Source organism: Pagrus major, chromosome 13 (genome assembly GCF_040436345.1).
Source record: "Pagrus major chromosome 13, Pma_NU_1.0".
NCBI lineage: Eukaryota > Metazoa > Chordata > Actinopteri > Spariformes > Sparidae > Pagrus > Pagrus major.
The window spans coordinates 6,239,105-6,311,193 of NC_133227.1; the positions used below are offsets into that span (position 1 = coordinate 6,239,105).

Here is a 72,089-nt window from a genome sequence, read left to right on the forward strand (position 1 = left end):
GTGCTGACGGGGTTTCTACTCCTAACCTGTGTATAGGTTATCCAGGTGCCATTACCATTATTCTCAATGTACGAGGCCATTGAGTAATTTCAAGAACAATGGAGAGTTTAACATTTTACTCCTGCCCATATAAAACAGTTGTGGGTCCAGTTTTGTGGTAGGACCGGCCATGTGCAGAAATAGAAAGCAGCCTTCCTCTTTAAGCCCCTCAGCACTTGACAGCAGGACAAATGAGAGGATGTCAAAGTCCAGACTTTGAATTGCTCTGACATTCCTCCTCGTGCCCACTACCACCTGCCACGGCTCCAACTGCCAGCCAGTCACCTGTACGTATGTCATTCAAGGTCTTGGCCAAGCTCCTGACAGAGCAGTCATTTGAGGATGAATGTCCGTGCCTCCTAGGGAGAAGGAAAATTGCTCAGGCACTTGTTTCCCCACTAGCCAACACCTGGAATTCGCTCACATGAAGAACAGCCATGTCCAGCTGATAAGCTTCCTGAAGGCCTTCAGAGGAGCCGACTGCAACGGGGCACTTTATCATCATCAGGTCATCCATGAACGCTCCGAGGGGGGGCGGGTCAGGGGGGCTTATAAGGTTCCACTTACTGACATGATTTACATATTGATGGAAAGCATGAGGATGATGACTCAAATGGTGTCTCGCGTGGAAAATCCCCTGCACGCACTGTGACTTCATCCAGTTTTGATTTTATATTTCTGATAGGAATAACTGGTTAATTAAGATTGTGAGATCACAACATTAACATCTATGAATGAATACTAGTCAAACACAATGAGTAACCTCATTTAAAGGGACTGCTCACCCCCAAATCAAAAATACCTCATTTCCTCTTACCTGTAGTGTTATTTATCCATCGAGATTGTTTATGTTGTTAGTTGCAGAGTTTTGGAGATATTGGCCGTAGAGATGTCTGCCTTCTCTCAAATATAATGGCATTAGATGGCATTAAAGTGCCACATTTAAGCAAATCAACAATTTCTCTTTTACTCAAGAAAACCCAAAGACTGTGTTGTGAGCAGTTTAATGAAGGAACTATTTTCTTTTTCTACCAAACTACACCTGCCAACCATATCACCACAGTGAAGGAAGTGTGCATCTACTAGCAAACTAAACTATCTAGCTATTCAAGATATATTATGTGACATTTCTGCTGTAAATGTCTTAAAATGATCATACCTATGTTACATATTTTGGATTTACATTATCCCAAATGTTTCCAACAATGTTCAAACTCTTGGATGAGTCAGAGAGTGATAAAGAAGGTTGCAAACCATGTAAATGTGAATGAAACTTTCAAACATTACCTCGTTCATGAACGTGTGCCTGAGCCACGTCAGATAGATTTTTATCAACAACGGTGGTTGCTCAATGGTGTGTTCCCTCCTAGCTAAGCAAATTTTTGCTTTGGCGTTTGACCGCAGGAATTTGACTGCAGGTTCCATTTGTGGTTATTTGCATCGCGGGGGGTGTTTGTTTGCCCCAAACAGCCAGATTTACTTCACTATACATTAACCATTAGCTAGTGTGTTGAATTGAGGTCAACCTCTCACTCAACTCAGCAGTCACCAGGGACTCTGATTGATCGCTGCTGCAGTCAGGTTGATAAACCAGAGTGAAGATAAATCCACTTTTTAATCCCCACAGTTAGAAAGTAATCACTAAACTCTCCACCTGTTGGTAACCAGCTCCAGAATCTGATGTCACTCCGGGTGTTAATTCCTCCAGAAGGTCTCACTCTGCACCCGACTCTCTCCTCCAGAGCTGGCTGGCTCTGAGCAGCTAAGCAGTGGCTCGCCGCACACAGCACTTGGCAAACATCGTGGCAGAACTTGCCTACAAAACTGCTCACAACAAAGTCTGTGGAGTAATCAAGTCATGATTTCTGGAAAGAGAAGATGCTGTTGAGTTATAGAATATATTTTTTGGGCACTTTGAGCACCACAAGCCCAGTGCCATGTAGTTCCATTATATTTGAGAGGAGGCGGACATCTCAATGGCTGATGTCTCCAAAACTCGGCAACTCATTCCAAAACAATCTAGATGGATAAATGGCACTACAGCTAAGAGGAAAAATACGTATTTTTGATTTTTGGGTGAACTGTCCTTTTAAAGCACCAAACATGAGGCCATTTTGTTTCAGGAAAAACAAAAAACAAAGGGAAAGCACTCTGCCTCCAGGCAATTTAAGGCAGTTGCTGTAACAACAAAACATATTTGAAATAGACTTGGTTAAAAGTGTATATACAATGAAGGCAGAGGAGTTTGTGTCATTGCCATCTAATCACAATTCTGATGCAGTATTTTGTGGCAAGAGGTGAAGTGAAGTATGACTCTCAAGGCAGAGAGTTGAGGAAGGATCTGTGGAGAGCGGTGGCACGTTATTCTTCTATCTCAGCCACAAGGCTGACACAGACAGGGGGCCCTTGTGAGCTGAAAGACAAGTGAAGAAGCCCATTAATCATTTATATCACTTGGACCGTGTTCCCAAAAAGACAGCATTGCGATAACTCATTTATGTTACCTCGATTGTCTTTCTAAAAAGGGACAAGTACACGTCAGCGGTGCGGTTCAACTCTGGTCGTCATCGTTGCTTATTTCTGTCTGAAGCGACCACAGGTTCAGTCTCACTATGAAATTCATTTACAGTTGTAGAATTAATTCCTTGAGTACATGTGCATCAGATCAATGTAAATAAGTTTTACCACAGTTCCGAGAGTTGTTTTATGAGTAAGCTATTGTCCTTTGACTCACTTTGCACCTTGCTGCATCAGTTATCACCTCATTTCTATCCGACCATGTAAATCTTGTTATACAGCATTGTGTAGTACAGCGCCGTGGAAGCACACAACTGTTTCCTCGATTTACTTGGTTTGTCACAAGGTTGAGGTACAAGCAGCACTCCAGTGCGAGCATAAATCAAACCAGCGATGAGTTAAAGCTGACAAACAAGCAGATGCTTCTATTTCTTTTGTTTTCTTTTTCTTTTTCCAAAACCCTTAACCTCCAATAGCGTATGACTCACAGAACAGTTGGTGCTGCTCTGTAAAGCACGAGAACTACAGCGTTTCTCTCACCTCACACATGTAACACAACCTGCATAAAATACGTACAGTTTTACAGTTTCTGCAGTCTGATAACACCGAGGCACAGACAGAGAGATGTCCCAACCCAAAAGGGAGAAAATAAAACATTTGTCAGTACGAGAGGAGGCTTATTTTCTCTCACATCTGGCTCGTCTGTGATCATTTCTTTTGAGTTTCAGTGAAACATGTAATACTAATGTTGTCACTGACATACTACACAGCCACAGAAAAAGTTATTTTAGGCCCAATAATTGACAAATTAAGACCAAAGACCAAATAACCAAAAAAAGAGAGAGGAGAATATCTAACAAAGCGATGTTATTGTCTGTCAACTATCTGCAAGCAGCCACTTTTGAAGATGAGAGGTGAGTCGCTCTCTCCATTGCAAACTTACTGTGCATTACAAAATGTTTCAGGCCTTTGGGTGGTTTGTTCGCAATTTTAATTTTTAATGGCCATTCATTTTATCTCTCCAGAACATAAAACGTTACAAGAGACAAGACAAAGATGTTGTCTGTGCTGTTGCTGCTTTATAACTAAAACTATGAGTATGAGGAAGGAGAAAGATGGCCGACTTCCAGACAGCCACAACATGTGTAATTTTACTGTAATGTATGCTCGGGTACAGTATGTGTGTAATTCTGAGGGTGTAAATGAGATCATGTTTCTGTGAGTTCAACTATATTCATATTTGCATAGTTATTCAAGTTTTAAAATTATTTTTTTGTGTAGCTAACTAGTGACATTTTTTTGACCATAAAGGGAAAAGACTGATTTTTTTCTTTCCTGACCAATGTGAAGTCACGCCCAGATAATGCTCCCGTCACTTAAATATAGAGTGTTAGGTGTCAGTTAGTCATAAGTATTGTTTATTTCTATTTCTTATTTTTATTTTTTTTATGTTCAGAGAATTTGTTGCATTCTGTTGTTACCTGCTTGGTGCAATACTCCCACCTGGACATCAAATACAAAACTGAGGCTGACATTTTTTGCACTTTCCCATTGAGTAGTGTTTTTTTTCCCTTTATTTCTTTTTTTCTGGTTATGTATAACCTGTTAACAACTCAATTCAGTTGCTTTTTCTGCTGGCATTAAACTTTTTCTAAAAAAATCAGATTTTATTATAATTTTGCATCCCATTTTTACCTCCACCAAGGAGGTTATGTTTTTACCCGTGTCTGTTTGTTGGTTGGTTTGTCACGAGAATTACACAAAAACTATCAAATGGATTACCACAAAACTTGGAGGAGGATTGTTCTTGGCCCGGAATAGACCCCCATTATCTTTTGGTGTGGAACTGGATAAAGATAGGGTGCGAGATAGGGTGTATTTCAACAATTCTGTTAATTCTTCAGGAAAAACGCATTGATCTTGATGAAAAATATCAGGAGTATTTAAGTGGCTGGAGTCTATGAGTGATTACAGTTTGATGCAGATCCAAATAAAAATCAGGAATTTAAATGTGTTATATTTGACATTGCATTAGGCTTGATTGGATTAAAGGGGGCTGTTCTGACTTGGCTGAGGTATGCACTCTACTGAGTGCCATTCTAACTACTTTGTAAAACTAGAATGTCTAGAATGTCTAAGTAGCTTTAGTTAACCAAACTGGATTTCACTGTGGGGTAGCTTTGCTGTAGTTCAGCGTCTTCCAGCTTGATGTAATTGGTAGCCTGCAGAGCTATGCTTTGAAAGTAGCTTCCCATACACTGTTAAGAGGTGAACTGTGTCCGAGTATCAAGGTGTGTCTCACTTTATTCAACCTTAGATGGTACATTGGAATTTAACAATGGGTGTTGGCTCTATCCGTGTTTACAAGTAGCTTTGCACAGTTAAAGGAAAACAAAGCTATGGCGAAACGTCCTTGAGGCAACACAGGCCAATCATGAACTGTGGTGACGTTGTGGTGGAGTATGGCGTGACCATGCTGACTGGTTTGTAGGCGTGGAAGCCTGTTTAGGCAAAGGAGCATACTCGACACTAAACAGGATCAGCAGGTCATACCACACTACCGCACAGGTGTGGAATACTTCACTGGTCTTGTAAAAGAGGGTTTCATATACAAATTAGGTCATGGTAAGGCTGTTCAGCACTTAACATGTGACCAAATATAGACTCGTGGAGTGCATAGAGCACATATAAGGGTGTGGTGTTTTCAGCATGCTGGTGTGTTAGATAGTTTTATATAATTATATGATTTTAATAAACAGAAACCAAACCTGGCCCCAAGCTGTTTTCTGGAGAGTCTGCTGCTTTTAAAAGCTTGGACGACAGACAAACATTTAAGTAACAATTATAAAGAATAAATAGAGCAATCCTGACAAATTCAAACAAAACAGACATAGGACGGTACATTTTGGACTGAAATAACATTTTAATTACACTGCAAATTGAGTGAAAACTAATTCCACCTGTCCAGAGCCAGTTTGCACATTGTCAGTTTCCATCCACCTCATAATGAGCTGTCTAGACTGTCTGTAATGAATAGCCGGTGGGCCATTCACTTAGTGGAAAATAAAATAGAACAAGTTACACAAGGACGAGACCTGTGACTGGACTTGAACAAAAACATTCTCGCTAATACAGAAGCTATAATGATTTATTTTCAAGCTGAAGGTACTATGAGGTAATACATTGTCCCTTGAAAACATCCAATTCAGTTTGTGTGAGTAAAACCTTTTTTGTGTGTGTTTGTAGATTCAGCAAAGGAATTAATGTTTACACCAACACTATGCTCTAACTACATACTGCTGTGAAATACTCGACACCTCCGAACCATCAGAGGTTGTTTGCAAATGAAGGCAAATCCGAGGCACACGCTGTATTTGGATAGGGGAGGACAGCATAGAAGCAGAATAAATGAATGAATGGATAAACAAATAAATATATAAATGTTCATAAAGAGAAGTCATGTTGCTGCCCTCTGTTGGTTACATTTAAAGCTGTGTGTGACATGACTGGGCCTGCCAAGTAGAAAATACAGTCTGTTCCAGTTGTACCACAGAGAATATTTTAACTGTGGCAGGAATTCAGTTTTCATGTAAAATATTAACCACCAAGAAATGTAAAAAGCCTTTCTTTCAATTTCAATCTCACAGGTTGCAGGAGGTAAAGTTCAGGTTTAATGACATTAAAAAATAATTTGTCTATTTCTCTCTAAACTATGCTGCTGCTTTGTATGAATTTTTAATTTTGTTTTTGTCAGACGGAAAATTAGTGAGCAATTCATAAACCATGAATAAAAACCATTCAGAGCTCTACACATTTATTCACCTCAGTATGTGCCAGTTGAAGGTGGTCGAATTTGACAATCAACATGCTTGTTTAGTTGGTTCAAGGGGCAAGGTTTTGATATTTAAATATAAAAACCACAAAGTAAAAGCTGGATAAAAAGATTACATAGAATTCAGTTCACTTCTTGTAAAGATTGTACCATATAGTTTTAGGTTTCTTAAGACACTTCTGTACTTGACTGAACTTTGAAGAGGAAAAACATTTCATACAAAACATGTTAGTGCTTTATTATAGGATGACCTTGAGCTCAATTATCTGTTTGTCCTTTACCTTCGTGTTTCGAGACGGTACTCATATCAGACCTGAAGTACCTGACGCTGAAATCTTTTAGTGCGGGTTGTATCATTTCATCATCTTAAAAACCAGAAACGGTGTTGTTCCAGGGTGTTAATGATCCTGAAGGGGAAGGCCTTGCAATCCAGAGGTGACTCATTTTTTAAAATTATTTATTTTTATATTTTTATTTTTATTTTATAAAACAAAATCTTATCTGAAGGGTTCTAAGATGTTGAAACTACAGAGACGCTTAAAAGTTTAGATTCATTAATTGTAAAAATACAAAATCAATTTTCAGTCACTTTATTTTTTAACCTGTTTTTATGTTCTTGCATTTTTTACATATTATTATTTAATTTGTTATAAATATGGTACAATTAGGGGAAATGGGTGTACAATTATAATGTGTCATTTTTACTGAACTACATTTATAAAATAAAAGCAATGCAGTGGCAAGCTTTGCAAAAAAAAATAAAACTAAGATGTGTTCTCCAAAAATAGCACATTTTAGATTAGAGTTTTTTGTTGTTGTTTTTTCTTTTTGTCTTTTAGTGGCTACAATGTGCCGCCATGAAGTGCATGTCCAATGCAAAGCACTTAGTGGCTCCACTAAAACAAAATGTTCTCTACGTTGAATCCTCCCTGCACGTGCTGCCGGCTGAGCCATGTTAATCAAGAGGAATAGTGTATCTAAAAGTCTGTTCCGGGAAGGCGTGCACCACATGGACCTGTCGTTTCAGGACGTTCCGTTTACGATCCTGAAAAGACATAATTCTCACTTTTAATTAATATTAAAAGCGTTTTGCAAACGTGCTTCTTTGTCGGATAGTGCACAGCAGCGCATTAAGTCCGGTGGCGGTGTTCCTATGGTGTTCCTGGTTAATGTAGGTCAAAGCAGTGACGGAAGGGTGTCCTCCGTTGAACCCGCGGTATTAATCCACATCGCAGTCCTGCAGATGGCGCGCACAGTCAACTGAGTGCCCCGGGTGCTTACCACGGTGCTCACACAACAATATCCGTATGGAGCCTTCCCAGCCTGAGAGATGGCGATTGTCTGAAGCAACACCTCTGTCTCCCCTGTACAGCTGGAGGGCTGTGAAAGCAGAGTTCAAGAGAGCAGCTTTTCAAAAATAGAGTTTTTTCACGGCCTGTGTAACGTGCAGCAGCACGGGGACGCAGGACGTGTTATCAGACGGGCTGCTCGAGCGTAACCTTAGATGACCTCTTTGTCAGTAAAAGCTTGTCTTTCAGGAGGCAGAGCTGCTTACACGGACCGTCCTCCAAGCCCGTGAACTACACACGGCTCCAACACGTGAATTGTACTATACATTGAAAGTATGTCTCAGACACAACCCTCAGCGTGGTTCATTATTCTGATCTGAACTACAGACAAGCGTGTACGCACACACGCACACCTGTCACTGTCTAGACAGGGAGGGGGCACTAAGGCGGTGGGTGAGGGGGGATCCCACATGACCCATTACTGCTTTATTCTATGCCAGCCAGAATATATCTCAAGGCGCTGGATAATGACAAAAAAAATCAACAACAACAAGAGAAAAAAGCAATCGCTCTACTAAATCTGATTGGCCGGCTGAACCGACACGAATTTTTTTCCCTGCTCGCAAACTCGAGGTCAGCTCGGGACGTTAAAAAATAAATAAATGAGAAAATAGAAATGCGTAGAAAGTAGAAGACACGGCACACAATCTAGCTTGTTGGTGTCGGAGATGATTGACGGCGCCGCCGACCAATGAGAGCGCGTGGCGCAGCTGGCTCACTGTACTGGCAGAGGCGGCGTCCAATGCAAAGTTCAGACGCATGATGGACACATAACTGACAATTCCCCTGTCCTTTTGATCCACACTGGGGATAGATTTGAGTTCATTCACAATTGTGAACGCTGATATGTCGAAGAGTTGGAGCCCACTCACTTATAAAAATAAATATATATATACAAATTAAATTAAAAGGGTGGGTTTAATGGGTGAAGTGAAAGCTCTCGCTGCGAACCTGTTCTAACCCTCATCCTTTACAGGTTTCGCTGCGCACCATGACTTCCATTTATAAAATTGCTGTTGCTGCTCAGACACGAGCAAACTTAAACACCTCGAGTAGGAGGAACACTACTACTACAACTACTATTACTATTAACTCCCACCACTTCCAGAGAGCCATAATGGAGCCGGCTCCACCGTCCCACTGTGCTCCCTGCGATTGGGGCACAATAATGTTGACGGATTTCTGATCCAACCCAAGACAGTGCACTGTTCTTCCAATAGCAGCTTTAAGTGAAAAGGCGTGCCTGCCTGCTTGAACACCCCTCCACCCCCCCTCCCCTCTCCTCCTCACCAGCACCACCACCACCACCACCACCACCACCCCTCAAAGTACTCGATGTATAGTTAAAAAATGGGAGGGCACACTTGAACCGAGCTGCTCTATGAAGGTAGGCTGCAGCGTGTGTTTATTGATGAGATGAAAAGAAGATGGAAGTGAGAAATGAAACAAAGTAAAGGAACATATTAAAAAAAACAAACTATACGCGCTTCGTCGGGGGAAAACAGGGGGAGCCGTGGAAACGCTGTCGCCACTTTTTGAACGAGCTTCGAAGTGCAGGTAAGAAATTGAGAAAAGTAGGAAAAGGGATGGGTCTTTACAATATCTATAGCGCTGTTATCACAGGGGAGAAATAAGAGCAATTTGCTGTACAAGAGCTTAAAACATGCTCGCTGACTTTACGCTGAAATGCATGAAATGCCTCTGACTTCCATGTAGTTGTGGCTGGCTTTACCAACCAAATATTAAGCTCTACATAATCGGAAACTTCATTCTTGAGAGGATCTCAGACATTCAATAAATGTGACGCCAGCCTACGAGATGAAGTGAAACGAGTCCCTCATGTTAAGGGGGCTCAGTTTTTTGTCTGCCAGAGGTTTTTGTTGTCCATTTCTATTCGACTACAAAAACGCGCTGCCCTGGCATGACGCAAGTTTCCCATCTGTCATTATTCTCGACATGCCCCTTTACCTTTAGCCCTTTACTTTCGGATTTGCCCGTGAGCCGGCCAGGGGGACACTTGAGAACAATACTGTGGTCAAAGTGTGTTCACAGGTCTGTTTCTCTCAATCAGCCAAAGCTCCAGCGATGCTCGCAGGGCTGCTTGTTCACATTTTACACACTGTGAGCCCGGAACAACTGTGGCAGCCGACGTGCGCATTTGGCTTTTAGGTCAGTTATTTGAATCGGAGGAAACGCGTTTCCTTATCGCAATTATCCACCAAAACACGCTCTCAGTAGAAACGCATTTCATAAATACATTTCAGTTTGCTGAACTTGCCGGAAAGATGGTTCCGACGTGTGAATTGTAGCAGCGGCTCGCACAGCGCTTATACTCAGACAGATGTCTAGCCTACATTTTTTATGAATTAATATCAATACGGCGTGGCATTTATGAGATGGGGTTACATTAAGATCTGCTCAGCAGGCGGAGAGACGGCGGCTGCTTAATATTGTGTCTGAAGGTAAAACAATGCTGCAGGGGTCAGTTTGGGAGATAAATCACAACTAGATCCAGTGGGACTCTGCTCTGGATTTCGGCGCCGCGTTTCTCCCAAAAAAAACGACTGATCACTTTAATGGTCGCAATCCGCTTTTTTTTTTTTTCTTTTTTTTTTTCCTTTTTTTTTTTTTTTTTTTTTTTTTTACTCACAGGATACAGTGTGTGAAAATGTTGCGATGTGAGGAGGATGTTTTTTGGCAAAGGGTGGCCTAGATATGGGGCCATGCTCTGGTGTAATTAAAGTTGCAAGAGACGCTTCCTGCGTGCCTTTTGAGACATTTTGTTGCAAAATATTCATGGGCAACTCGTGATTCCTTTGCTCTTGCTTATTAGACAGCTGCTACAACCGGCACTCCACCTCTTGGATAAAGTTAAAATACGTGTGTGTGTCCGGTGTTGGCGCAATAAAAAATTAATGGAGCAATGACTCCCCAAAATTCACTGAAAGGGCCGCGGTGAGTTGAGCCGGAGCAACATGTCAGTCTTGTTCTTCAGTGCTCAATCTATCCCGGCGAGTGAATGAGAGTGTGTGTGCGTGTGTGTGTGAGAGAGAGAGGGGGTTGCGTGCGTGCGTGCGTGTGTGTGTGGCAAACAGATGTTGTCCCAAAGCGCTTGGCTTTGTCAGATAAAGAGAGTAATACATCATGTACTTGTCTGTCAGAAGCGCCTCTGACACTTGGTACAATACAACACGTTCTGTGTGTGATGGGCACAGAAGTTGTGCGCAGGTAGAGAGCTTTCGTTAGTTGTGCCAGAGGTTGGTTCTGGTGTGGTCGCTGAAGAAAAGACGCGAGTAGACAGACAGAAGGAGGCCGGGTCCCGGGTCTGACTCTGGAGGAGGCTGCACGAGAGCGCAGCGCTGCGTCCAGCTTCCTCCAGCGCAGACACGGTCTGATGTGCACCTGTGTGTGTGTGTGTGTGTGTGTGTGTGTGTGTGTGTGTGTGTGTGTAGGTGTGTGTGTAGGTTTCTATCACATAATTGTTCCTTCATCCCCTTTTTCACTTTTGTTGTGATCACTTCCTCTCCCCTCGCCTTCATTCAGAATCTCTCTCTACAACGTAAACGGGCTGCAATCCTATAGGCTCGGTTATGTAATTGATGGCAGCTCTGGATGATTTGTTTTCTGAATGGACACATTTGGAGAACACAGAGCTGAGCGTGTGTAGCAGGAAAATGCAGCATTTCGCTTTGATGTAAGATTTCAGCCGGGCATAATTATAAATCTGTCCTATGAATCGGAGCATATTGATTGACAGGCTGCATGTGGGTGAGTAAAGTGAAAATTATATTGTCACAGTAGAGTGTGCTGGATGGAATACCCTTCATCTGAACAGAAACTCCACATAAACTTGATGTCTGTATTTTTGGACATTTTATTGTTTGATGAATTGGAGGGTGCTTGTCTTGTGTGAGCTCTCACCACGGCTTCATGTCAGAAACTCTCGTTTTATCAGCACAGAGGTGTACAGTAGCTGCTGAAAGAGAGACAGCCATTATGTGCCTTGGGGAGTGTTTGTAGTCCAGAGTATCAGGTGCCCAGTTTCATCTCAGCTAAGTCGCTAATCAGTATTTATATGTATATATTCCACATGTGCATTAATATTCACAGTGTTTGAGCCATCGCCATTTGCCCCGCTTTCTGTGTCACGGCTAAAACCCACCCATGACTAATGAATATTTAAGAGCATGTCTGCAGACCAAGGAAACTCATTATTGTATGAAGGAGACCCAGCAGATAAACTGTAGACCTGCTCATGAAGGCAAGGTGGGGGAGAAAGAGGTGTTCAGTTAATCCACACTCAGCAATCAATCCCAATTTTCTTGTGGCTTCACCATCCTTCACTCGTCCTCTGTAGCTTGTCACCCTCTCCTCACATTCAGCAATTTATTACTGACCAACAAACTGACGCAACATGTCCGTATCGTTCAATTCTGTCACGTTTTCAGGCTGATTTAGTCACCCTTGTACACATTTCTCCCGCCTGATTATTTGGGTTTACTCAAGTGAAAATGTGTAAGGATACCATGCTGCACTGTAATGAGTGCTGCTTTGGAAGAGACATGTAACCAAAAAAAAAAAGAAAAAGAAAAAAACAATCATCTCGTACTGTACATGCACACAGATGGCAGGTCAGTATTCCAAAAAATTTTAAGCGCACTGCTGCCCAAATCGACCAAATAGAGATATCTCGGTTGCCTCCGCAATGCCACATTTATGGTTGTTGTTACCCCCACACCATCTTCACCAGGATTTTACCAGGTAATACTGGTGGCCCATAACCTACATGATTAAATGTAAAAATACACATACATGTTGAACATTTTTTTTGGGTGGCTTATTGGACAGTATGTAGTGGCAAGAGGACAGGAGAGGTGGGAGAGAGCATGTAATATTGGTTATAGGGGGAACTCACCTCAGTCCACTGAATCATGCAGTCTGTTTAATTTTTCATCGTATATTGTTAAGTAAAATTTTAATTCTCAAGTTTTATTTTAATGTAAAATTTCAATTTAGAAAGTGTGAATTCAGTTGCAAATTTCAGCATGCACTGGCAATATAATATTAAAATTATATTTTGAAGCAAAAGTAAATTTAATTTTGGAATTTGTAATTCCAAGTCGGGTATTTTACCATCGTGTGACAAAAGACTTTAAAAAAAAAAAAAATGCACTTGAGTCCATCCTGGCACTTTGACTATCCCAGTTGAACATATTTGGCAGCCATTTTGGGAATGCAGTAGAGATCCATCGATATAACGAGCCACTTTGTGGATTGCATCCAGAATGTCACAGTGCTTGTTAACTGCTTGGCCTTTTTGTCTCAGACAGTGTTTATCCTTTCCCCCCCTTTTTTTTCTTCCTCTATAGTACTCGTTAAAAGAATATTCCCCCATGGAGCAAAACTAATCTTTGATGTGATTGCCAACTGAGACTGTTTGCAAGTGCACAACTTAAAGTTAATGGTTAAGTCTTATAATTAAATACAGGATAGCCTTTAAGCCTTTAATGGACTTCGAGATTAAAGATTTGTGTTTTTTGTGTGGAAAGATCGCATAAAGTTTCTCAACTGAAAGAATATTTTACAGCAATTGTAGATTTAATACAACACTGTGTCCCCAGTTACCATGGCAACCTTAAAAAACCTAAGATACCTCTAAATCTTTAGAAAAGTCCAACATTTTTTTTGTAATAAACGTTACATTATCTTAATATCTGTGGATTGAAAAATCCAAAAAAAAAAAGTGAAAAACCTGGATCTTTGTAAACTAAATAGTATTGGCAGGCTAGCTGCCTCCTGGCTAACTGGCTTGGATCCTTCTACCCACAAAGCACCTTTTTCACACATAACATGCTTCTCTTCACATGATATTATTTTTCTTTATTCTTGAAAATAATATTAACACAATTGCAAGACCTTTTGAGAATCTGTACAGTTTTGCCTTTGTAATTGAAGAGAGAATTTACCCTTCAGCTGCATTATGCAACACAAAAATGCTGTTACGATGAGTTACGGTGATTTCCTCCCAGCTATGAGGCGAGAATGGAAAATAATATGCGCTGTTTAATGGGAGGACAATTGTGTTTGTTGATGAGGCGACTGTCCTGCAATAAACTCCTGGTTTTTATTTTTATTTTATATAACCGGGATGTTATATATTATGCATTCATTATTTGATGATAGATAGACATGGCTCAGTTCATTCAGCAGGAATTTCTAAAATACTCTTATACAATTTCAAGTCAAAGCTCAATGACGTTCAGAGCATGCAGCATGTGGAGAACTGACAAAACCAAAAACTTTAAGGCATGTTTTTCACTTTTCAAAAGAGTTTTGTTTTGGAATCTCCCCTCCCTGCAAGTATCACAGGAATGCGTAATGAAAGCACACATTGAGACCGAATAAGTATTTGCGAATGTGCCATGCTGTTGTCAGGAAGCTTTTGTTCGGTTATAAAACTTTATAAAGTCTGTTGCAACACGGTTATTATCTTTATCTCTCACAGCTAAATACAACGTTGTTTTAAGATTGGCTGTTGAATATTTCCAAAATATATAAAAAATATACAATGAGAACAGTTCACCACATGCTTGTTTACATATACATTCCTTACAGCACCAGAATGAATTGTTTCAGTGTCCTTATTATAATTCTTTATGCTTTAATTATGCTCAAGATCCTTTTTGTCGTGTCAAGTAAAATCAAGTCTGTCTAATTGCCAGTTGTTTCACATTTGCTCTTGTTGTTTGTTACATGTACAGTATATATAGTGCAAACACAATCCAGTTGTGTGACTATGTGTTTCCACAACCTTTCTTCCTGCTTCTTTATATTTGCACTGCTGCTTTTAAAGCTGTTCATACAAATTCAGCTGTTTTACCACCCATATATCATGTGACAAAGACCAGAAGTGGTTTTAAGAATAGAAAAGATTTTTGCAAGTTAAAAGTGCAGCTTGTTGTAGTAAAGTATGCATGAATCCTGCATAAATCTTTTGTCTTTGTATGACAAAAAAACAAGCATCTAAACCTGATGAGTATTCTCCCTCTTTAAACACACACGGCAGGCCCAGGCATTCAACTGATGTGAAAAATGTATCCTGGATTCTAATAGCGAAGTTGTATGTTTGCCAAGGTGCATGTGTGTCCTCAGTTCACCCTGCTACCCATATGGTTTTCTACAAGTCATGGTGAGATCACTGCCTAGTTGAAGGGGGAAAAGTATCAAGAGGAAATGTTTAAAAAGTAGCAGGGTCTTCTTCAGTAACTTTTAAAACTATTTTACAGAGAATGGGAGCTGTGTATTCTCTGCTTCTATCTTGGCTTCAGGAAGACTTTTTAAGCCTCATGCCAGTAAACTGCACTCACAGCAGCCAAAATGTTAAGGCTGTGCACAGTCTTACTCAAGGTACATCGGTATGCAATTGCAATGGGTGAACTTAGGGGGAATTATTTACACAATAGTATTTGTGTTGTGGTTTTATCATGAAAGGAAGACCGTTTGGAACCTTCACGAACCTCCAGAGAGCCAAAACTGCTTTTTACTTTATTTTTTATTGAGTAAGACATTCGTTTATTGAAATACAGCTGCAAGAAATCATTGTCAGACATTTTGTCTTTTGAAAGAAATTCTTTTCCAAAGAATTTTTCTCTTCAAATTTTCATTTTTATCATGAAAATGAAAGGAATATCTGCTCTGATACTGTCTACATTGTTTATTGCCCTGAAAGTGACCTTGATAAAGACAGATTTCAAAATAGACTCATTGAAGAAGCTGGAAATCATTATTAATTTGGAAGCAAATATTTTATCATCTTCGACTAGTTGACAACAGTTGGTCTACGTGACAAAGGACACGCATGCATTACCTGTTCCACGACAAAGAGATGACAAAACAAAATCTCAGTTTTATCAAAGTTGCTGGGCTTGTTTTACAATAAGTTTGACATTTCTTAGTGATAAAAAAAAAATGTGGCAGTGTAGTGTCTGTGTGTTTCTTATACCTCCTGAGCTCTGAGTGACAGGACAGGATGGGACAGGACCAGATGCTTCCCTTTAAATATATGTGGGAAGGTGATAACGTAAAGGTCTCATGTCCAGGATAACAACTCATTAGCCCTGTAGTGTGCATCAGAGAATAGCTAAAGGAAGAGGCCCCACACCGAGGACTGACCAGTTCAGAGGTTCAGGGTTGATTCAACGTATACATTACTAGCAGGTCAACTTTAGATAACATCAACATAGTCATGCAACACATTCCCTTGAGAGATATTCTATAGAGGTGTTATGCAGACCCATTCTTTTCCAACAGGATAGAGGGGCTCTCGGTTCCCCAAAAGTGAACAATTAGAGGAAATAGGCGGGTATGAGCGAACGGACCCTAAAAAGGACCCGCACACCAAAGAACGGGGGTGAATTTTGGTTGATCTCCTAAGACTGAGGGTCCTAGAGGAGTTCTGATAGAGCAGAGGGCAAAGCATTTTGGGCATCACTTTGCCGAGATTTGAGAATACCAGGGAGTGGCCACACTCTGGTTCGGACGCTGGCTTGAGATCTGTTTCAATAAAGATTGCTCTATCATTCCACCCAGCTTTGCCTCTGCAGAATTCTTTTATCAACATACTACACGCTGACACCTTTGGAGGACGACAGCCCATACACTTCAGCAGCATCAACACCTGCATCACATTTTAACTACAGATGCAGTCCATGTGTTAGGCTCTTTGAGATATTAGTACACCACTATAATAGTTGTCAGTTGTGTCAGCAGCGGCTGAGCATTTTTTACTTAAGTAAGAACTTAGAATTAAATGCCTCATGGCAGCTGCTATGCAAACGAATATTAAGTTTATTTTCCTTTTATAATTCCCTTGAATAGGTGTACTGGCATGAATGCATTTTCGACTAAATGTCTTTTATGGCCTTTGACTGTAATCGCCTCTGCTGCTCACTAGTATCTCAATTCATTCATTCACTCAATCTTGTTTCTTTCTCACGCCTATTCAGGGTCAGTTCAACATGCATTTAGAGGAAGGGCAACACTCCGGGTAGGTCACCTGGCTAACACAGAGATAAACACAGAAACACACTCACAGAGGTAACAGGAGCTAGTCAATCAGGGTGTAATATTTGAATTTCTTAACATAAAAGCCTTAAAATAAAGAGCAAACCCTCCTCCACATCTCGTATGAACCATGACAGTACAAATTAACACATTTATGTTAAGACCTGCTGAAAATACTCACAGCCATGTGGCGTGGTTTTTATAGTAATGTCACCAGAAACAGCTGATGGGCTTAGGTTACACTCGAGGGCCTGTGAACTATAGATTGTTACCATCAAAGATAATAATTCTGCTATATTCAAACAGCCCACAACAATTCATGTGCATTAGCAAGGCCAAAAGGCCGGGTGATTACCATAAACAGAGCTGATGGGTGGTCATGTTAACTCTCCACTGTGTGCTGCTGTGAGTTGACTCTGTAGGGACTGTATGTACGTAGAACAGATCAGAGAAGTTGTACCATATAATTTAGCAGTGTAAAAACACTGTATATGTAGATATCAGCGGTGGTGGAATGTAACCAAGTACATTTATTTGAGTACTGTACTTAAGTACAAATTTTAGGTGCATGTACTATTTCAGAGTATTTCAGTTTCATGCTACTTTACACTTCTACTCCACTGCCATTCAGAGGGAAATATTGTACTTTGTACTCCACTACATTTATTTGTCAGCTTTAGTTACTAGTTACTTTACAAATTTAATTTTTGCAAACAAAACATATGAAGAGCTGATATAATCTGATGTTGTGTTGTAAATTAAACTACCCAACAGTGTCTACAAGTGCAGCTGAAATAATTAGTTGATTAATTTATTAGACCTTTGCCAGCAAATTAATTAAATATTTCATGCGTCGGGCTTTTCAAATGTAAGACTTTTCTTCTTTTACTTTTAATTATTTTAACTATCTTAATTTAATTCTAATCGTTTTGAGGTTTGGATCACAAAAGCATTGTGAAGGTGTCACTTTAACCACTTTAAGCGTTAGGTGTCAAATTAATGGTAATTGTGACGGCATTTCTTCAAACTTTTTTTTTTACAAACCAAAGAACCAGTCGATTATTTAAAGGTGCAATATGTAAGAATTTTAGTAAAAAAAACAAAAAAATCAACTAAAAGTATCAACAGTTTTGACGTTATGTCAAGCAGCGATATCGACCAGCTAGCCCACAGCCCAGCCTGTCCTGTCTCATAATACCTCTAGCTGCATGGCTAACTGAATTAACAAGCTAATGGCAACTACAGTTAGCAGCTGTTAGCAGTTACTCTTGGTGATATGCTGCCCCTTTTTTTGTATGAAGTATGAATTCAAGAGATGGACAATTTTTACATATTGCAGCGTTAAGAAAATCATGAGCAGATTAATCCATAATGAAAAATAGTCGTAGTTAGTTGCAGTTCTATTGCAAATAGTTAAAATTAGCTCCACCTTAAAGAAATACAACAGTGAAATGCTTTTCACACATTGATGCCTGAGTAATAATAATCTAATACTCTAATATATAACAGTGTAACAGTCACAGGAGACATTTTTCCTCTATTTTAATACTATGAGTACATTTTAAATGCAGGACTTGTACTTGTAATAACGTATTTTTACACTGTGGTATGTATTCTTTTTCTTAAGAAAAGGCTCTGAATTCTTCTCCCACCATTGGTTGTTAGTGGTAATATATAGTTAGGTGCACAGAACTTATAACGTGCAATACAACGAGTATAACCACACAGCACTTACTCCCTAGCTTGGTAGGTAAGAAGAAGAGGTTCTGCATATCTGCCTGCAACACTAATTCACAACAGAATGTTGCAGAACGAAGCACAAAACACAGCCTGTAATTTAAAAAGAAAAATCAGCTACCAGAGGTTTTAGTCTGAAAATATTTGTAACATGTGGACACACCTTTTGACTGAATCTCTCTTTCTGATGCAAGAACGAATTACACTAACACGTAATGAATGCTCTGACTTATTCAGTATTGATGCATGTGACTCATGGAGCTCATGAGCAGTGTTACAAATTGGAGTTTAAGTGAATTATTCTGACTTTTAAGGACTAATGAGGAACAGTGTCTTACAGTATTCTTTGGATATATTAGGTAGTTGTACACATAGACAACCTGCCCTATATTATCTGATACTTTCTATAGATTGCTGACCTCATATTTGTTTTCAATACATCTCAAATTCCATCATACCATCTAGTCTTCTTTTTCTTTACTAGACTATCACTGACACAATATTAAAACGGGAGAAATCTTGAGTTTCTGGCCTCTCTTTCATTTCTTGTGAAACTCTTGCTTAACAAGTTTGTCTTGCAACACAGTATTGTATGGATAAAGTTTCCCAATGTGGCTAGATTGCACGCCCACCTCCCCGTTGGATTAACAGAAAACCTCACCTATGTGCCAACTTTTGTTAATTTCAAACTGCAGTTTGGCTTAAGTCATTATGTCTAACTCATTTTGCTCCACTAGCCTGCTGACCTCTGGACCAGAGGTGCTTGCACTTGGTGAGAGCGTGTATAGGGCACTCATGTGGGCGACTGTGTTTCAGTGTGTCAGCGTTACACTTTTAGATGGGTCATATGTCAAATGAGATGATGAGACATATATAATCTGTATTTACAACACAACAGCTTGCCAAACTATAAATACACTAAAAAGTGCAACATTCATCAGGCTCAAAATAAGCACTGAATATTAACTCATCTGGATTTAATATCTCATCACATAATGAACAAAACCTGTGTGTGTTGAAGATATGATTACTTACCTGAATAATGACTCAGTTTTATCTCAGCACGATGGCATGTGTATTGTCGTTGCTGTAGTTACGGGCTGAAGAAATATGTTACATCATGAAACCTTTTTGCAAAGTCCATTTTCACCGTTTCCCTTTGTGTTGCTAACATGCAGCATGTTAACAGTTTTGCAGCACGTCGTTTTTTTGTAGCCCACTGAACCCTTTTAAAAAGCGAGCATTGAGCTTGCCAGATTCTGGGAGAGAGAGGCTAGCTTGCTGACCCCTGAAGCACAGACCGGCTAACAAAAAGTGCAGGGTTGTGCTGCACTGCTTAAAGCGCCCTTGTGCATTTGTGAAAGTTCAGCTCTGTGCCGGACCACATCGGCACTGTGCTCGTGCACCCTCGTGCAGTTGTTGCCGGAGCACATGGTGCTGAAGTTTTGAGGCTGCAAACAATCACATTCACAAATGGGGAAATAATGAAGTAAATGGACTGAGGACTGAATCATGTTTTGTTTTATAAAATGTGTAGAAAAAAATAACTGTAAATATTTTTATTTTGATTCCAGTTATCATTTGAATATCATGACCACCCTGCAATTATTCACTTACTTAAGACACGTTGCTGTTACAATCACACACAGACCACACATACACACGTTTATATATATATATGTATATATATATATATATATATATATATATATATATATAAATATACATATATATATATATATATATATATATATATATATATAGATATATATATATGTGTGTGTGTGTGTTTACTCTAACCCTATATGGTTGTATGTGAAACTCAGCTTGACATAAGGCCTGTGTGTCTGCTTTTAAATTCTGTACATGTGAGAGTGTGGCTTCACTCTCTTTGGTCTCTTTAGTGACAAACATAGTATACATTAACCCTAAACACAACCACAGGTTCTGCTGTTCTCTACACTATAAGAACTGCATACTTGTTAGCAGAGGTCCCACATTATCCTCTCGTAAGTCAGCACAAAGAATCTTTGTTCTGGTTTATCTCCCAAGGACATACAATCAGGAGGTTCTCTGTTTTCTTGCAGAGATATAAAGGTGATCCAGCCTCTCGGCACACTTGTTGAGGTCTTTCTTACTTATACACGCTGTCCACGCATGCAAACACAGACATACATACATACATATGCATGTTTGATATTTCTTGCCCAACAGAATGAATTATGTGCCCTTTATCATGATACACCAGTAATAGACAGAGAGCATCTTTGCAGGTTCATGAAGATCTTTCAGTGGCCCGTGAGGTCCTTTTTTGGAGAGGCAAAATGTCCTCGACACGTGTAGTAGCTGTAGAGAGGCAGTTGCTGTGGACACTTGTGCCTAAATGATAACTCTTGAATTTAGCATTATCTGCTTCGGGGGTTAGAGGTGTTTTGGAGACTGTCATATGAGTAGTCAGATGGTTCTTTTTGGTCAAATGCTCATTAACAAAAGCACAGTCATTTGCCAATTCTGAGAGATTCCTTTAAAGCCTCCTTTCCATCACCAAAGCGAGATACTGTCTTTTTCGTTTTAATGGCCTCCATCCAACAGTGGCTGTTTGTTGAAACTTCATAAAACACAGTTACTGATGGCTCTAATTCATGAGTGTTTGTGGAAAAAAAGTATATTAGGAGTAGATTATCCTCCCATCTGTAAAAGGACAATGGATGTGCTATGGATAACGGGTGGTGGTGGGTGTGTTTTTGACAGAAAATGATGAAGTTGAACAAGCTGTCCTGTCAAAAACACACTTTAACTGTCCTTTACTTGTGTGTGATGGTATTGTGGTGTGTATTGTCATTTGTTTGCCTGAGGAATTTATTTGAAAGCCGCACATCCTGTCACACTTGAATGGCTTTCTGTTGGACTGAATGTCTTATCACGGCGATCTGCTGTGCTATTTCAGACATTTTAGCGGCAGTGGGACTTAACATGAAGGGTGAGATTAAATTTAGGGCGACTATAAAGAGTTAATAACAGTTCTGGCTAGTGTGTGATGTACAGAAATCCGTGGAGTTTTCCGTGAATTTTAATTGAGCATGGCCATAACGTTACACTGGTGCTTTGCAATTACTTGTTGACGCTTTGACCAAACAAGAGAGTACTCACAATAGGAAAAAATGAGTGTTGTTGTGATTTTAAATGCTGCTTTTGCACTGTTTGAATATTTTTAAACTCTCCCTGGTGGCGGGCTTGAAATCGAAGCTGTAGTTGTGAAGGAGGAAGGAATCACTCGTCCTACGTCTGTGCTGTAGGTGAAGAGCCAGTTCAAAGTTCAGGAAATATGTCGTAATTGTAAGGAAAACACTTTGATCAAATGTAATTCATACATGTTATAATGATCGTCAGACATTTAGACAGAGATATTTCATTGGTGGTGTCGTATTAACACCATGCAGTTTCACTCAAGGAGAGAAGGAAAAATGGGAAAAAAAAATGTTGGCTCAACTCGGCAACAGCCTACGTGTGCTTGTTGATGATTTTCAGTGGCTGCCATAAAGGCAAATCAATTAAATCTTGAGATTGTGAGGTGTTTTTTCCGCCGCCTCGCCTGAAGTGCATGTGATTTAGGTGCATTAGTTACCTCACCTGTTAATTGCTTCGTAGACGAACACTCAAATGTAATAAGAGACATGGCGCTCCATATTGCTCCAATCCAATCAGCCGACACAACGTTGCTGGGTGGGGATGAATATTCAGTTACCTAAAAGAATAATTTTTAATTGTGCCTATCAAAGGGAAACGCAACACAATGGCATTAGCTGTGGCTTAATTTAATTTTCTTTAACCAAAAAAAAAAAGTTTATGAGTGATTGCAGTGAGTTGTAGCTGTATATTGCTTTGTCAGAGGAGTGACATGAACGTCTTTATCAAACACACCCTCAGTTATCAGCTCGGATCAGAACACTTTGTCACCTCAAATCGCACACTACACATTGACATCATGTACTATTCTACATTAGATCACATAATCCAAACCATACTATTGAAGCATGATTTTTGCTAGTTTACATGCTAATGCACTTGGGCTGAGAAGGATGATTGAAATTAATAATTACAATGTTAGACAGTGATTGTTAAGCAGTGGTAGGGGTTTCAAACAAACTCATAAATTACTATTAATTAGGTGTAGCACAAAAACACTCTTGATAAGTGCGTGGAGACGCTGTGCGCACATGCATGGACACGAGCTTCTCACAATGCCCCGTGGCCCTTTTGTCTCTGGATTTAAATGTACCAAGGGCCTTGAATGTATGCTTGTAGTGTGTGTTGTAAGCAGTATTTGCATATTCAAGATGTATATTATTCACATGGCTGATGCTGCTCCTTTCATAAGCACGCCTCTTATGTCTGTTCTCAACCCCCATCCCCCATCCTCACTATTTTACCCCCCCTCCAACCCCCCCTTGATTAACTAATGTCCAATTCGATGCAGCGTATTTCATCAGCTTGTCACCTAATACAGGCAGCTGATTAACCTGGAGTCTGGCTGGTGAAGTTGCAACCCCTCGCCTCCCTCGTCTTCATTTTTTCTTTTTCTTTTTTTTTTTGCCCCCCCCTTCTCTCTTCCCCCCGCCCTCCTCCCCCTCCTCCCCAGTCTTTGTTGTGGCGGCAGCAGCAGAGCATGCATTGCATTGGCGGTCTGAAGCATTGTGTCTGATTTCCAGCAGACAAACTGACCTCTGGGGATTTATTGACAGCAAACTCCACAGAGGCAGACACAGAGCTGGGAGCATGGAGAGGCAGCCGGAGAGGGGCGGGAGGGTGTTGGGGAAGGCTCGTATAGGGAGGGAGGACGGGGAGGAGGGAGGGAGGGAGGGAGGGAGGGTGCAGAGACAGACAGAGAGACAGACAGATGGAAGAAAAGACGGCGGTGGGAGAGTTTCGACGTGATGAAACAGGAAGCAGGTAGAGAGAGACGCAGGGAGAAAAAGGGATCAATACGAGGAGGGAGAATACACACCCCGAATTTAGTTTGATTCTTTAAAAAAAAATGTTTTTTGGTGGAGCGTTAGGAAGCAAAAGAAAATGGCCGCCTCCTACAAGGATCTAATTAATTTTGAAGGATCATCAGCCCCTTTAGTCCAAGGCAGGGTACAGGAGGGAGGGAGGGGAGGGGAGGGAGGGAGACAGACCCCTGGGCTGATTAGAATTCACTGCAGGTAGGCACTGGCTGCTGCTCACCCACTGTGTCACGGCTAAAATGGAATCACTGTTGTGAGTGGCAGTCTGGGCAACTGAAGCCTGCTTCCCTTGGCCCTGCTCCTTTGTTGCCAGCGTTCACCTCACTTTACCCCCTTAGGCAGGTGGATTTACATGTCTGGATGGGCGAGGGGAAGCCAGAGAGAGGGAACATATATGTGTTTGCATTGTCTAACAGTAGCTATGAAAAGAAAGGGCCTGTGGCATTAGAATACAGTTGAAGCTAACTCCTCCTGGAAAGGAAAAAAGGTCAAATATTTGCTGCTAATGAATTCAAGCATTTTGGCAAATGAATGTGTGCAGTATATTAAAGAAAAGGCTTTAAATGTAAGACTTTTTATGTTGGTTTTCACTTTGAGTAAGTCCATTTTGATTTATTTCAGTGCCAGCTTTAGGTTAGGCCAAGAATTACACTTACAGTAGGGTTAATGGTTTGGGTTTGAGTTATGTATTAGAACAGGGGTTATTTAGGGCGATATAAACTACTGTTTGGTTGGTTTGGTTTACACCTAAGGTTTGATAAAAAGAAAAAAGTTTTATTTTAGATTAAAGGGTTAAGGATTTTCACTCTATTTTTTTATTTTCAAATCTATTTTTTGTCCTGACCAAGACGGAAGAACAAACCAGCGTGTGTGTGTGTGTGTGTGTGCATTTTTAGGTGCCAAAGAATGATCCGCCTCAGTATCGAGTAATCACCCTCTGCTGCTTAACGCGCTGTTACTTGTCTATATCTAATCATCAAATGTGTTAGTTGACGAGGACATCTCAAGAAAACAAGCACACGTCTGGCTGCCTGCAGTACTTCTCAAAGTGGGGCCTGTGGACACAAAGCTATTTCAGTTCCTACACTTTAACTATAGATAAAATCCTGTTTGACCCTTATTGAGGCATATTTATGGGCTAATGTGTACCTTGAGTTTGTGGGGAAAAAAATGTAGAGGTCACTTGCTTTAAAATCACATGGTTTTCATGAGTAGATTTTACCTCAGTGCCTCAAAGCGTAATTTGTGTTCCTTGGAAGAGCTTAAGATTCGTAAAAAGAATAATATGTGTCAACACAAACGTGCAGGACTGGTCAAATCCTGGCCCGTTCCTTTCATTCAGCAGCACACTGTACTTACTGGCATTTTACAGGGAGCACTTGATGTTCGTGTTGTAGCCAACGTGACAGCCACTCAACGTTTTTTTTAATTTTTTTTTATTCCATTTCCAAAAAAATTGTGTCAGATCACACTTGCAATTATGTTCCAAACTCCAATTAATGATAAATATTCACATCCCGACACACACAGTCATTTCCAGATACTTTGTAAAGCTTTATTGGATGAAATGTGTGAAGGCAGTTTGACCAGTGTGGGAATAGTAGGAGAGAAATTGTAAATTCTTTCAAGTCTGCCTGACCTTAAATGATATCGTGACTCTAATGTAGTTGGTTTTACATAATTTTATTTCCAGTTTCAAAGTCAAACTTCTGCATGTGTGTGTGTGTAGTGTGAGAGCAATAGTGTGAGGCTCTCTTAGCGTCATCAAACCAGCTCATCACATGCTTAATGTTGTTGAATGCCTTTCTTGTTTTTTTCAATGAATGCCTTGTGTGTCTAATATTGGACTCTTTTCTATTCTTACAACTTCCAGTGTCCACTCGACATCTGTCTTGGATATTGTCTTGTTTGAATTGTGGATTTGAAAATGAAAAAGAGCACACACATGTCACTACACACTCGTACACACACACACACACACACACTTTGAAGCATGTGTGACAGCGGCCTTTCCTAAAATATTAAATCTGAGTAATTGTATGAGGAATTTCGATCGTTTTTCTTTGGAAGGGTGTGGTTTTGTTGCCCATCGGCTCAGAAAACTGCTGAGAGAAGAACTGGCTCTTGTACCAATATTATATCCAGTCTTGATTTGTAATTGGCAGTCACGTGTGTGCAGGAGCGTCCTGTCATCTTCCCTTGAAAACTCTTTCACACATCTGTTGCAGCGTGTCGGTGGAAGATTTTTGTGTTAACTGTGGCTCCAGGTTCATTAAGGGAGTGGCAATATCGACGAGGCATTTAAGATTTGTCTTTGTCTTTTCTCTCTCCCCCCCACCACCCTCCTTCTTCTCCTCCTCCAAAATACTGTGGCAGAGCAACACATGATTTGGACAGAGAGGACTGACAGGCTTGCCTAGCACCTGGCCTCTGATCAGCCATCTCCACCAGCAAACTGAAGCTTGACCCGCACTTCATCACCAGCCACACAAGCATCTTCGGAACAAAACGTCATCTAACTGTGAGTACCGGACTGCTTCAATTTGTGTTTCGTTTTTTTTCGTGCAAGTTTGAAATAAGCGTTCCTACTTTGTGCCAACACTATTGCACTGCTTCTGTAGTAGATTTTAGCTAAATTAATTAAGATAAACAAGTCTGGTCCTGTCAGATATGGTTTTGTTGTTACTACATTCTTAAATATGTCTATCCAGTTCTATTTCTGTTACAAAGAAATTTCTCTACATGTTTTTTCACATATACAGAAGTTAAGTTATGTGTTCATTCTGCTATTTCATCACCATTTGGTAAATATATTAGTCATTCATTGACAGACATAGTGTAAAAGAATTATCTGTCAATTTTTGACAAGGATTTGTATAGTTTCCAGGATCAAAACAAGGACAGTTATACTGGGAAGTGTTGAGTTTAATAATCAATCAAATAAGGTTGAGTGCTTTACTTTAATTATACATACACAGGTAAAAGAAATTAATTCTGCAGTAATAATCAAAACCCACAATTTGTACAATTCTTCCTCTTGCTCCCCATCTAATTTCCATGCACATTTGACTTTCTTTAAACGCCTAACTGGGACGAAAAGCATCTTAAGTTATCTTACACACTGATCAGCCGGGTCACATCTAGTGTATTCCAAGGATAGTTAGGAAGCGCCATCAAAGTGAACACATGGCTAACAAAAGAGGCCTGTTGTCCTCTAAGCCCAGTGCACCACCTAATGGTGGTTGGAGGAACTTCAGGAACACACAGTGAAAGAGGGGCAAGTTGTGATAATTAGATGGGAACCATCTTAATTGTCCTTTGCCATGGCGATGGGCGATTTTTAACACCACAATGCAGAGGACAAATTTAGTTTGGATGGTGGAATTATTTGATTCTCGTCCTAATATTATGAGACTGCACTGAGGAAAAAAATTACCATGTCTGTATTACTGCTTGAGAAATCTCCAATCAACACTGTCTGTTTATAATAAGCATCAATATAACTTATAATTAATTTTAACTGATTGTAGTACTGGAGCATGGTTGTGTTTTTTAAAATACAGCAAAAGACAATTTCCTTTTTGTGATGCTTTCACTCAAGGTTATTCATTTACGTAGTGTATATTTCTTTATTAAAGTATACTGTCTTATTACTCCTATTAAGGGTTGCTTGATTATTACTGAAACTGCAATATGGCTGAGTGCATTATCCAAATCACAGAAGCATGCCATTTTTTGATAAAGGTAAAATGTGAGACAAAACGGCATCATGTTGCAGTACTGTAGTGCTGCAGAGATCTCATGGCCTACATATCTTGTTCTCCCGATGTAAGAAAACATGTTTCCAAACATTTGTCATCATGATTTGAATAGTTTTTTCAGTGAAAATAATAATTGTGGTGCAAAAATGATTATTCCCACTATTTATGAATCATATTGCAGTCTAAATATCTGTCAAAATATTTTTTTTATACCATATTAAGGCGTCCTACTCCTATTATGTCAGTTATAATGTAAACCAACAGTGTAAATATATTGTTGTTGTGAAATCATACAAAAATGTAGTTTCTTGAAATTGATCGTTTGAAGCAGACCAGTGTGTTTAATCCAGTTGGATAATATGTGTGTTGGAGCTTCTAAATCAGGTGTGTTGCTTCCTGCTTGCAGGTGACATCAGTTGCAAGGGGATGACCGAGCGCATTCATAACATCAATCTCCACAACTTCAGCAATTCTGTACTTGAGACCCTCAATGAGCAGCGCAACCGTGGGCACTTCTGTGACGTGACTGTTCGGATCCATGGAAGTATGCTGCGAGCTCACCGGTGCGTGCTGGCTGCTGGAAGCCCATTCTTTCAGGACAAGCTGCTCTTGGGCTACAGCGACATTGAGATCCCTTCTGTGGTCTCAGTGCAATCCATCCAAAAGCTGATTGACTTTATGTACAGTGGGATTCTGCGGGTATCTCAGTCAGAGGCCCTGCAGATCCTTACTGCTGCCAGCATCCTACAGATCAAGACCGTCATTGATGAGTGCACCCGCATCGTGTCCCAGAATGTGGGCCTGGCCGGGCCGGGGGGATTCCCTGTTATACCAGGAGACTCTGGTCAGGAAACACCCCGCGGCACACCAGAGTCTGGCACCTCTGGGCCCAGCAGTGACGCAGAGTCAGGTTATATGCAAGCAACATCACAGCAAAACATGGATCGTGCATACACATCACTGTACTCCTACCCTGGCCTCTCTCTGCAGAACGGCACCCGCGAGCGCGGCCCCCTGTACATTAACCCTCTGACGTCAAATTACGATCCGGCTCTTGGCATTCAGAAGGAAAACCAGTCTCAAGATCCGCCCTGGATGAACCGCATCCAGGAGAGGTCGCAGCAGGTCGATCGCTTCATCTCCACAGCAGAGTCCACCCACTGCCGCAAGCAACCCCGACCGTCACGCATACATACAGGAGGGATGCACATAAAGCAGGAGGCCGAAGATGAGTTCAGCTGCTACGATACTTTGGTGGACTGCCAAGATGACACCGACCATACTGAGGGTGTAGAGAGTGAATCCAAGGTTGAAAGTTTTGACTCAGGGGTGAGCTCCTCCATTAGTACTGAGCCAGATGCTATGGAGCAGCAGCCGTACCTGGGCTTCGGACGAGACGTGGGCGGGGACGGGCAGCATGGCGACGGAGGTCCAGTGCATATAGAGGTCAATGACTCGTCCCCGGAGCAAGTGCAAGATACAGAGGACGGGGACACATCCCACAGCACTAGTGACAGTAGCATGATGCAGCCCCTGCCAAACTCAGTCATGTCCCAGTCCCTGCCAAGTGCCCCGCACTACATGCGCCAGGCAGAATCACACACCAGCAATTTGAGGATGCCGATCACCGTGACCAGCAATTCCCAAGTGATGGGCACTGCTGGAAGCACCTTCCTGCCCACACTCTTTCCTACACAGCCGGCAAGAGACAACAAGCCTTTATTTTACCTTCCTGGCCAGCAGCAGCCCCAGTTTGTGGCAGTGCCGCCCCCTGCAATGCCATCATTCCCGAACCCCATGTCGGTACAGCAAGCGCCAGCTCAGCAGCAACAGGGTGGAGGAGGAATTGGTCCAGGGGAAAAGAAGCCCTATGAATGCACTCTCTGCAGTAAAACCTTTACTGCTAAACAGAACTACGTCAAACACATGTTTGTCCATACTGGTAAGTCAAAACGCCTTATTTGTAGTGAAGTTTTTTTTTAAGTCAGTTAGAGCTGCAACGATAAGTCGATGAAAAGAAAATGAATTATCTATTTTGATAATCGATTCATTTGCTGGTTCCTGCTTCTTGAATGTCAGAATTTGCTGCCTTTTTGTCATTTATGATTGGAAATGAAAAGTCTTTGAGTTTTGCAGTTTGCAGATGTCACTGTGGGCTCTGTGAAATCGTGATGAAACAACTTCTTCACAATTTCTTGACATTTTATGAACTAAATAATTAATTGATTAATTGAGAAAGTTATCAGCAGATTCATCGACAATGAATAGTCATTTGTTGCAGCTGTAAACCAGCCAGCCATGTTAAAAATGTTTCTTAATCACAATACAAAAAGCAATGTGAGACAAAAGGATATTCATTTTCATTAATGCCGTTATTGTACATTAATAGCTGTATCCCTTTAACACGCTCCATATGTGTGTACCCAGGGTTCGATGTTGTAGTTTGCTCCCTCTAAGAAAGTGACACATTTAGGTTTAAAACTTAAAAAGTTTTTTAATTTAAGTTTACACAACACACATTGTCACATAGTCCCTTTCCCCATGTTTTCCATTGGCCTGCCCCCCATGGTTAGATTAGATGAGGTGTCACAGAGATGACTGGTTGAGGTGCGAGGTTGAAAACAGAAGGTTAAGTCTTTGATATCTAAAAAATAGTTTAACTTTTTCTTTGTTAAATTGAAGTGGCGGTAGATTCAATCAGTGCCCATCTTGATCTTTTCCTTTTAGCCCAAATTAGCACTTAAATTAACAAATACTACAGTAAGAAGATTGGTGCATAAAACACACACTGTAGTGTATAGCGTTGGTATGTTTGCTGTGTTTTGATACTGGTGGCCTCAAAGTGTGCTTTCATTCGGTCTCAGTTGGTGAGCATCTTTGTTATCATTTGTATCTTGACTTACAATGATTGTTCATTCAGCACATTATTACACCGTGCACTGCTTTCTCCTAGCACTGACAGCCTTATCAATCTGTAGAAATCATCATCACAGACAGAAAGAATTAGATATCTTATAATTAGATGATCTCATAAAAACTGCCTACTCATATATCCATTATTATTCATTAGATTCCACCGCTCGTGAATGCTATTTCAAACCCAATCTTACTCACACGAATGTGCCGAGCGGAGCGATGACATATTGAGAGGGAGACTGATCGATCAATCACGTGGACGAGATCTGTACATCCCACGGCAGCTAATGATGGATTACATTTACTCAATCTTGTAAAAAATATTATTCAAAAACTAACAGAGATTCAGTATGATTGAAATATTTCATTTTTAAAAAAGGTAACCAAGAAGCAAATGTAACAAATTACACCTCAGAACCTCCAATCTCAACAGTCTTTACTATAGAATGCAAATTCCTAAAAATATGGATTTGTACTTTACACACTTCAACTAGCAAAAAGACGATGAACACAACAGTACTCATGCATGATACAGACATGCAGTAGAGGTAATGTGTCACTGGCTGCAATCAACAGACAGCTTTTCAATTGTGTGAGTCACTACTACTGCGACTTGGAAGCGCAGGAGAGTAAATTAATAAATGTGATTATCTGTAACTGACCCTGATTGCTGACCATCCAGTGGGGCAGGTCAGGCCAAAAAACAAAACAAAACAAGAAAATGGGGGAAATTGAATTACTGGCGTCAAACAATCAAAGCAGGTAGCTCCACGTTAATTAATTTACTCAGTGCAGCAGCAGCAAACAGATACACAGGACTTCATTAACTTGTATGATGCAACCCGCCCATACACAGTGTTGTCAGTATCTCCGTCCACCTGTTAGTGTGACTTAATTATTAATATGTTAATATTTTACGTCCCGTAATGTCAGCAGAGACAATTATGTAAAATGAGCCCGTATCTCAAACTGAAAAAATAGGGAACAGATTCATAAATAATTTGTTTCTTGATCGTATGAGAATTAACATTAGTATGTGTTTTTCCCATATTTTCTTGTAGCTCTACCTCTCTGTGTCTGCACATTCATTACTGAATTTTCATAAAAAATCAATTGTACAGTTTTGTAATAACTGCTGCATTATAGGAAAGCTTTTCTCACAAAGCACACAGCATCAAAACAAAAGTTATACAGGTTTGAATAATTCTAGCCTGAGGTATGTTCCTGTACTGGAAAAGTAACATCTCTGGCTTCGGGCATCTACTGTTGCTGCACAAGTTTTTCTATATTTTGTACACCTAATCCTCAAAATATGTCTCTTCTTTTTTTTCCCCTTAATGCTTTTGTCTTGCATGTACATCCAGGTGAGAAGCCTCATCAGTGCAGCATCTGCTGGCGCTCGTTCTCCCTGAAGGATTACTTAATCAAACACATGGTGACACACACAGGGGTGCGGGCCTACCAGTGCAGCATCTGCAACAAGCGCTTCACCCAGAAGAGCTCTCTCAATGTCCACATGCGGCTGCACCGTGGAGAGAAGTCCTATGAGTGCTACATCTGCAAGAAGAAGTTCTCACACAAGACCCTGCTGGAGAGGCACATGGCCCTGCACAGCACAGGCAGCGCCATCACAGGCCTGTCGGGGAGCGCAGGTACCCCAGGCCCGGTTTCCATCCCCATCCCGATGGCTGTCCCCGAGCCTGGTGCTGGAGTGGTGGCCCTCGCCATGCCAGTGAGTGGAGGTGCTGGAGTAGGGGCTGGGGTTGGAACAGGAGTGGGTGTAGCCGCAGAAGCGAGCTGCCAAGAAGGGACCACCTACGTGTGCTCCGTCTGCCCTGCCAAGTTCGACCAAATGGAGCACTTCAATGACCACATGCGAATGCATGTCTCCGATGGATAAGTACTAATAGATAAACTTCTTTCAAAAAGAATGACAAATAAAATGGCACTAGATTTTCCTTTTCTTGTTTTGAGGTATGAAGAGTAATGAGTATAGACACTGGCACATTAAGTTTCCCAAAAAAAAAAAGATTTTTTTGTTTTTCTGTTATTCTAAAAGAAAAAAAAGATGGTGGCCTTAAGGCTTAGTAGTTTGATATTGATCTACTGGATGGATCCTAACTACAGGCCTCTAAATGTATGCTTTCCTAAAATACTGATTTATGTGTTGAACACTACCGAAAGGCCTACGAAAGAAACACATACACACAAACACACCTTTAGTGTAGATACGTCTGGATGAATATACACGTGCATATATGTTTGAGCGTTTGTGTATTTGCATGTGTCTGTCTGTCTGTCTGTCTGTGTGTGTGTGTGCGTGCGTGCGTGTGTGTGTGTGCGTGTGTGTGTGTGTGTGTGTGTGTGTGTGTGTGTGTGTGTGTGTGTGTGTGTGTGTACAATGCCATGAACCATAAATCATGGCAGTTGTGAACCCATACTGACCAGTTTGGAAACTATAGATGTCCAAGCTTACTGTGGTATAATTTACAACAACAATAACAAAAAAATCATCTGGGGTTGGGCTACAGATTCCCTCTAAAAATACTGATGGTCACAAGATTGCCTTCTTATGTAAAATAAAAAAAAAGGAGAGTAGTTAATTTGACAGTGGGTTTTATTTATTCCTATGGTATTAAGGGATTATAATGCAGCTGTTGTCAAGGTACCAATTTCAACCATTTTATTGAAATGTAACTTCCTGTCAGTGGTGATGGGGGCAAATATTTCTCATTATTATGTTTTGTAATTGTTGTCCATGCATTCTGATGGTTACGTTTACTAAATTAAGGGTGTGTTGACGAGACAGTATTTGAGCAAAAATATGTTTCTTTTTTTCTGAAGTTTGGAGTTTAACTCATTTGCATACACTGCCACTAATATCTTTAAAGACTGTTAAGGCTAGTAGACCTCTTCCATTTCAAAACACAAGAAAAAAAGAAAGATTCTTTTGCTGATGGTTTGTTTTTAGCCTTTGACATTCACAGTTCTGGCAGGCTGGCATATGCGACTAAACTCTCTCCTTCATAATTGCTGCTCCTCAACTTGCACCTGACTGTTATGGGATGTAGATTAAAAACAAGGATTTGTCACTTTAACAATTGTTTTTATCGAGTAACCTACATGGTTTTAATTTGATGATCCAAGTGTAATATTTGGGGTGGGGGTGGGGGGTGGGGGGGTAGGATAGTTGTTGATTGGAACAGTGTTAAAGAGGGAGGGATTTAATTTGATCAAATGGGAAATAAATGCCATCCTCATCCTAGAACCCTTGTATAACCACTTCAATACTATTGCAAAGCTATTTCAGCAAGTGAGAGCTAAATGCATTACTCTGAATGTATTGGCTCTCCCTGAAGGCTCAAATGGCTTGCAACGTTTTGGAAGAAAATACAGTGTCAAAGCAAAACAAGTAGCTCCATTGAAATCACTCTGTTTGGTGATATACCACAAGTTGCAGACGGACGTTCTAGACAATAGTATACATTCCTGATTTTTCTAAAAACCTAGACACAGCATGTACAGAATCGATTTGGAAGCTAGTGTGCGCAAGTTGTCATCCATGCATCACATTACTTAAGGCTCATTTCTGATATTTGAATTGTTTTGTAATTGCTTTTTACTCGAAATAGGACACACACACACACACATGCAACTGCCTGCAACTGCAATCTGAAGGATTTGCTCATTTGTGTGAGCAAACACTTTCGTAGTTGTATTGTTAAAAGAATAACTGCGTGCAGCGGTCTTACACAGACCCGCTGCAGATTCAAAAAAAACAAAAACAAAGTGCTACTTTGCACATTTTCTTAAAATGCCTGTGCTTAATATTTAATCATTTTCCTTAAATGAACTTCTATGATTTTCTTTTATTCAATTTCAAAGGAAAAAAAAAAACATTTTTTTAAATCTTGATAAGTGGACTGCATTATTTTCTTGCATATATGTTGCACTGCTTAAACCAATAAGTGCACTACTGTTAACAGAGATATTATAGTTTTAGAAAAGAGGATTTTTTTTTTAAATCTAACATTTGGTTGTAGAGTTCACATGTAATAGAATAGCTTTGTTTCAATTTATTCATTAGGTAATTCAGCGGTTCTTGGCTTTTGTTATTGCTTGCAGTTACCTACAGTATATACTCGTGCCGTGTTAATGCAAGCATTTATTTTTATTTAAATATGTACCATTACGTGTGCTCATCTACGTTTTAACCTTTGAATTCATTCTTTTATGGAGTCAGCTCCCTATAACAGTTATTCAAACGCATTTCTTTACAAACAGACAGAATTTTTCCTGCAAGAACATCCAAGCCAAACAACATTAACAGTGAAACAACAGTGAAACAGTAATAATAAACACAACTCCCGTCCAACTCCGTTGGCGGAGCTAATAATAATAACTATTATTATATTATGAATAATAATAATAATACATTTATAATGTGTGTGTGTGTAACATAAATGATATGTGTGTCCTAGAACAACTTTTCTGTGGGTTTAAAGGTGTTGGGAGGTGATGGAATGCAGCTTCTTTGATATCTGTCTGTCAGTTGTACACAGTTGTGTCCCTTCCTTAGTGTTCGTATGTCTGTGAGTGTCTGTGTGTGGTATATAGCCTAATCAAACTGTTGATAAGTGGAATATCTGAACTGTAGGGCTTCCTTAGCAATATGCAACGCAGGTACTATGAGAAGCAGCTCTCCAAACCTTTTGGGCTGATGTGGCACCTGTAACGTAACTTGTTCTGAGATTTGATTAAAGCCGGGGTCAAGTGCTGTTGACCTCATCGTACCCGTTTGGAGGAGTTGTGTCCAGCATTTTGATGCTAAACTTTGTATAATTGCTACTAGATTTCCTGTGGGGTCAAGTGAGGAACACGTGAGGCCTGGAGAGATTCTGTATCCTGGTTTCTCTTCGGCTAAAAAAAGAAAACACTGACCCGCACGTGAGAAATACACAGAAAAAAAAGTGCGAGGCTAGTCCGCAGTAAAAGTAGCACATTATTTAACATTTGATTGGGCCCGTCTCCTATGGTGTGCATATAAGCCGAAATTGTATGGTTCCTGTTTGTAGCTGTTGTTGCCAGGATGGCAATATTGCCGCATGCTAGTGCTATATTTGTCTCTACACAGCACGTGGAGGGTAATCTCATGCCTTAACAGACAATGCACTAAATAGAATATGTAAGCAACTGCCGAGATCTCTTTTCCAACAGTACTGCCACATGTATGGCACACAGCTCATGACGTCGGTGTTTGTTGTCTGTTCAGTACCAAGTTAAAACACTGCCAAACGAACATCATCACTTCTTCGAAAGCAAAGGCAGAGACATGAATTGAATTGTTTCAGTGTAATGTATGTATTCAGTGATCTAGCATTCCTTCATGGCACCTAAATTTTACATATTTTGTGTAAACACATATATCAAATGCACTATTGACTGTAGCTAGATGAGTACAACCAGCTTTGTGGTATCATTGGTCTAAATAGTAGGTTAAGTAGCTCGATGTTGGTTTTTTGAAATATTTGATTTCACAATTACACTATCAATCGTTTCTCTATCTTTTTTTGTTTTTGGAATAACAAAAGTAGCCAATCTCAACGTGATCCGGATGAGGGCTAATAACTCGTCCCATTGTCAGTTGACTTCTTGTATCATAAGGTGTTTGATAGCAGACCGGGCTCGGAAGGGGAAGAACTTTCTCTCCAGTGTGTCATACCATGCTATAGCATATACCCCAGGCTTTCTCCCCCCTGTTGCATTAGCATCACACGCCCTCTTCACTGTCCATAGTTATATATTCCTTATACTGCTTCAGCTACTCGTGGTGGTGCTTGATTCTCTTTTCTCAGTCGGTTGAAAAATTGTTGAAAAGTTGCAACATTATCCAGAAAATGAGTCCTTATCTCAATCGTGCTTCTTCTTCTAGTTGTTAGTTTTGAAAAAAAAAAAATAAGTCTAGGCTTTATGTTTGCAAAGTGTTTGCATATTTTCCAGAACAAAACATATTGAAAGTAGATAATAGCCTTGAGCCTGCAGCTGTTTGTATTGTGTTTCAAATATATTACTGTTCATGTTTTGTTTATCTTAGTGTAGAGACACAGGGTCTACAGTACATTGTTGTCCTTCTTGCAGTATGTTTAATTCATCGTTATACTTCTTTATTTCAGGCTTCCTCCTGCTTTTATTTTTTAACGGTGATCATAGTGGTGTTGTTTATACATACATAGCTTCACGCAGCTGGATAAAGGATAGTCAGTTATTGAGTCATATTTCACAGTGTAATATACTATATGCTTATATGCTTTGCATTGAGATGAAAACAAGGAAACGGAGGATAGTAATGGTGAGGGTCGTGTTGAGTAAGGAACAGGTTCATTTTATTCTGATAAGCATGTGTCTGTCTTCCTGTTTGTCTTTTTCAGTCTGTCTCCACACATTTTAAGTCAGATCCGTTTATTTAATCAAAGTCACAAAGTTAAGAGTTAGAATACAGAAAACACATGAAACCATTCAGATGATAACTGCATTTTTTTGGGCCTTTCTTCAGTACACATAAGAGTGAAATAGATAACTTCTTACAGATATACTATATATATTTAAGTATCACCATCTCCACACAGATGAAGAATACATTTTCAGATAGTTTGATAAAGCAGCTAGAGTATACAGTACCTTGTGGGATATTGGGAATATGCCTATCAAGTGCCTATCAGTACATACAGCAACTATACAGAATATTCATAGTTTTTCTCTCCTACATTGCACAGATACAGTATATACACAATGGTCTATTAAAAAATATACTATTTATACTATTACTACTAAGACCAGGTGGTTGTGAGTGCATCCTAAGAGAACCCTTTAAAAAACCTGAAATGTTCTATACATATACAGTAAAGGCTTCATCTGCAAGTTTTATTTTTTATCTTACATTTATACATCTCGGAGGACTCAAAGATATTAAAATGCAATCACATTTTTATCCTTCAAATGAAATATACAAATAGGTTTCGTGAAAAAAATAAATATTTAAAATCAAAATGACCGTTTTTTTCCTTTCAGGTTGCTCTTTCTCTCTCATTGCGTTTTTTGGTTTTTTTGTTTCTGCCGTTTGCAAACAAGCCATATACTGTACTGTATGTTTGTGGGGGGAAGAGGGCAGTGGCACTTTGTGAACAGCAGAGGGAGCTACACATCAACAGGAAGAGGTGAAGTTAACACGCTGTCTGCCACAATGAACAAAAATCCATGTCAAAACTGGATTTTTTTTTTAGAAAAATTGTCGGTAAATATAACCATTGTTCACATTTTAATGACATCTATAAGCATGGTGCTGGTTACTTCCAGTAACACACTGTTTGCAGGCAGCTGCTCTGATAGCTTTTCGTCCTTTGACCTTGATGACAGGCCCTTCCACATGCAAGCCGGTGCCCAATTTCCCCACAACGACCATTAAAGTTTTATCTTATCTGTTTTCGTACAGCTTGAAATTGTAAAGGGCAAGCAACGAGCAACGTGAAAGGAAGAAAGCGGCCATTAAACGTTAGACTCACAGTAGATATTTATAACGGCTACTTTGGAGGCAAAATGAGATTACAAATTGAAAGTTTTGGCAACACACACACACACACACAAACACACAGCATTCGAATGTCTTGAAGTGGTCGGTTTAGCAACATGAAAAATAAAATGAAAATATAGTAGAGTTAAAAAAAACAAAACATAGTCAAGTTTCAGGACTGAGTGGCAGCGAGATAAAAGGTTTTTTTGGGATGGCTTATTATTCCGTCCCCTGTGGACTAATTACCACAGTTTTCTCTCTAACCTTCTCCAGCCTAGTTACTGTGCCAAATTTAGGGGAAAAAAGACACTTTTTTAAATTATGCCACTATTGTTAAATTAGATGTGACGACCAAGCAGTAAAATAATAAAGAATCTTTTTAAGTGAGAACATAAACTTATAATATTTTACGACAAATCATGCGTCATACCAAAAGCGAGTGATTGCCTTCATTTTGAATCTTTAAATCCTCCATGATACATAGTTTCCAAGAAAATAGGAGAAAACAGCTATGATTAACAAAAGCACATGTTGAAGGCTTAGTTTCATATACATTTGATGTTAAAATAATAATATAGGCAATGTAATATAGCTAGTCCCTGTCATCCAACACAGGCAGCATCTGTTCACATTTTACACTCAGACATTCAGATTTTTGATTTTGAGCTTCACACACACACACACACACACACACACACACACTGACACACACACACACACACACAGCTAAACTAAGCTATAGAAACATCTAGATTCTATTATCACTTTCTCCGAACATGCAGTTATTACACTACCCTGATGAGGTTTTTAATAAAACATCATCGTCAGGTATCTACCATCATCAGATCAGTCCAAATGAAGCATGCAGTCCTGTCTACACAGCTTTTTTCCTGTGGGGGGGGGTTTGTTGTTTTTGTTGGAGCACAAACTATATTTTGAGTGTCCCTAGATAACAGGCTTTCTGTATCCTTTTTTTTATCGCAATGGTGAGGAGACTTGGGTGTGATTTAGCCTCTGAAGACTAAACTCTTTGTGTTCTCGTCCATCTTTTTTGGCTTAGTCCAGCTTGACGAGACGATTAGTTTAAAAAAAAAAAAAAAGTGTGCGGCAGCAGCAACATGCATTCCTGTTCAAGTCCAGAACATTCCAACTTTTAGTCTGGCATTTGTTTTCCACACTTAACTAACCTAACATTTAGGAGGATTTCCAGCGCTTGATTGTTTTACAGATCTGTTGGATATTTGATTATGTAGTAGCAAACATTGCCCATGACATCAAAGTTTAGCATATCTCCTACAAATAGATCCCTTTTCAAAATCTCATCTCGCCACAAGATCACAAACCTCACAAGCTTTGAGCTCAGCTTCTGCTTGTGTGGACCGGTTCTATAGACAACATGCACTATGCCATCACTCTGTTTCTCTATATGTAGTTCTCCTTTTGATAGTGCAGACATGTAAAATAAATCAAAAAGAGAAGCTCTTCTTCACCACGATGTTGGTCACTGTCTCAGCCAGCACGTAGTCTGCCTGCCACCAGGGACACGCAGCAGACTTAGATTAAAAAATTTTAGCACTGTAATGTTCCTACAGGGGCTGGTGGTGGTAATTAGTCAAACGGGGCCATGCTAATCATTAGGAGTCAAATAGGGGGAAAAAATCTGTACTAGACAATGTTTGTTTTCACAAACCAAAGAAGGGTTAAGATAATTTAAGTTTTATGGAGAAAATGATTTTGTATGTGTGTGGGGTTCTTACGATTGGGCTCGATTGCTACAGTTGTGTTTTGTTTGTTTTCTTTGTTTTTCTTCTCATTGCAGGGTGCTTGTGAAAAATGCATCTATGTTTTGTCACTTGATCGGTTGTTTATAGTTTTGTGGTTGTGTTAATTTGCCTATTGTAGACCAAAATAGATTTTTTTTTATAAGAAATGCAACAAAACATAAAAATGAATCTGACACAGTAGCTGTGATGTAAACTATCGCATGTTAAAAGGTTGTAAATGTTGCATTGTTCCTCTGACGAAACATAACACTCAGTAATCATTGGTTATGTCTTCTAACACACACATTTAGCACATCAGTGTAGACCTGTTCACCTTCACATTGGATTAAATAGTTTTGTTCTAGCAGTTTTATTCAAATATTGGCACCGTCTAATATTTTAAGGCTGTCCCTGAAATACTAATCTGACATTATTGTGACTTAGAGTACATTTAGCCATTTATACTTGAGATGGACCAAGATGTTAAGTTTGCACATATTTGTAGGTTGTTTATGAAGCCAAAAAAAAGGAAAGAGAATAACGATACACTCTCTAAGCAAATATCACAGTCGTTCATGTTCACTGAACATAAAAAAAAAGAAAAGCATCAGAGCCAGCCATCACTACATGATGAAAATTAATCCAAACCAAACCCGTAACATGAATTTAGATATCACAATGTGGTCCAAATATTTATGAAAGTGATTATATATTTTTGTAATAATGACACACATCATCTGCAAGCGGAATGTAAACCATTTGGCAAAAATCTGACAATATTTTATTACTGTAAGGTCTAGGTGAATCTGCTGTATATTTTTCATCCTGTGTGTTCAAAATAGGAAATTGAATTACTGTAATTCGGGCGATGTTTTGTACCTTGGGTGAAAACAGAATTTCTCAAAATTACAAATAAGAAATAACACGTGTCCTAATCAAAGCAGCTTAGGTTGTTTTGTTTTTTCTTGTTTTTTTTTTTTTTTTCTTGTTTTTCATCTGGCTTTCAGGCTTTTTGCTGCCATATCTTGTATGTAGATGCTTCTGTAAACATGCACTTGAGTTGAACTATGAGATGTGCTTATAAATATGTGTATATTTTGTCAGGCTCTTTCTGGCCTACGTTAGCTCGATATTTTATTATTTTTCCCTAAGAATACTTCTCCTATATAGCTATGAACTTGGCAGAAGTGGAGCTGTTGTAGTAAAGGTAGTTAACATCACAACTAAGCAACCCTGAAATATATGCTGCAGTAATGTGTTTTCAGTTTGTTTTTGATAATTTATGCTCCAAGTTGGTTTGTATTTTATTATTATTATTGTTATGAAACAAGCTTGTTTGAAATGTTTTGACTGCTGTTTTGAAATAGGGGATAAAGATTCTTTCTTTCTTTTTTTCTTTTTTTTTTTCTTAAATGTATGTGCAAGGACGTTTTTTCTTTTTTTTTCTTTTTTAATAATATGATTTGTCAAACACTGGACTGGAGTGAGTTTTCCAACATTTCCAAGTTGAGAGATGTATTTGACAGACATAAACTGCACAGACAACACCCGTTAGCACAGATGTGAGCTGACAGACAAAAGCACATCCTCCCAGCTGTACAGGGGAGGGTGACTAACATGGCCGCCATCCTCCCGCTCAAAATAGGAGTCATTTAGATGTAAGAAGTTGAGACATTTCCTTTGTGCTGGTTAATTGCATTCATTGGGTGATGGGTTATGTATAATAGGAAATATTTAGTAGGGTTTTTTTCCTTCCAAATTCTTGCATGGCATCGACTGGTGACAGATTAATTTTTTACTTTCTTTTCTGAAAAAGAAAAATCTCATGAATATTCAGAAACAAGAATCGTAAAGGGATACCACTCGACAGCTATCCAGTTATCAAAATCACCTGGTGTGTTCTTGCTATGGTAGAGCAGATATGACAGTTGAGTCTCATTACACCAACCACCACTTCTCAAACCAGAAAAGAGATTTGCACTAGACTTATTTTGGTCTTCTTCTATCAAAAGCAATATAATTCACTAAACACATTTTCAAACCATAGTATGTGACAGTTGTCGTAAATGGTGATATTTGACATGTTTTGATTTGTTTTTTGTATTCAAAGGTACAGAATTGGTCACCTTTTTTAAATGACATCCACATGTTGTTGTTCGTAGCAGGGTCTCTTTCTTTTTTTTCTCCTTTTTTATACCCAGCAGTACCCATGAGTATTAGTGTCCAGATTTGAGGGGCATTAAAACTGTTGTTTCCTCCTGTGATTGTTTTGGACAAATCAAGCAGCTCTTGCAGATCTGAAGTGAGAGACGGGATGTATGAGGGATGGAATCATTTCCCACGAGTCTTCATCATGCAGCCGACAACGTTATTTAAAGAGAAACACAAATACCAAAAGATAACCCCAGCTTGTCCACTGTCGTGCACACCTTTCCTCCTTAAAAATCTTCTCTGCATATTTGGTCACTTTGAGTGCTTTTTTGCTGGGATGTTACTTAAAAAAAATGCTTTAAAGTGAAATAATAACGCTTCTTAGAGGAAGAAAAAAAAAAATTCCGAATGCACCTTTTTGTCGTACAAACACAGCATTATTGGCCACGTATGTAGAGAATCCACCAAAATGTATCATACGTCATCCTTTTTCAACGAGGTCACTCACAACAGCAGTAATTACTGACCTTAACGTCGTTATTTTGTTGATGGATAAATGTAAATTTTCTCAATAATTCACAAATGGCAAAACTTCTTCACCATTTTATCTGGATGTAGTAGCTTTTCCTGTTTTCACCGCTTTGTGGTGTTGTTGAAAGATGTTGCGGTTTGTCTAAATATGTTGCGTGTTAGAGGAAGCATAAGTATGTGCCTTCTTGTAATCTCCTTGGTGAGCTTGTTATTATTGAGAAGCTGAAGCCAGCCAATTGTGTTTGCACTAAAACCAAATTGCTTTTGTGATGTAGACTATTTAAGCAAGCTTGTTGCGTCACTTTAACCGTACAGTATGCATGAGGGTGAAATTGGTAAGTCTAGGGCTAGAGCTCTCATCTGTTGACCTGTAAACCAGTGCAGCTTAGAGGATCTTGTGAATATATCTTGGCTTAGTTTCACATTCAGTTTTCAATTCCATCTCCTTACTCATCAAAGTTTGTCACAGTTTCAACGGTTCAAAACGAAAAAAAAAAAAATCTAAGAAAAAAATGAGAAAAAAAAAAGCAAATAACACATACCATGAATACAATACAGCTTTTACTTTCACATGCCACAGTTAGAGAGTTACACAACTGCAGTAGAGACATTCATTTCTCTGAATCATGGGGATGCATGAGTATACGAGGTCGCCTCAAGACTATTGGTCAAATTAATTTAGGTTGGTTGTTTTTTTCTTTTTGAAAACTTGTATTTATTACCTATTTTGTTGACATCTAAGAAAGGCCTACATGCTTTGAGTCTTACAAATGCACCTTATTCATGTCAGTCCATGTGGGGAAAAAAAAAAGAGGCTGGCAATGTAATATCTCTGATTTAGCACCTTACTACACAGCATGTTTTCACTTTATGCCAGTTTAGCTATTCTTCCATATGTATGAGTTCAAAAATAAAAATCTCATTAATTTGTGAAATTTGTTTCATGGGATGTGCCAAAGTTTGGAGGCGATCTCCCAAGTGTTTATGCTTATCATTTTCTTTTTCCTCCTCCTTCAGTTATAGCAATGGTATGTCAAAACTTTCCTATAACAGTGTGTGGAATCAATTTATCTCAGCAAACAGTATCATTACTTGCCATTTTACAATAAGCCCTGTATTTCACATATATTTACCAGTGATGTGTATTTGTTATTATAAAGAAAATAGCCGTAAAAGCTTCATTATGTTACATAATATTGTGACTTTTTTCGAAAAACTGTGAAGACTTATCTTGCATATACTTTATACAGAAGTATTAAGCCTTAATACAAAAGACTAAAAAAAGTGTGGAAGAATAAACTGATTGTTGCTAAGTAAGGATGATTTTTGTAAATGTTACCAGCACTTTTTTTGTAATTTTCACTCTCTGAGGTATTGTACAAGTTCAAGCTGTTTGTGAAGTTTGATTATGAAGGAATAAAAACTAGTACTTTCCTGTACTTCACAGAAAGTCTTGTTGCTGTTTTATTTTTCATCTCTCTCTCTCTCTCTCTCTCTCTCTCTCTCTGTGTGTGTGTGTGTGTCTGTCTCGTTCTTGGTGGGTTTTCTCATTAATATATTCTGTCTAGAGAGACACACAGACAGTAACCTCTTGGCTTCAAAAGTGTATGCAGCAAAGCTTCGACACATGACCCTTCACATGACTGCACTGCCAAAATCTACAAACTGACTTCCAATGAGTGCCAGATAGATAAGATCGGCAACTACATCACGTACAGTTTGAGTAATTTCTTGAAATTTCTCTGATTGCAGCCTGTTAAATGTGAATATTATCTGGTTTCTTCTTTGGGCTGTGGACAAAACAAGACATTTGAGGACGAAACACTGATCGACATTTTTTAGTATTTCCTGATATTTTATTAATCAAACAGCTAATTGAAAAATAGATAGATAGATAGATAGATAGATAGATAGATAGATAGATAGATAGATAGATAGATAGATAGATAGATAGATAGATAGATAGATAGATAGATAGACACTTGAGGACATCATCTTGGACTTAAATAAAAACTCAACATTTCTCACTATTTCCACCACATTGTATAAACCAAACAACTAATCGATTAATCGTGAAAATAATTGACAGATTATTCGACAATGGCTGCAATGATTAGTTGTGATCTATTACAGTAACTTCCGACTATTTTGATAAATGATTAATCGATTCGGAGATGCTTTTGTAGATTTTTTGCTTCTTAAATGTGAATGTTTTCTGGTTTCTTTACTCCACTGTGACAGTAAACAGATTTTTCGGGAGTTGTGGAGAAAATGAGACACTTGAGGACATCATCTTGGATTTCAGGAAACACTGATCAAAGAGTTGCAATGATTAGTTGTCAACTGTTAAATTAATCTTAATTTTAATAGTCTATTAATCGGTTTGAGGGTTTTTTTTACCTTTGAAAAGAAAGTCCAAATTCTGTGATTCCAGATTCTTAAATGTGAATATTTTCTGATTTCTTTACTCCTCTTTGACAGTAACTACATTTCTTGTGTTGTGGACAAAATAAGACATTCGAGGACGTCATCTTGGGCTTTGGGAAACATTTCATACACTCGTAGATAGATAGCTGCAACGATTAGTTGTCAACTATTAAATTAATCGCAAACTGTTTTGGTAAATTATCAGTTTGGAGACATTTTTTGCAAACGTTTTTGTTCTGATATGTGAATATTTTCTGGTTTCTTTACTCCTCTGTGACAGTAAACTAATTTTGTGGGATGTGTGTGGACAAAAGATATTTGAAGATGTCATCTTGGACTTTCGGAAATCATGATCAACATTTTTCACAATTTTCTGACATTTTTTAAATCCAACAACTAATCAATTAGTCGAGAAATGGTTGTTAGAAAGACAGACAGACAGACAGACAGACAGACAGATAGACAGATAGATAGATAGATAGATAGATAGATAGACAGATAGATAGATAGATAGATAGATAGATAGATAGATAGATAGATAGATAGATAGATAGATAGATAGATAGATAGATAGACAGATAGATAGATAGATAGATAGATAGATAGATAGATAGATAGATAGATAGATAGATAGATAGACAGATAGATAGATGAATTGAAGCCCATAGATAATATTAGCCTGTTGGGGTGTCGATTCCAAATACAGTTGGAAGTGACGAGATGCTGAACAACAGGCTGGATCGTATCCCAGAATGCACTGGACAGAAGGCAGGAAACACCCTGGACAGGCAAGCCAGTCCATTACAAATCTAACAGTGATTAATCAACAATCGCAGTCACACCTCACTTCACGCCTACTGTACAGGCGATTCAAGAGTGCAGTCCACTTCAATCACGAGTGTTTGGACAGTGGGAGGACGCTGATGCAGCCAACATGTAAACTCTGCACAGGAGAGAGTTTCCATGTCTGTGTTAACCTCTGAGCTGCACAGACAGAATAATGGGCCGTGCATGATTTATTTTCACACTCTGATTGGCCTGCTGCATGTGGAACGTGTCAATATCAGTTTTTATAAGACTATAAATACAAAATCAGCACCACAAAATGAGATGTGCTTCAGTAAAATTCATTAAGCATATAGTGATACTGAATATAACCTCCTTTAACTGTGTTGTAATATTGAGAACTTGCCACAGTCAGTTTTTAATTAGAGTTTTGATATTAAAGGGGCATTATGCAGTTTTGGAGAAGAAATACAAACTCAGAATTTTTTTTTTCTAAGAGGAAAATAAGGTCCCCAGAACACTGTTTGAAGCTAGAAAGGTGGCAGGGTCCGCCACATATAAACAAAGTAAAACAGTATGAAACTGTGTCGTCCTTTAAGGTCAGTTTGTTTATTCAGTCATGAAAACAAAGAGAGTTTGTTCAAGCATAAAAAAAATCAGTCATTGAAGATTGGAATGTATTCCTGAAATACTACATAGTTCACCTTTAATGACTGACGACTATATTTTGTCTTTTAATAAAAAGTCCAACATAATTGTTTCTGTTTGAGTAGGAAACACAACAGGTGCTGTGGAAACTGTCAGGACACACATAACAAAATCTACATTTTTGATTTCACATGTTTATCATGTTTTAAGTCGCAGACAACGCTGGTTTTCTTTCTTTTTCGAATCACCAAAAGGTGGTTTGTTATGTCAAATTTCAGTGGATCTGTGTTTAGGTCAGCTGATACTTTAGGTGCTAAACTAAAGCAAAATTATACAATTCCACTGTGGATATTAACGGGTTAAATAGTTAGGCTTATTATACATATGGCTCTTTATATTTAGATTTTATCTGCTAAACAAGCCAGAGAATAAAGAGAAGAGAAGAAGCAGACAGAGAAGAGGTTCTGTATTGTATTCAAATCCTGGATTCAGTTTGTATTGAAACATTGTTTTAAAAGATTTATTTGGTGGAATAAATTAGAAGTGTTTATGAATCCAGAATGAGCTTGTCTGAGGAAAAAAGATGGTGGCTTCACACTGCCGTGCCTTTTTTATTTTCTGATTATTTATTTCACTCCGGACTGCCTCATTTTTCTTTGCGTTCAGGTTTATATATTGGCTAAAACTACACTTTTGACATCAGTGAAAAATACAGGGGCCGCCTCATCATTAAGAAAATGATCTGTGATTTTTATTATTATTTTTTTTTTATGCATTTTTTTCATTGCATGTCAAGTTAATTTGCACCTGATCATAAACTAGGACCATCCTGCTAAGATGTATTCTGTCTGCGACACACAAATCAATACAGTTTGAGGTGAATCCATGGCAAAATGATATAAATGATTTTTTAATAACCAGACAGTGTGTGTGCTCATTTGTTCATGCATATTTTATTATTTTTTTGATTTTGTCATAGTGATACATCGTGCTCTTTTTGCACAGGGGAGACAGCAAACATAACTTACATCCTCCAATGTATCACCATCTTTAAACTGGAGTTAACCAGTGAGAAAGCCAGCAGCACCTGCAGCATTTGCACACTGCACCTTTAGACTGCAGGTGTTTATGGCGACAGTGTGTCCACCTTCACTCACTTGGCACATATCCTCTCCCCACACTGTCACTGTGTCCTGATAAGAAGATAAATCACACTCAGCCTCAGACACTCCTCATTGACAAACTCGAGCGCGCGCTGGAGGGTACGGGAACGCGGAAGTGTCACACTTGTTTGCCGCAGGCGCCCCCTGCTGGCAAGTGTCCGCATCTCAGGACGAGTAGGGGATTAAAATCATGGAGGAGTGGACTGAAACTTCCGCGTCTGTGTGGAGGGTCACCCCTAAAATATGTCGCTGACGTTTCACAGGAAATGCTTTTTTTTCTCCTTTCCTTTTCTTCACTTGGTTACAGTCGGTGGAGGAAGAAAATTATCTTCTGTGTTTGAGCAGAGATGACAAAACATCTGATAACGGTATAATTATCCCGCAGTAAATCTACAGACATCAGCCACAGATCCTTGCCTGTAGATATGAGTAGTGGAGGAAGTATTTATCTAACCAAACCTTCACCATTCTCTGCTCTCTGTCACATCTTGCAGTCATATTTGTTCATACATGTTTGAAGTCAACCCAGGACACACAGCCAAGTTCATTCATGCACTGTGGTGGGAATCCACACACAGCATTTAGCATCTTTAATGACTTCTGTCACTAGATTTTCATTCACAGCATACAGTACAGTGCATCCTGTATGGTGGTTACTCTGCATTGCAGGGTCAAGTACATTTTGACATATCATACATTCTGATTTCTGAGCAACATGATGCACAACTTTGTGTTTTTGTTCCTTTACGATATTCCTACATGTATGTTGAACAGACACAGGTATATAGCATAATGAATCTCATGCTGGAAGTGAATACCTGTTTGTCTCATGTTTTTGTATTCATGTTAAATTGTTAAGTTAGTGTTCATGTCATGATTAAAATCAGACTTTGGTGCAGCTAGTACCTACATAAATATAACTTTGGATAATAGTGCTGAGAAAGGTACTAAAATGTAATGTATTACATATTACTAGTTACTACTTGTAAGGTTTCATTACATTACCAGCTATGCATAGTAATGCATTACACTACTTTTGCGTTGAAAGCATTATATCAGTCGATCACTGTTTAAAGTATTATTTTAGTGACGCGTTGCTTTTGTACACCTTACACCCAACACTGGGTTATTTAATTGAGCTTACAACTTAACTGCTGCACCCAACAATTATTTACCATTTAACCTGCCTATTATTTTCATGATTAATACTATTAAATGTCAGACATGCTCATCACAATTTCCCAGAACCCAAAGTGACAACTTGCTTGTCCAACAGTTCAAATCCACCCCCAAAAAAAGTCTTCCTTCACTATCATAAATGACCAAAATAAAAACACAGCAAATCCTGATATTTAAGAAGTTGGAAACAGATTTTTGTCTTAAAAATGATTAAAATGATGGATTTTTTAAAAATAGTTGGCAGCTATTTCAAGCAACTAATTGATTTATCCATGCAGTGCTACTTAGCATACACAATTGTGTTGTGAATCTCTCTGATGAACATTTCCCTGCTGTTTGCGGTGGAGTAACTGAGCCTACATGCTTCAAAGTAACTTGATTTCCTCTGAAAGTTGTCCTATAAGTAAAACAAAATACAACTTCCTGGAGCAAGTTAATTGCCAAGTTTCATCCCCAGGTAGTGGAAGATGACTTAAGACAAGAGTCAACCATCTTTCTCTGGGAAGTCACATTTTGTCACTTTAAACAAAATGTTCACAGCGATAGTAACTTTTAAGCATAACAAAACTAACAAAATGAATTCTGTCCTACTGACTTTATCAGTAACACTCAGGTGTTACACTACAATCCTAGTAGTGCCTACGGTCAAACCAGGAAGGCTCAGGAGATAAGTGGGAGTAAATATAGCAGTTGGGTGTAATCCACTTTGTGCAGTTCATTATCCAGCATGTGCTCTTCTCATGCACTGACAGTAGAGGAGACAGTTTGACAGTGGTTAAGTTTGTTCCCCAGAATAGATTTATTCAAGTTGGGACCATACAAACCTAGTGAATGACAGGAGGTATCAGATTTCTTTAACAGGAATGACATTGGTAAAGAGGGTGTGGAACGTTTAAAATCATAAAGATGCACAACGTACAGCCATCGCCCACAGCTAGGGGTGAGACACTAGTTTGTTCCCATAAATAAGGCAGAATGCAGAGTCCATAGAAATGGAAAGTTATTACATTTAGCCAAATTGGACAGTGACGTGACAATATGACGATTTAAATGACTTTCTTCAGCTCATCGTACAACACCAGCACAAAGGCGCCGCCCATGCCTCTGAGCACATTGGACCAGGCTCCCTTGAAGAAAGCCTTGCCACCCTCATCGCGTGCGATCTTACGCCAGCAGTCGATGGTGCCGCTGTACATGATGTCGGCTGAGAAAGGAGAGAAGAAAATGGCCAAAATGAGATATGTGACCAGAAATAAAACATTCAGAAAAATGACTGTTGCACATTTAGTCCATCGAATGCATGATCAAGAAACCACACATCAATAATGTCTGTCAGCAGTATGTCAGCTCAACTGCAAAGGCTTCCATCAATACAAATAAACTCACCTCCTTTGCGTCCAGACTGCATCATCATACGTCTACGGACAGTGTCGAAGGGGTAGGAGGTCAGGCCAGCAACAGCTGTGACAGACTGAGCGATCATCCAGCTCACCAATATGCTGGTGTTCTTGGCGTCCGGAAGCATACCTGTAGACAAGGGGGGCAACATTAGAGATCTAGAAGCAGCAGACCAGCCTATTCAGAGCTTTAACTGTAAATCAGTGGCAAATCAACATACCCTTAGCTGTGTCATAGATGCCAAAGTAAGCAGCCCTGTAGATGATGATGCCCTGAACAGACACATTGAAGCCCTGGTACAGGCCCTTCAGACCATCAGACTTGAAGATCTTAGCCAGGCAGTCGCCCAGACCGTTGAACTCTCTTGCAGCTCCAGCCTTTCCCACATCAGCAGCCAGACGGGTACGGGCGAAGTCGAGGGGGTACACGAAACAGAGGGAGGTGGCTCCGGCGGCGCCACCAGAGGCCAGGTTACCGGCGAAGTACCTCCAGAACTGGGTGCGCTTGTCGACGCCATCAAGGAAGATCTTCTTGTACTTGTCCTTGAAAGCGAAGTTGAGGGCCTGGGTGGGGAAATATCTGATGACATTGGCAAGGTTACCTCTCCAGAAGGAGAGGAATCCCTGCTCCTTGGGGATACGGGTGACACAGTCCATGATACCCTTGTACTGCTTATCTGCGGTGATCTGCTTGCTGGCATGCTGGACCTGGAATAATGAAAACGAAAGAAAGAGTTTAGTTTTAATTAGGGAAGCCAATTAACTGTTGAGTATGTGTCAATCACAAGGTCTCCTTGTTGTGACCTTGGTACAGGTTGCAACTGTAAAAGTTGCAGCAAAACCCCCCTTTGAAGTGCAATTTAACAAATATCAATGTTTACTAGCAATCGTATGAGAAGGGCTTCCATCTTGAATCACCCAACATTTGTTAATGGAGAGCACATCCTCCAACATTAACTCAATAAAACACGGGCAGCGGTCAGTACAGGAGCAAGTTTGGGTTAAGTAAATTACTCTGAAACAATGTTGTTATGCAGGTTCAACTGAAAAAGGATGGAAAACTCGTTGACCCAGCTATGAATGACTGTCCTAGGGCCTCGGTGCAGCCTCCTCTCTCAACGTTAGCCAACATCAAGAGGTACGTTTGCCGCCGGTAAGATTACATCGTCATATACGCTGAAATATAACCGACATGTACCCTTGCTTCAGGTACCTACGATATAGTTGGGTTGTTAATGAAGCAGAGGTGATGCCGTCCATTTGTACACAATGTCCCAGAATCTCTACAAGCGTTTGTCCTTTGTTAGCTACGCCGGCTAAGGTTAACGTGGGAAGCTAACATTAGCATCCAAGCTCGTGTAGGTCATTTCCCATCCCATGGTGACCTTAAATCCTTTAACACATCGCCCTATAGGCGTTCACTTATTCTATATCAGCAAATGTCACGGAGCTATGTACAACTCTGAGCTTGCGGGTAAGTAGTGACAACCGGCAGAGATACGTGAATGACTTTCTCCAATGGCAGCTAGCAAGCTCACACAAGCTAGCCGGCTAACGTAGGGAGCCTTCCGGAAGAGAGAGTTTTACCTGAAGGAGCAGCTTCACTCTCTCGATGGGAGCGACGGCTGTTTTGGAGATGGCGGCGGAGATGCCACCAGCCAAGAAATCCTTGGCGAAGGAGATAGCTGTCTCACTCATGGTGCGATTTTCTTGGTGTGCCTTTCAAATAACCAGTACTCGAGATATACCCCACTGCCCTCTACAGCTGTTAGCCCGCACCGACGAAATGGCCGATTGTGTAGCCGCGTTGGGGATTTATGTAACACAATGGATCGCGATAAAATACGGGAACTGAGATTCGAGGTGATTGGCCAATCGGGCGTAGTCACGCGGCTGCCTGCCAATTAAACTGTCTAGTTGGTGATGTCGTCACTTTGCGTTATTTTCTCTGCCCCGGCAAGTAAATCACACACATTAATTGTAAATCCTGATATTACACAATACACGTGAGGCAACTAAATTTAGACAGAAAACCAGACGAGCTACTGTGTTGGCTGTGGTCTTATTTGGTTCCCTGCGCTCTTGTCACGCCCACGGACCAATGAAGACTGCGGCCTGGCAGCTAGCTTGTTCTGTACATCACACTTGAGGAAAGTCACGGGGTCGTTCACAGCTCAGACCTTCAAGGACTTCACAGGGCCATGTCCACCATTATAACCCACAACACGTTAACCATTACATAGCAGCTCTCAGTGAATGTGACGACCACTGGACAAATGCAACGAACTGCAGTACTGCTTTGCTGCTTTTCAGTGAGGTGCACTTCCTCTGAATTATTATTATATAACCTAACATATAACTTATTAATATCAGCACGTGCATTGTTGTTGCAGCATTTGGGCTGGGTGTTTCAAGTTGCACCAGAGTCTCTGTGCTGTTTGCTAAAACCTGGATGTCATTGCAGATGTCTGATTAAAATCTTGAGAAATGTTCTTGAGCAGCACACAGTCACGTGTCCCCACACCTGCTCTGCTCACAGCACAAGCTCGTGAGCCCACCTGTTGCAGCGCTGCATCTCGGGTTTTGACGAAGAGCTGGTTTGTAACACTGCGTCTTTTGGATGGCGACCAGTGCTGCATGAATTCCAAAATAAAAGTTTCATTCATTCATATTGGGCTTGATCAGAGTTGTCCACTAGAGGGCAGCAAGAGACTGATTTTAATTTAGCTCGTGAATATCAGACATAGTCCTACTACTTAGAAAATGAACTGAATTAAATTTAAATGCATTCTATCTATCTATCTATCTATCTATCTATCTATCTATCTATCTATCTATCTATCTATCTGTCTGTCTGTCTGTCTGTCTGTCTATCTATCTATCTATCTATCTATCTATCTATCTATGTATGTTATGTACATCATCTGTCTTATCAACTCTCCATAACTGGTTGTCTTTAACAATATACATTTATGACATACTGCACAACCTGTCTACCTACACATTTTTCATTTTACCATACTGCACATCAGTATACCAATCTAGTGCAGAGTGCATACTGGTAGCTAGAGAGGTGCCAGTTCACCTCCTGGGCACTGTCAAGGTGCCCTTGAGCATGGCACTGAGCCCCTAACTGCTCATGCCACCTGATTACTGGGCAGCCCAATCGCTCTGACATCTCTCCTTAGATTAATGCCCTCTTCTTCTTCTTCTTCTTCTGTTTATTTATTTTATTCTATTTGACATACAGTGGGGTCAAAAAGTCTGAGACCACATAAACCTGGAAATAATCAGAAAGTTTGAGGATTCAAGAAGTCAAATTGTTATTCTAAGCAAAAGGGCCTTTCTCAGCCTCAAATCATGGCTAGACTCAAGGTTTCAAAGATGGCAGTGCATATACTCTAAACCATTTCATCAGTTGTATCCAAAGCACGATCAGGCAGACCAAAAGTGATCACATCATCAGAAGATCAATACATCAAGCTTAGTTCTCTGAGCGATAGGAAAGCGACTTTATCACAGATACAGAAGACTCCAAACAGCAAAAGATTAGTTTCTTGTGATGTGACAGCGATGAGTAGCAATTTCTAAACCAGCTCTCAGGAGAGAAAACAGGGCCAAATGCCTCGGGTAGGCTACAAAATAGGTGCAGCATGTTGAGCAGCATTTTCCAAAGTCCAGGATGATGCCCTCAAAGGTTTTTTTTTGTCAACAACCCAAAATGAATTAGTTCACTGTCAATCAGAAATCAGAAAATATTCACATTTAAAGGTGCATTATGTCAGAACTTTAGTTGAAAACATAACTTAAAAATATCAGCACAATGTGAGGAAATCGCACATTTGATGTTTTTGATGAATTGTGTTGCAAGAGATATCTACTGAAGTTAGATGGATAAACTTTATCACAACACCCATTTAAGACACATTTAAAACACATGCATGCTAACCAGCTAGCCGTGGCCCATCCATCTATTAACATTCATTGGAGGTCAGTGTGTAGATTTTGACAGTGCAGTTGTGTGAAAGGTCACTCGTGGAAGCTTTACAGCACAAACTTTGACCTTTTTAAACCAAAGGGTTACTTTCTGAGTTACTTTCCAGCCAATATATTCATGAGAAAACACACAAAAAATCCACCAAGAGCAATCGAGAGATAGAGAGCGCGCCGGAAAATAAAACAGTAGCAAGACTTTGAGAAATGCAGGAAATTATTAGTTTTTATTCCCTCATAATCAAACTTCACAAACATCCATCTATTTATCTTAAAGGTGCACTATGTAGTTGTGTTGAAGAAAATTTTAATGAGAAGAGAAAAATCTTCATAGAGTGTTTTTTTTTTATATGCCAAAACAAACTACATTAACAAACTGACCTTTTCATACTGTTTTACTTTGTTTATATTTCTAGCTTCAAACAGTGTTCTGGGGACCCTATTTTCCTCTGAGAACAGCTTTTATTCAGTTATGGAAAAAAATAATCTTTCTAAGTTTTTTATTATTACGTCATTAATATTGTAAATATTAAAATACTGACTTTGAATTTCTTCTCCAAAACTGCATATTGCCCCTTTAAAATAAAGTTTTGTAAATTAAGTGCTATTTATTACATTAATTTAATGTTCCAGAGGGCCAATATGACTCATTGTTGACTTCCTGTTGCACTCAAGATGTCAGTGTTGTGACAATATGTTCTGGTGGTTCATATGCTCCTGTGACAATTTATGAAACTACTTAATGTTTTATTTCAAGCCTCATCGAACAACAGAACTGGAAGCAAAATATGTTTCTCATTAAGCTGATGACAGCTGTTGAATAGAGTTGTCTCCGGGGCCTCGTTGATAGATCTTATGCCAAACCATCATCAGTGTGGCCACGCAAAAGTATGACTGTTTTTAAACACTGCTGTACATACACCTTTATCTCACAGTAAAGGTAGTTTGGGGTTTATACAGTAACCTGTGCATGTATTATGTAATGCCCAGCGTTGACCAAAGGGAGGAGCTGCTGTGATGCCATACAGTCAGAGTCAAGCCTCCTCTGAGGGATCCTGTCATAGACCATCCTCTGAAGCTGGAGCAGGAGAAGATTACAGTGAATAAAACCTGACTTACATGAGAACACACTGAGAAACAAGCTGTAAAAGAACATTCACTCGCTCACTCTGCAGTACATTGTTTGATGTCAGGAGAAAGGGCAGACTGTAAAGTGCGAGGTCTCCTCATGCTGCCATAGTTACTGCTTCATAAGAGGCGTTGCTTTGTTGTTCTTGTTCGGTTGGATGTGCATTTTTAATGACAGTCTCTGTCCACTTGTGTTTCTTGCTGCCACTTGAGCATCCAGTTGAACAGGATGTGTAAATTAATCCACTAATCCCTCTCTGCTGCCTTTTAATTACAGCGAGGACAACAGGTCAGTGGCATGCACTCTGCAATTTTAAATTGCTTTTGTTCTCTTTTAGTGAGTGGCAGCGGTGCCATTAGTGAATAATATTTTTAGTGAAGTATTTTTCACTGTAAACTGGGTAATTTAATGAACTTCAGAGACATTTCAAGTAGCCTCTTCATAAATGACTTTAATGAGAAAGAAAAAAATCAATGAGTGACACTTTTTTAGTTTTTTAACCTTGAAGGCCACCTTTGTGTTTTCTTGATCACTTCAGAGGGAAAAAGCAAAAATGAGAGCTGCTGTGTCGAATGTACAAATAGTTTTGTGTTTATATCCCAGGAGGGAGTATTACAGAGAATGGAAGACAAAATCTGTACATACAAAGACACAAACTGCACAGTGAAACTGTATGTTTGGATTTAAAACCCTCAGTGTTGCAGGTGTGTACCACAGCTTTCAGTACTTCTCACTGCATGTCATCCCCTGTGCACCAACCCTTTCCACCAACAGGTCAGCTGCAGCAGTGGAACAAGTAAAGATTTCACACTCCCAATCCTGCTGTAAGCTGATACGAGTGGTAAAGGCTGTGGGGCTGCAGACTGGTCTCAAGGCAGGAGAAGGAAACATATTCAATCGAACATTTAAGCTCACCTCAGCGGACACATAAAGGCACCTGAGGCGGAAAAGAACAATATTTATAACCAGAAACATGCTCCTTCCAAATGGAAACACAGGACAGACTTTCTCTCTGTTTGTTTCTTCACTGAAAGCATTATTATGAATGCAGTGTCAAGGTCAAAGCCATTAAAGCTCATTCAGTAGATGCTTTGAACAGCCCTTAAAACCATTAGAACACAATAAAACAGAAGGGAAAAAAACTTCTCGGTTAATTAAGTGGATTAGTGAGTGTAATTCTGCAGCTGAACATAATGACTTTTCAATGCAATCTATAATTTACACCTTGTGTTGAAGCCAAAAACTTGTCTGCTACAATCCGGCTGCTCCCCCACAGGAAACATGTTCGCATCCCACGAGCATATTCAGTCATTTCAGGGGCCAATCACGACAGAGATGCGCCATACAGTCTCTGCGCCCTGATCTCAACTGTGGCTGGACAACTGTGGAGCTGCGCACAAGTCCAAATGCGACACTTGGAGGCTGTAGTGTGACTGACTGACTGACTGACCGGGACTGACTGCTGAGCAGAAACTTTTTGGATAAATGTTTCGGAAATCTACCGAATGCGCCCGCAAGAGATCAATAAAACTGGGATCCGACAAATAAATGGTAGAACAAAAATCGCGAGAACTTGATTTGTGTGCACGGTTCAGTTTGGCCAACTTTGTGCGTTAGCCCATCCGATCCGCCTCAGTCCGTGCGGGCGCAGCAGCAGCAGCAGCAGCAGCAGCAGAGGAGGAGCAGGCTGGCTGGATGTGGCAGGAGACGGGTCACTGAGCTGCAGCGAGCCGGGTGCGAGTTTCACAGTCAGTCCCCAACTCTCCAATGTCACCGGACAGGATGATGATCATTGGACTCCTGCTCAATGTCTTCTCTCATGGTGAGTAACATATTTCTCATTTCAAGCAGATTGAGGCACATCATTCATTTAGTCAGTTGGAGGAGGTCGGAGTATGTGTTCCCTTTTGGATGAGATCTTCCAGTGTGCAGAACTTGGAACAAAAAAAATGCATGCATGTGTTCGTGTTTTTTTTTTTTCTCCATGGAAATAAAAACAATTATAGCTTGTAAGGAAGCCTTCATCATAACATGCACAAGAGGAAAATGGATTTCAGTTTACATTGCTGATGTCCAGTATTATTATTAATATATAAAGTGGTAACTTTTTGCAAATCACCTATATGTGAATAGCTCCTGTAATAGAGGACAGTTAACTCATTAATCCAAGAAGAACAAAGGACAAAGTGGGAAATACTGTGTGTGACCCTCAAAGTCCCATTAAAGAGCTCCATAAAACCACTTTGTAATTGATATTATAGCAGCAGCCTTAGATTTTTACATCTGGATGACATCATACTGCTCAGGTCTGTTATTTCTGCCTTGGACTCGTTCCAGAAAGAGCTGTTCATCTCCCAAATATTGATCGGACTGTCCCGGATCATGGAAATATCACACATGAATTGTAAAACTAAATGACGTCCTCCTGTGCGTGAAAGCATTTCAGCTCCCACATCATGTAAATCATTGACCTTTTACATAAGTTGTGCATTAGAGGCTGATTTAAGAAAGCAAGAATGTAAATTTATGGCATCGGTTTGCGGTCTTTGTCTTTGCTGATGATCAAATCTTCTAAAAGATCTGTCTGTTATCTGACATGACAGTAGGTTAAACTGGATTCCTCTGAGTTATAATCATTAAAGTCAATGATGTGACAGTAGCTCGATAAGGAATCTCCCAGTGGAGCGTTAAGCTTGTTGATCTGTGGTTATTGGTATTGTCATTTTGGATAACAGGTGTTTGTCAGTGCTCGAGCCGGAGCAGAAATTCTTTGTCATCCTTTGAATGTGGTTGCCTGCAGGTCATTTTCCTGATCCACATAAAGATAATCTTTATATGAAACGCACCTCCTCCCCCTGTGCTCTATAATGCAGAAATAAATGCAAATACCAGATTTGTTAGGATTATTTCAGTGGTAGAGGAGGTGCAGGCTTTACTGCATCTAGGAAAATTTCAGATAATGTCAGGTGAAGCAGCCCATTAGAGATTAGTATCTTAAAATGATGAATGTATCTTGTGAATGTCAAAGCTTCTCAGGCACCCAGTATATCACCCGCTGTGTCAAGCCCACCTGGCAGGCACTTAGGTGGAATCACACCAAGAAAAGCAGTTATTTTCAAGCGCTATTTAATAGACATCTGAGCCGCTGCAGATGCAAATTAGGCACACTGACATGATGTTGGATTCTTCCATTATAACTAATTGCAAAATAAACGATTGGATTTCCGTTTTGCTAACTGACATCATTACAGGAAGGTGGAAACTATGCAGAACTCCCTCGACTTTAATCTGGTTTTGGATGAATCTGTTGCACAGCTGCAGCCTGATCATAAACTATTACTATCTGCTTATGGATGCTCCCTGTCTATGTCTATAGGTATTGTATTAATAAGCCCTCTCATTGTTATTTTGACCTTGTGATACATCTGGCCTTGTACAACTCTGTGAACAAAACAATGGCAGCTTCAGAAGTAGACAACAGCCTTCCCGACATGTCTGTCACCACTGACACTTCACAGAGCTCAGGGCTACCCAGTGCCATCTCTAATGTGTCTTTATAGGATTGAAACAAACAATGAAGAAGAACTGCAGCCGTCTAGAGAGGTTGTAGATTTTCTTATTTAAATATTTAGCAAAAGACGACATTACAAAATACAGTGATTCGACCCAATACTTAAATGACTCCTCAGTTACTCTCTATGAGTTATGTTTATTGTGTTCCTAATGATAATTTTCATGTTGATTAATCTGTTGATTATTAGGTGCCCCACTGCATAGATGTAGTGCCCTTTTTATTTTCTGTCCCTGCCCCTCAAACATTCTGAGTCCGCCAGTGTAACGTTGTGTATATTTAAAAATGAATAAATAAATATATAAACTTTGAAATTTTAGACCGCCGATTCTTTTATATTTTAAAAATATTTTCAGGTTGTCCACAACTGAAAGATATTCAGTTTACTGACACAGAGGAGTAAAGAAATCAGAAAATATTTACCTTTAAGAAGCTGGAATTAATCGAAGAAAGTTAAGAAAAGTTCATTTTTTGAGTTTCATTCCTAACTTGTCAAATACTCACGCTTAGGGTATGGTCAGTTGGGACGGTCGCCACCCCAAAGCATCAGCATTTGATGAAAATCAACTTTTCTCACAAATAGCACCTTTAAAGCAACATTATGTAGAAATTGACATTTTGTGCCATTTGGCGCCCCCCACAGTTTCTGAGTAAAACATCACTGTCATAAATACAAATCCCAGGTCTGTAACAATTGGTCAGACGTAATGTAGGTGCTAACTACAACAACACTCATGACTTCATAATGATGTTGTCACTGAAGTTACATAGTGCAGAAACAAATGATGGGAGGTTGAGTGGCTGAGACAGAGACACCATTCACCCTATTACAAGACAATGTACCATCAACATGATTTTGACATAATGTTGCTTTAATTCAATAGTTGACAACTAATTAATCAATTGTTGCAGCTCCACATGTTTTGTTGCATTCATCCGCTTCTTTTTCCACTTCAATAATGGCAAGACGTCTCACAAATAATGCATGAGATCACTTTGAGTGTGTCCACACGGTGCCTTTGCCAAATAGATAAATGGGACGCCGGCTATTGTTGAATGACATTATACCCGACATTGACCCTTTGTTGCAAGGCCTCTGTGGATTACGGCTAAAGTCCCAGTACAGACTGCAACTGGTGATTGAGTGTTGCTATTTCAGTACTTCATTTAGTGGACATGATTGAGCCATAACACGGTCGTCATACATTTATTAGAGCTCATTTTCAGGCTGTGTAAAGTCACACAGGTCCAAGGTGGGCTGATATCCGCATGCTCGAGCTGTTTCTGTCCACTATTTGATATACAGACTGTGCAAGGGGTTTGGGTGCCCTCACCTCATGCACACCTTGGTTTATCCAACCCCTGGCTTCTTTATCTTTCCCACTGTGCCGTAGACTCTTCTTCTTTCCTCTCTTTCTGCTGAGGCATTGTCTTTATGTACTCTGTGCCTGTAATTCAGTTTCGTTTAGGACGGCAGCACACAAAGATTAAATTGGCAACCTGCCCATTGCACACTACTTTGATAAAAAACATAAAATACAGTGTCTGAATATGCAATTATTTCACGTATTTGATCCTGCACTTTAAAGAAATCATTTTAATTAAAATGCTCACAACAAAGACAACTTCAACATCAAAATGTGGGTTCCTGAATGACATTTGATTTGTACTATAGAAAGTTTTTTGAGTGCCAATCATTTATGTATTCTTTATGTTATACTTAATTTGTGTGTGTACTCTGCGTCTTGATTGTCACTCGTGCTCACTTGATGGCACCAACAAAAGCCGACATACCCGATGGAAACAGCTGATCTGTGTGGCACTGTCTGGCCAAGAAATTATTTGGCACTTGGTAATTTAGGCCTGCGCTGGGCAGCAGAAAGCAGAAGCCTGAAATATTCACACAGCTACACACAGCCCGACTGGCTGCATCACCTGATGCAAGCATGTATTTGGACCTGGAGTACCTGAAGGAGGGATGCTGCCTGCGTGATGTGGCTGCACAATCCAGCAGCACAGCTCATTAAACGAGACCTTATCCAGGTACTGAATTCTCTGGGCAGCAGTTAATTCAGCATATGAAGTAATGATTCTTGCACACATGAGCAGAGCTGTCAACTTGGGGAGCTTGGATCCCAACACATGCTGTCAGTTTATCTAGATTATGCTGAACAAGCATAATTGTCATCTATCTTTTTTGGTAACACACTATAGGGTACACATACTAATTAACTAGCTGCTTATTAGCATGCATATCAATAGCATATTGGCTTTTTATAAGTCATTATCATGTTCTGTTGACTAACGTTCTGTTTTGATGAAGGGGACCAGACCAGCATATTGATGGAGGTGATATCCTATTAGTCTGAAAAAACAGTCGAATAACAAAATCCTCCGGTCAATTATGCTCACAGACTTGAGCTCCTATACAAATTAAATGACATATATATGAAATATGAAATATTTTAGCACAATACACAATACATTTAAAGCTGCTGTAAGCATTATGTTCTTATTAAAGAGGTCATATTATGCTTTTTGGGGGTTTACCTTTCCTTTATTGTGTTATGTTGCATTTTTGTGCATGTGAAAGGTCTGCAAAGTGAAAAAGCCCAAAGTCCACGCTAAAGGGAGCTACTCTCTCCCACAGAAAAACAACAATGCTTACAGCAGCTTTAAGCTAGCAAGCAAACTTAGAAATGTTATTTAACAGCAAGGCTAAAACACGGAAATGTCTGACAACAATGTTCTCCCATGGAGTACGATAGCAAAGGAGAAAAGGTAAAGGCGGGCGATGTCATACGGGGGACCCATGAAGTATTTAAGTCATGTCACACATTTTACTGTTGTATAATTGACCTGGTTACAAAAGCACTAATTAATGCCTTATTCTCCATTACTATTCTACAACTACTAGGCCATTAACTAAGATTTTTCCATCAACAGACAATATTCACACGGCAGCCATTTTCCTCTGACATCACGCTCAGGGTGCAAATGTCCTGTTGCTGTGTCCCAGGTTAGGAGTCATATAAATGTAGGGAATCTTACAAATCATTGTCATTTCACCACTTCCTGATCGAATACCAACTGAAAAGACAATGGATATTAAAATTCTGAAGCGACCTGCAGCATATTGCAAGGTATTACATCCAGCGTGTTTCACTTCCAGAGTTAAATAATAGTGGCCAAGGGTTTGTGTTGATATCTTAGAATTAATTTACGCCTTTCAAATCATGTGGTGTAACACTATTAAACAGTAATGTTAGCTGGGAAGTGGTTGGATGCTAACGTTAGCTGTCTAATGGAAGTTACCGGGATGAAATATGTCCGATGTCCTTTGGAATTTTCACTCTCCATTGTCTTTTCAGTTGCTAATTAATCAGGAGGCATTGAACTGATAACAAATTGTAGGATTTCTTTTATTTATTCGACTTGAAAGCTGGAACACAGCAGTACAACAAAATCCCAACATGTCATGAGTCTTTGCCTTTTTGTTTGTACATTTGTCATGTCTTGTTTTGATTTTCCCATCGTTGCACTTGCTGTCTGTTTTTTCCACATGGTGTAGTTACTACTACTCGTTTTGTGCTGCGAAGTTGTTCAACATTTGATCTTCCCACCCTGAGTGTCACATCAGTGTGAATATGGTCTATAACCTCCTAATTGCTGCTAATAGTAAATACAATACAATACAATTTACAATGCTTTACAATGGGCCTTCTCCCTTAATAACATGTAATACATCTGGTCTATTCTTACGTATCAAAGCTATAATCTACAAGTGTTAACTGTCCAAATAACTCTAAATGAAGTATTTCTAATTAAAATATGATACACGTTCTAAAGTGAGGTCTGTTTATAACCACTAATTCACTATAGTAGACATGTGTGTTAATAAGTGTCAAACTACTAGTCAATAATAAGGCACAAGTGCTATATAGTTACTAAGAAAGACCCAATATGCTACAAATATGCTTGCCAATGAGAATATATATATTTATAGCACCCTATAAAGTGTTACTTCTTTCAAACAAATTCTGCACTTTTTGGAACCAGCTCTCGTTACTAACAACCTTTGTGTTATGTGCTCAAATATGATTCCCTCTCAGTTGAAGTGTTCCCGTCTCAACTGGTTGCGGTAATAATGAGAACGTTCACACCTTGGGTTACCTATTCCTCACTGGGCTGCCACAACTTCAGCGCTAGAGTCGTCTCTGTGGGTTGTGCACATAAAAACTCATTACAGCACATGCAACTGTGCTGCACTTTTCAGCACCTCAGTCTCACGGAGAGTTAGTCTTGTTAGCTTGCACAAATTGCGGAGGAAACAAAGGTGTAATTTGCCCGTGCATGCAAAGCAGTTTTGGGCAATTATGGGATAAAGGTGTGTGAAACTTTGTTGCATACTAACTGTTTTGGAACGAAGCCATGAAGGTACCTTTCTGAGCTGGAGTTGTACGATTACATGAAATTGCAGCTTTTTGTGAAGACAGGGTATTGTTAAGGGGGATAAAAGAAAATCCAGTTGTTCTGTAAAGTGGACTTTGTACGGAAGATGCTTTGTTATTGTGCTGGCCACTGAATGAGACTGTACACTGTGTATTTCTCACTTAAAAGCCACATGCTATGGCTGCTATAAGAGTGGTCCTGATGTGCCATGTGAAGAAAGCTGCAGGAGCCACTCATTGAAGGATGTGGAGAACACTTGGAGTATGGAGAGATTTCTGATGATTTGGCCAACATCTGCGGCAGGGAGTTTAAAGAAAATAATGAAAGCCGGCAGGTGTGGCATCATGGAGGGGTTGAGGAGGAAGGAGATGAGGATAACAGGGGGAAAAGTTTTTTGTTGAAAAAAATATTGTTTAGGGTTACTGCTGAAAATGTGACTTTGTGGCTTTTGACTGCTGAAAATGTACTCTGGTCAATTGTAACTCCATGATGCCTAACACATCCAAAAAAACAGTCATCCACTTTGAAAAGTATATACAGGAGTAGAAAGTCTGGTAGTTCATGCAGTAAGAAGATGAGTACAGTTTTATAACAGAACTTATTCTGTTTCCTTAAAAAGCACTGCTCGACTGAGGTTGCCCAGGGCGTTGCTTCTAATTTTACTCATACAAAGGAGAATATGTGCAAACTTTTATGTTTAAATGTTTAATGTTAGTAGAAAGTTTAATGTTAGAAAGACGATGAGCTGATTGGTGGAAAGTAGGAAATTCAGAGCTCAGCAGAATAAGCTCGATAATGGCCCACACAAGCTTTAAGCAGCACCGATTAACCAGATGTGTTCTGGTGTGTCACAACTCCATCCAGCACAGGAGAGGACAACAATTCAGAACCAGAATCACTTTATTCACCGAATGTACACAAGGATTTGACCTGGTGATTCTGTAGTGAAACAAAAAAGTTAATGGTTGACTTATAAAGTTTCAAGAAGTTACATACAACAATGATATACATTGAATAGTAGTGAGATAGCCAAAATTGTAGTTAAAAACATTTTTTTAATCAACTAACATTATCAGGCTAAGTGTGATGACACAGCAGTTTCATGTCCTCTATTGCAGAGATGGGAGTTAGCGTACTAACCAGCTAGTGGCGGCCTGTCCTGCCCCGGTACAAGTTTGCCACTAAGTCTTACAAGTAAACAAAATTAACTAATTATCTAATCACCTCTGGTTTGGTCGAAAATAAATTCTCAATTCACAGTAAGATGTGGATCCGGTTGAACAGAGCCCCACTGCTCTTGGTTATTTCCCCCGTGATCCGAGGGTGCTATCCAGGCAGACTCCAGTCAGCTCATAGGGCCACTTGGCTCCATGGCTAACTGAGCTACTTGCTAATGGCAGCTAGTTACCACAGCCAAAGAAAGCAACAGTATAGATGATAATGAGCACTGAGCAGCAGGTAGCGGTAATGTTGCTCCGTATAGTTTTGGAGTGATCTTTAAATTCTGGTTAAAGATTAACAGATATGCTGCATTATGGCACATTTAAGGACATGATGCACAGTCCTGGCAAATGTTAAACATAATGCACAGTCCATAGTAGGAAAAAAAAAGAAAGAAAATGTTAGTTCAAATACACGAATCAGTAGAAACCAGGAACATTTAGCACAAACAGTCAGAAACTGAATCGTCTTCACAAGCAGTGCAGGGAATGTTTTAAATCAAACTTTACTGTGTGAAATGAAGGTATTTTAATTTTTGGAATGAGTTGGGGTCAGCCACCATTTTGTTTTGTTTATTTTTAGTCTTGGACCTAATCTACTCGTCTCTAATTTTTATAAAGATCTCCCTTGCATGTGCCATCTGCTTCGTCCATTATTAATAAATATATTTATTTTGAATGTAGTAGCTTAAATCAAAATTAAAATAGGCACTTTGGCAGGAAAAATCATTATTTTAACATACAAACATGTGCTCTATTGTCCTGTTAGTGAGTTTATTCAGACATTAACTATCCATTAACTTCACAGTATACTGGGGATATCCATATATTTAGGGAACATTATATTAGTATATATTTACACCAATCAGGATGAGAGTCTATACAGTAAAGTTCAAATGATCTGGTTATAGCATTAACATTTTAACATAACATTTGTAGCATTTGTATCCTTTATTGCAGAGTGAAGACAGGCTGTTAGAAGGTAATACCAAGTTATGAGGTTTCATATTTTAACCATAACCAGTTAACTGATTATTATCTTTCCACCGCCTGTAAAGTGTACTGTCGACTCTTTTGTCCTTAATGTTTGCAAAATGTTGAGGATCCAAATGCAGACACACAGAGGCAGAAAGGTAAAAGAAGAAAAAGTGAGCTTGAATGATAAGCTGATATCCAAAGTCCCAAATCCAAAATGCAAACAACAAAAGGCAGGCAAAGGAAAGCGCAAAGAAAAACTATTGAGAAATACAAAACTGAAGACAAACCAGAAGCCATGGAGAACAAAGCGGGAACACAGAGGACACATGATGACACATGAGGACACATGAGGACCGGGGAACAGGCACAGGAACACAGGAGACACAGACGAGCTGTCAAAGAGTGAGGGGAAAACACTGGCTTAAATACACAGGAACGATGGAACAGAGGTGTAACTGAAGAAGGGCAGGGAAACATCTGAAAACATGCAGGGCAGGGGGCCACCAGGACTGAAAAACACTGGGATAAGGAATACACATTCTAAATACTTAATTCCCATGTAATTACCAACCAATTCTCTATTATTTTACTCTCTTATTACCCAATACTTTACAGTAATTCCCGGTAATGATTGACATATTCCAAGTCATGCCATACTGTAGCAGGCCTTCAATGTGTGGAACATTAATGTGCATGTGAGCACACCATTATATGTAGTAACAAGTCATAGGAGTCACCATCATCTTCCTCCAGTCACACTTTCACTCCCTCTCGTCACCTTGCTGCCGTTTCCCTCTTGAGCCTGTGACTTCCCTCCAAGAAGTCCCTTCTGTCACGATCCCCAAGACATTTCACATCCGAGTCACACTGTTCCGCAACGGTCTCCTCTCAAGTCAGATTACTGCCCAACAATCTGGACGCTCGGCTGCTCATCCCGTGCGTTTGAAAGGACGGGAGAGAAATCCGCCAATCCGCTTTGCTCCCCGTGAACGTCTCTATGTGGTGTGGTGGTTTGTCGTTTATGGTGTCAACCTTCATCGGCTTTGCCTCACAAATTCTATTAATCAGCTCAGTGAGAAATCAATAGGGTGTATTATGGCTCACATATCACAGTAATTCATCTCTCGTTCGCTTTTCTCTCCTTTTTCTTAGAACACACACTCACACCAACAATCCCCTCCACCTGGACTTTTACTTTAGTATAATGTGATCGCAGTGCCTCTTTCCCATCATGACGTTAAATAATGTTCAAGTTATTAAAATAATTATGACCTGTCTAACAGAGCTCTTCTGTACTTTATATCGGGTTTTCTTATCTGTGTGTGTGCGAGCAAAGAAAGGCCCTCGGAAACTTAAATTGCTGATAGTCTCTTGTTATCAATGGTGAGCCTTAGGGAGCAAACACTGGGAAGGAATAATGAATAAACTGCCCAAACATGAGATTATATGAAGCCTGTTTAAACTGCAGCTAAAAACAGCGGAATTCAATACTTAGTACAATTATCAGGATATCATATACAGGTAATCATCACTTTTACATACCTCGGGGAGCTGTGACTGTGTGCATGACTCATTGTGTGTTACCAAAGTTTTTTCTTCCCACCTCTCCCTGTGGATTCGCTGCAGTAGCCTTGGCAGGTTTCCTGCAGCGGCGACGAAGCGGAGCCTCTGTTTATGATATGTCTCATGCCAAAGTGAGACGTGGACCTCATGTGGCGCCTGAGATTGCAAAACATGCAGCAGCAGAATTGGATTGCCGCCGCGCTTTGTGCCGCCAGTCAGCAGGAGCTTAATCGAAGTGTGTGACCGATGAAACACAATGCTGTGTGTGTGTGTGTGAGCTTGTGTGATGTATATGTTAATGCACTGAAGCGTAAATACACGTGAGATTTAAATAAGCGCAAATATTTGTTAACATGCATTAAGTTCAAACATGAACTGTTAGTCCATTTATTTCTAGCGGCACAACATTTTTTAAATGTCTGCCAGTCTGTTCCTTTTGTGCAGTTAAGAAGTGACAGGATACAGCAAATTAACGAGATAAAGTTGGGGGGTGGGGGGTGGGGGGGAGTGGGAGCATATTGTCTACCAGAGCCATTTTTCTTTCTGTAGAATCACTGTGTATAAAATGTAATTTGTGGGGACAATTATGTGTCACATTTGAGAAAATTAATTTCCTGAAATGCTCCATCAGAATGCAATTTTATGAAGAGGCCTTTCTTTCTTTCTTTCTCTCGTCTCCCGCAGGCTGCCTCTGGCCTTACTGCATTGTGTTTTTCACGGGGCAACAATCATTATTATAAAATGATTTGTAGTTTGTCACTTTCATTCCTTCCAGACAGAAGGCTGCCAATCAAAACACTCTTAATGCTTAATGACTATGGCCCAACACGACTGCTGTTCCACTGAACAATGTGTTTGCTTTAGAGGAAGTGTGGTCGCTGAGATGCAGCACGTTTGTACTCACCGACTTTAATAGGATCAATCCTTTCAAATACACATACAGCTGATGTAATCCTACAATATCTTCAAGCAGCATATTTTGTAGGTGTTCTGATGCATCTCTCAGATGAAAAGTACCTCAGACTGTTTGTTTCAGGAGCCTCAGGGAGGAAAACATCCTCGTGGTGGACATTAGATATGAGCCACTGTCTCACCCAGGATGAGAGTCTGTCTGGAAGCAAAATTGGAAGCAAAAGTCTATTGGTTTGGTTTGATGGAGGAAAAAAAGAGGAACCGTGCTGAATAAATTGGTTTTGTCTCTAGCGTTGCATGTGGAGACAGTGTCTGACATTGGTGAAAAGCTTGTTCCAAGTGGAAGGGACCCTGCTGCAAAAGGTTTTGCCCCCAGCTGTCCGTGTGTCCTTTTACAATAACAACAGCAGTGCTTTTGTACAAGACCTCCATGACTACAGTACATGTCTGTGAAAATACTAAATATGTCACATGCAAAATGTTCAAGCACCACACCAGTGATTTTACATATTTTAGTTCATTTTATCCTGCATATTTTACAAAGCTTCCAATGATTTTCGAAAATATATGACAGTTTCAGAGAAATAAATGCATGTTTACTACTCTAAAGATAGCTGTTAGTTTGTATTTATACCACAATGGCTGTTGGGGCTCAGGAGGTCGAGTGGGTTGTCCAGTAATTGGAAGGTTGCTGGTTTGATTCCCTGGCTCCCCTTGAGCAAGATACTGAACCCCAAATTGCTCCTGATGAGCAGGTTGACACCTTGCATGGAAGCCTCTGCCATCAGCCTGTGAATGTGTGTGTGTGTGTGTGTGTGAATGGGTGATGTGACAAGTGTTGTAAAGCGCTTTTAGTGATCAGTAGACTGGAAAAAGTGCTATACAAATGCAAGTCTATCTACTACGGCAAGATAACTCTGCACACAGGGAACTTTTTCACTGTACTTTTTCAGGCATGTTATTATTGTCACATGGGAGAGGGCTATTTAGGAAATGCCTCCTTGTTGGTGGTTCAAGTACTTGCAGGAAGATCCAGGAGGCATCTAAGACCTAAGACTTGGCTGAGTAACAGCGTCCTTTTTGATGCAGGAAACTAACTAATTCTCTGTTCAATCTGTTCTCAACATCCCCGTCTGGTCAACTCTTGGGTTGTATTTTCAGCCTATCTTTTGAATGCAATGCTGCTCGGCAGCTGACCCTCAAATCTTGGATGCCCATGTTTCTTAGAAGCCAAATTCCTCACACTATACAGCAGATTGCTTAAAGAAAAAATGGGTACAGGCAACGCCGTAGCTTGATAAAATGTCTCTAAATATATGATAGCATGTGTTGAGATGACTGATCCAGGAGCATTGTGGCCTGTGGTAAGAAAGATGAGTTAAACTTGAAGTACATACTTAAAGGGTAACCCCACTGATTTTACAAACTTAAGTGTGTTTACAGGTCTTGTAGAATACTATTGCACAGGCGAAAACAGTAGTATAAAGCCTTTTGTGGCTCATGAAGCGGCTGCATGTAATCTGATAAACTGTCTCCAGTGGTGTCACTTGTTGGCTAAGTTGCATTGTGTGTAAGGTAGGCACCTGCCGTATCAAAATTGATATAGCAGACCCAGAGATATCGCCTTTTTTCTCCACACATTCTTCTTCCTCTTCAAAACCTGGTGCCTACATTACCCACAATGCAACTTAGTCACTGAGTGACATCACTGGAGACAGTTTATCAGATTTATCAGAGTCAATTCATCATTACATGCAGCTTCCTCTGGTGGAGTTGCCCTTCAAGAAATTAAGTATGTTCATTTTTTTATATTGATTTGCTAATTTTAAACTAATCTATAAACTGCTCCATAATCAGGCTCCTCAGGTGTTTCGTGACTTTGTTGTTCCACTCAGAGTGTCCGACGGGAATTGTAAGGTGCCTTCACGAAAATCCTCATTTGCTTTTTTGTTTGGGGGATCAATGCGTTGAACTCTTTACTTGCAGAACTCAAACTGAATCCTGACTGGGATCATTTTTAACTCAAAATTAAACAGTTTTTGAAGAGGGATCAGCCCTCGTCATGAACAATATGGTGCTTCTTGTTTTATGGTGTTTAATTGTATTGTATTACAGTTTGTGTTTATATTGTTCCATCTATATTTTATCGTATGTATTTATTGTTGAGTTTGTGTTTGTGTACTGTCTTTTGTGTAATTGTTGTTGAGTTTTATGTATTTTAAAGGGCCCATCTGGGGATGGGCATTGCAAATGAACTTAGGCTATAAACACTGTGGTGTGTGGTATCAGTTTATCCTACATTCCTGTCCATATACAAATTAACATTAATTAAATTAATTAATTTCTGGCTCCAAAACGTGATGTTACTGGCAGCTGGAGCATTTCCAAAAGGCTGTAATGAAAGAATATGGCTCATAATTAAAAGGGCAAAGTTACACTGTAAGACTGTGTACATAAAAACATTTTGGAGCAAAGTCAACTAGAAGTCCCCACGAGAAGATAAAGAATTAATTAGAATCATAACATAACTCTATAATGTTGTTAAATTATCCAAGAGACTCCTGTTTTTCTATGAGGAACATTGAGCTTTCGCCCACATTGCTCCTCTATTACACTCGTGTGCTTTCAATTTAATCTGCCTGCTGTGGTGCAGTGGAGGGTCTGTGGAGTACGCTCACTCTGCTCTCTTGTTTTAATTACAGCCTATTTAGCTTAAAGAATGATACTGGACCATAAACCCAGCTGCAGACATTAGTTGTAATGACAGTATCTTTCCTCCAGGTAATGTGCCAGTATCTGCATCCTTGGACTGTCTGGTGGCCGAGCAGGGCTGCATCCAGGAGCAGTCCTGCATGGTGCTCTATCGCCTGCTGGAGTACTGTGCGGCCGAGGAGGCCGTATCGCCCCTGGGCGCAGACGCCCGCTTGGAGTGCCTGGAGGCCCAGAATGCCTTGCAGCATTACCGCCCCCTTCAAGTTTGCAAGTGTCAGCGTGGCTCTCGCAGGGAGGAACACTGCCTCAGGGTCTACTGGACTGTGAGGTTTGCAGGTTGGTTTACTGGCATCTGTGTGACTGACTGTGTGTATGTGTGTGGTGGGGAGGGGAGGGGAGGGGGAGGGGAGCTTTTTGGATTTTCAGCTGCATAATCCATGTGACAAAACTCTCCACTGTTGTTTTAGCATATGATGAGTATGAAGTGTCTCCATATGAAGAACTGCAGGTAAATCTGGTGAGAAACATTGAGATGTCACGTATGGCGTCCATCATGGCAGGTACTGCTCCCATTGATTCTTAATATTTAAAGATTTGGCACCCAAATCGCTCTACTTCATGATCTTTATTTACACTGCTTTCTTCCTGATGATCTCCAGCGTCCTCTCTTTCTGTGGATGGTCAAAACCAATGTCTGAAGGCGGCCCAGGACTGTGGCCTGTATGAGAAATGTGGCTCCCTGCGGTCAGAATATGTCGTGGCCTGCACCAAGCGAGCAACAGTCACTGACAACAGCTGTAACCGCCAGAAATGCCACAAAGCCCTGCGGCGCTTCCTGGAGCGCGTGCCTGAGGAGTACAGCTTTGCTATGTTCTTCTGTCCCTGCTCTGACACTCTGTGTGGGGAACGCCGGAGGAAAACCATCGTCCCATCGTGTTCCTATGAGGAGAACGGGAGAGGGGAGGAGAGAGTCGGGAAGCCCAACTGCCTCAGCCTGCAGAACTACTGCTCCAGAGATGAGCTGTGTAGGTAAGACGGCTGTTTGGGTGTAATGAAACAGCCCACTAATAAGGGTTTCAGCAGAGAGTAACACAGAAATGAAGAAATACAGATTTTACGATTCCTACTACACAGAACCAAGGTTCAAAGTATCAGAAAATGTATTCAAATACTATAAACTAAACAACAAAGAATGACTTGGCTAGTACATCCCTATTCAACGCAAAACTACAAAACTACAGCAGTGTAAAAGGTATAACATTGAGTTTTTGACCACCAGCTGCAACTAACAATTATTTTCTGGTTCATAATTTTATTTTGGGTTACTATTAGAACAGTTTTACATGCTGTAATGCTCAAAAAACACATTCGTTTTCTCATACTGTCCACTGTCCGTTTAGCTTTTAGCTCCTGTCTCTTTAAGGCCCCTCCTCCTGAATACCCAGTCTGCTCTGATTGGTCAGCTCACACTTGCCTGAGCCAACACCACTAACAACAACAACAGAGAAGCTGTGCTAAATGAATGTGCCCACACTAGCCGCTAGGCATAAGTTATGCAAACGTGTGACATGGTGACGTAGCGTGATGTCACAAAGTCACAGAATTAAAGGCGGTGCTACTGACGAGGTGTTTCAGGAGCAGTGTTTCAGTTGCGTGGGAGAGAGGAGCTCCTGTTGGTGCACTTTGACCTTTTTAAATTTCAAAGTCTTTTACATGCAAAACAACAT

At 39.9% G+C, this 72,089-nt stretch overlaps 3 protein-coding genes across 3 annotated transcripts in view; 2 read left to right on the plus strand and 1 right to left on the minus strand.

The window, feature by feature from the left end:
• The first annotated feature begins 9,062 nt into the window (after positions 1 to 9,062).
• On the plus strand, positions 9,063 to 34,101 carry zbtb20 (zinc finger and BTB domain containing 20). Its single transcript, XM_073478753.1, has 4 exons — positions 9,063 to 9,294; positions 25,920 to 26,064; positions 27,711 to 29,246; positions 31,585 to 34,101. The coding sequence occupies exons 3-4, from the start codon at positions 27,731 to 27,733 to the stop codon at positions 32,118 to 32,120; spliced, it is 2,052 nt and encodes a 683-aa protein (XP_073334854.1). The 5' UTR covers positions 9,063 to 9,294; positions 25,920 to 26,064; positions 27,711 to 27,730; the 3' UTR covers positions 32,121 to 34,101.
• A 15,109-nt stretch (positions 34,102 to 49,210) lies between these two features.
• On the minus strand, positions 49,211 to 51,618 carry LOC141006741 (ADP/ATP translocase 2). Its single transcript, XM_073478963.1, has 4 exons — positions 51,420 to 51,618; positions 50,054 to 50,540; positions 49,822 to 49,962; positions 49,211 to 49,639 (listed from the first exon to the last, which is right to left on the minus strand). Exons 1-4 carry the CDS (start codon positions 51,528 to 51,530, stop codon positions 49,482 to 49,484), a joined length of 897 nt encoding a protein of 298 aa, XP_073335064.1. The 5' UTR covers positions 51,531 to 51,618; the 3' UTR covers positions 49,211 to 49,481.
• Positions 51,619 to 68,921: 17,303 nt separating this feature from the next.
• Positions 68,922 to 72,089, plus strand: part of LOC141007280 (GDNF family receptor alpha-4-like) — a 13,929-nt gene continuing 10,761 nt past the window's right edge. Inside the window, exons 1-4 of the mRNA XM_073479627.1 lie at positions 68,922 to 68,925; positions 70,432 to 70,698; positions 70,830 to 70,922; positions 71,022 to 71,391. Of these exons, the coding sequence (XP_073335728.1) occupies positions 68,922 to 68,925; positions 70,432 to 70,698; positions 70,830 to 70,922; positions 71,022 to 71,391 (734 nt within the window). The remainder of the gene's footprint in view (positions 68,926 to 70,431; positions 70,699 to 70,829; positions 70,923 to 71,021; positions 71,392 to 72,089) is intronic.

Coding starts and splice junctions, on each gene's coding strand:
- zbtb20 (XM_073478753.1), top strand. CDS start 27,731: ATGACCGAGCGCATTCATAACATCAATCTCCACAACTTCAGCAATTCT. Junction 29,247..31,584: donor ACACATGTTTGTCCATACTG/GTAAGTCAAAAC, acceptor ATGTACATCCAG/GTGAGAAGCCTCATCAGTGC.
- LOC141006741 (XM_073478963.1), bottom strand. CDS start 51,530: ATGAGTGAGACAGCTATCTCCTTCGCCAAGGATTTCTTGGCTGGTGGC. Junction 50,541..51,419: donor GAGTGAAGCTGCTCCTTCAG/GTAAAACTCTCT, acceptor TCATTATTCCAG/GTCCAGCATGCCAGCAAGCA. Junction 49,963..50,053: donor CATCTATGACACAGCTAAGG/GTATGTTGATTT, acceptor CCTTGTCTACAG/GTATGCTTCCGGACGCCAAG.